Source organism: Misgurnus anguillicaudatus, chromosome 7 (assembly GCF_027580225.2).
Source record: "Misgurnus anguillicaudatus chromosome 7, ASM2758022v2, whole genome shotgun sequence".
Taxonomy (NCBI): domain Eukaryota; kingdom Metazoa; phylum Chordata; class Actinopteri; order Cypriniformes; family Cobitidae; genus Misgurnus; species Misgurnus anguillicaudatus.
The window spans coordinates 20,167,008-20,227,955 of record NC_073343.2 but is presented as its reverse complement, the minus strand read 5'-3'; the positions used below and the strand labels follow the sequence as shown (position 1 = coordinate 20,227,955).

The 60,948-nt window shown below is 38.2% G+C and overlaps 2 protein-coding genes across 6 annotated transcripts; both read right to left on the bottom strand.

The window, feature by feature from the left end:
• Window positions 1–809: 809 nt before the first annotated feature.
• On the bottom strand, window positions 810–47,384 carry LOC129417846 (solute carrier family 35 member F4). Of its 5 annotated transcripts, XM_073869543.1 has the most exons (10): window positions 47,090–47,216; window positions 46,060–46,214; window positions 27,059–27,115; window positions 26,593–26,699; window positions 8,315–8,615; window positions 7,093–7,312; window positions 5,162–5,287; window positions 4,880–5,072; window positions 3,908–3,997; window positions 810–1,213 (listed from the first exon to the last, which is right to left on the bottom strand). In XM_073869543.1, the coding sequence occupies exons 4-10, from the start codon at window positions 26,651–26,653 to the stop codon at window positions 972–974; spliced, it is 1,233 nt and encodes a 410-aa protein (XP_073725644.1). In that variant the 5' UTR covers window positions 26,654–26,699; window positions 27,059–27,115; window positions 46,060–46,214; window positions 47,090–47,216; the 3' UTR covers window positions 810–971. The 5 variants fall into 5 exon arrangements, with proteins under 5 accessions (XP_073725644.1, XP_073725645.1, XP_055028673.1 ...); XM_073869544.1 differs by lacking the exon at window positions 46,060–46,214 and having other exon boundaries at window positions 47,090–47,143; XM_055172698.2 differs by lacking the exons at window positions 26,593–26,699; window positions 46,060–46,214 and having other exon boundaries at window positions 811–1,213; window positions 47,090–47,384.
• A 9,433-nt stretch (window positions 47,385–56,817) lies between these two features.
• Window positions 56,818–58,319, bottom strand: LOC141365210 (uncharacterized). Its single transcript, XM_073869166.1, has one exon. It carries the CDS (start codon window positions 58,285–58,287, stop codon window positions 56,818–56,820), a length of 1,470 nt encoding a protein of 489 aa, XP_073725267.1. The 5' UTR covers window positions 58,288–58,319.
• Window positions 58,320–60,948: the final 2,629 nt, after the last annotated feature.

Sequence of the window (60,948 nt, the reverse complement as noted above, 5' to 3'; positions counted from 1 at the left end):
TTCTCACTTTGCAACAGCTAACTTTCTCAACTTCGACTGGTTGATGTTGTGGTTATTATTTAGGAATATCATCCCTACCTTCAGTATCTTCTTTATATTCCCTTAAAAACTTTAAAGGACAAGTTCGGTATTTTACACTTAAAGCCCTGTTTTCAGACTGTTTATGATGAAATAGAACGTTTTTTACTGAAATTTCGACATATGCGGCTGCCCCGAGAATTTTTCGGGTGTTTGTGTTTCACCTCCCACCTCTAAAATGGGTTTAAAGGTGCACTGGAACAATCCTTTCTAAAATGCATTAAACTTTCGTTTACAAAGACGTGAAACTAATATGCTCACACAAAAATCGCTGCAAAATATGCTTTCCAAAAGGTGTTTTAGCATTCGTTGTTAACTTGTGGACCTATTTTTCCAAACGCCTCACACCCGTACATTCTTCTGCTGAGAGCTTGAATAATAGACACAGCAGCCCAGGTGGTGGCGCTAATCCGCCATTGCCAATTGCAGGAAATAGAAACAAAGTTCCCGGCGTGGAGTAATACCGTACCTCACAGCACATCTAATGCAAGTCAATGGAGTTGACAAAAACTACGATAAAACCTGTTGGAATGCGTATTTTGCTGCGATTTTTGTGCGAGCACATCAGTGAACACCCCTGACTACTCGGTGAGTTTCACGTCTTTGTAAATGAAAGTTTAATGCATTTTAGGAGGGATTGTTCCTGTGCACCATTAGACCCATTGTAGAGGAGGGAGGTGAAACACAAACACCCAAAAATTCTCGGGGCAGCCGCACATGTCGAACTCCAGTCAAAACCGTTCCACCTCACCACAAACAATCTGAAAACAGGGCTCCAAGTGCAAAATACCGAACTTGTCCTTTAAATGCAATCATTCTTTTTGCCCAAAGGCTGCCTCATGGTAAATGGTCACTGACTGCTACTCATTCCCAGGTCATAAAGAGGTAAAAGGTCATGCCATAGGAATGGATACAGCTCCGTTGGCTCTGCTCCGGCTGCGTGTGTGGATGCTGGAGTCTGTGAGCTCCTCGCCGTGCTCCTCCGGTTTCTTGTCGGCCAGGGCGGCAAGAAAACGCAGAATGACGGAGTCCCACTCTTCCGGAAGCAGAAGCAACAGGAACCCCAGGCAAATGATGCAGGTGGCAGCCAGACGCACAACACTGAAGATCACCTCGTGCTTCAGCACATCAATGGCTACTCACAGAGAGAGAGAGAGAGAGAGAGAGAGAGAGAGAGAGAGAGAGAGAGAGAGAGAGAGAAATGTATAATAGAGCATTTGTATAAAAATATGAAAAATGTATGTGTTAAGAGGGACATGAAAGGAAATAGAGATAAAATGGGTTTGATCCATGTGAAATTTTACAAAGACAAATACGCACAAGACATTAAAAATACAGAAAAAGTTCTTATTTAATATAATTAATAAATGCATGGTAGTCAGACTTCACTGTTTTTAAAGGTACAGTGTTTTGACAGAAACTCCTATTAATTGCTTGTGGTTAACTACACAAGACTAAGTTTATGTAACACAAATGTGACCTCATATCCTCACTGTCTAAATCACCACGAGTGGGTGCGTTTTGCAGGGTCCTCTTGGCCAGGCAACCAATTAATTTCAGTCATTTAAGATTCATTACTGTTAATAAAAAACATTCAGTATTAAAATGGCTTTTATTTTAAGGAAAGTAGATTTTTAGATGAGTGGTTTTTTTCATGTGTTTGTACTCTTGACTCTTTTTACGAGTGATGCTTACAATGTCAAAAAAGCAAATCATGCTTATAGCTGGAGTCCCGTATTATTGACTATAAAACGTGAAGCGGCTACCATTTATATTTAAATATAACTAAAAATTTACCATTTTCACCTCTGTTATAAATCAGTGCAAACATTTGTATATCAATAAAAATAGGCACAATAAATCACAAATGAATACTATGATTTGTTGTATGGGCATAAAAAGCCACATGTGAATTAACTCACAGACCTTGAAGATTGTTTAAAGCTAAGCATCCTCTAAGTAAGATATTTACTGTTGTCCTGGAAACCTTACCCGCTGTCACAGGGTAGCAGGTTGCTTTGAGGACACTCGCCTCTAATATAATAGTTTGTCAAGGAGTTTTGTAGGCTAAGAGATTTACTTTGATCTTACAAAGTCTTATTTTACCCTGAAAAGTCTATTGCGGTTTGTACTCAAAAGGTCAAGCAATTATGACTTAAATTTTCCATTTTGGATACATAACTTAAATATCTTTGTTCATTCAACTTATTAACTTACATAAACCATAAACCTAAAAAAAAATCAAGTGCAATTAACTTAAGATTTTCAGATCATACCCATAAACCTTTGCGCATGAAAAATTTGAATGATTTATCTTTGGTCCAAAAATAACAACTGATAGGACATATAAACCAGTTTTAAAGTCACCATTCAGGTAATCAGTGTTTTCTTTGGTATGCATGCACAGCATTTAACTTATTGTATTTCTCTCCACTATACACTCACCTAAAGAATAATTAGGAACACCATACTAATACTGTGTTTGACCCCCTTTCACCTTCAGAACAGCCTTAATTAAACGTGGCATTGATTCAACAAGGTGCTGAAAGCATTCTTTAGAAATGTTGGTCCATATTGATAGGATAGCATCTTGCAGTTGATGGAGATTTGTGGGATGCATATCCAGGGCACGAAGCTCCTGTTCCACCACATCCAAAAGATGCTCTACTGGGTTGAGATCTGGTGACTGTGGGGGCCATTTTAGTACAGTGAACTCATTGTCATGTTCAAGAAACCAATTTGAAATGATTCGAGCTTTGAGACATGGTGCATTATCTTGCTGGAAGTAGCCATCAGATGATGGGAACATGGTGGTCATAAAGAGATGGACATGGTCAAAAACAATGCTCAGGTAGGCCGTGGCATTTAAACCATGCCCAATTGGCACTAAGGGGCGTAAAGTGTGCCAAGAAAACATCCCTACACCATTCCACCACCAGCCTGCATAGTGGTAACAAGGCATGATGGATCCATGTTCGCCAAATTCTGACTCTACCATCTGGATGTCTCAACAGAAATCGAAACTCATCAGACCAGGCAACTTTTTTCCAGTCTTCAACTGTCCAATTTTGGTGAGCTTGTGCAAATTGTAGCCTCTTTTTCCATTTTGTAGTGGAGATGCGTGGTCCCCGATGGGGTCTTCTGCTGTTGTAGCCCATCCGCCTCAAGGTTGTGCATGTTGTGGCTTCACAAAAAGCTTTGCTGCATACCTCGGTTGTAACGAGTGGTTATTTCAGTCAAAGTTGCTCTTCTATCAGCTTTAATCAGTCGGCCCATTCTCCTCTGACTTCTAGCATCAACAAGGCATTTTCGCCCACAGGACTGCTGCATACTGGATATTTTTCCCTTTTCACACTATTCTTTGTAAACCCTAGAAATGGTTGTGCATGAAAATCCCAGTAACTGAGCAGATTGTGAAATACTCAGACCGGCCCGTCTGGCACACCCCTAAATGTACTGAAGCAACTGCCATGTGATTGGTTGATTAGGTAATTGCATTAATGAGAAATTGAACAGGTGTTCCTAATAATCCTTTAGGTGAATATATTATATATAAGCCTGTTAAGATTTTTATCGTTACATTATTTTCATGACTGTCAAGTACATTTAACCCAAATCTTTAAATTGTGAAGTTTTCAGTTATTGTCTTCTTTTTAGCTAAACAAAATATATATTATTTCCATTTAAGCAGTGTAATGTTTTCATTTATAACGTTGTTCTCATTTACTGAATATTGCAATATAGTTACCGGTAATACTTTAATAATATGGGGTTCAGTATATGTCAAAATTATTATGTATAGGGCTGTGTGTGATAGCTAACAGCACACCTGCATTGCCTGGAACACTGAGTAATGTCCCGATTGATATGAGTATAGGATATGTGAGCACCACTCCTACATTGACCAGGATGTTAAACACTATAACAGAGAGACAGACACACACAGAGAGAGATTGTTAGAGAAAAAACAGAAATATTTCATGTTATAATTTCATCATACATAGTTAATCAAATGTAGCAGTCACTGTAATCCTATCCTCTTTATGTACACAGAGAAGTTCACGTGATTTGGATGACTGGCAAAAGTTAATGGATATCACACTGTCCTTAAAACACCCTGGAGACTCAGCACTCCATTTTAGCTCAAATATACGATAAATACAAGTGGATTTCTTACTATCATGGTTTACACTGTCTGACGCAGCGCATATTGGGTATCTAAGAAATGCTACTGCGGAGTGTAAATTGATTCTAACCTCATTTCTCTTACTTACTAAGCACTTAAAGTACTCTTGGAAGTGTGCTTAGGTGTTGTATTTGATGCATTAATATACCAACAATGTACTCAATTACATCCGAACCAGCAGTGATCAAGTGGTAATCCATCAGCACTATTTTATGTCTTCAAATTTATTTTTGGAAGGAAATGGACTTTGCTAAGCTAAGCTCCGCCCACAATGGTTTCTACTGAGCTTTCAAATTTTCCAAAACAAGAATAAATTAATATTTATAATCAAGCAGAAAACAGAAGCACCATTGAGTTTCATAGTATGAAAAAATTACTATGGAAGTCAACAGTGCTACAAAAACTGATCACAAACATTGCTCAAAATATCTTCCTTTGTGTTCAGCAGAACAAAGAAAATTTGGTTTGTAACAACTTCAGGGTAAAAAATGACAAAATCTTTAATTTTGGGTGAACTATCCCTTTAAATGCCTGTACTGGTCAGTAACATTTTTTAAGACTGAGCTTAGCAAAACATCAACTGCTTCATATTCCATAAATTAAGTCATACTACACCTAGCCAGAGGCCAGCTACCCCGCAGAGGTAACCCCACGGCAAAGAGGAGAGAGAACCCCAGTGTTCCACTTTGGTGAAGTAGAGAATGAGGGGAACGCAGGAGATGAATATGAGGTTGAAGAAACCCATTGTGGAAAAGAAGTGCGCCGCCTCGCCCAAATTGGCACTGCCAAGGAACATCTTAAACAGCACCTGAGTGTCACAAAGAGGTTTTGCAAAAAATGCATATCAACATTAAATACTTAAATACTGTTTTATGTAGAAAAGCTCAATGTACTAACTTTGTAGAGTGCTGAGGTGGAGGCGGAGCCAACTGCGAAAGCCACACCCATAAAGGAATCCCCATGGAAACCATCAGCATATGCCATCATGACAATGCCCGTGATGGCCATAATGGCAGCCACAATCTAAGAGGAAAAATTATGAGTCTAGATTCCAAGACATCAAGCACAATGAAAGTCAGGAACTGTGACTAAACACAATAAATGCTGTTGCCAAGCAAAGCCTTTTCATAATAAATTCACCCTGACTCACAGGGACTTTTTTTGTAAAAATACATTAACTCAGTGTTCCCTGTTCATACACATCATGCTGCAGTTTCAAATCCAAAATTCACAAATAATTTCAGAATCGTTTATGTAATTCATTATAAAACACACTTTAAGCAATAATGCACAGTCAATTTGGATGGATGACGCGGCTCAAAATATCAAAAAAAAAAAAAAAAATGGCTGCTGACATCTTGAACTGATGACATCAATTGAAGCCAGAGTCTGAGCAGCAGTGATTGCAAGGCCTCACCCATTTCCCGTTCAACTCAATCAAAAACACACAAATGAAATCGTCACACCCTATTTTAAAAGCATGTAATAACCAACTTAAAGTAGGGTGGCCATTCGTGCCAGTTCCGCCAGACACGTCCTGAACATGTTTTCGGGTTAGTTCTCCGAAAGTCGCGTTGGTCGACCGCATACGTCATGAAGGTTTAATATTTCGGGTTTAATTTCAGAAAAGCAACCGTTACATTTCAAGGTAAGAATTAAACTACAATGATTGTATGTCTTAAAAGAAATAAATCTTAATTTTCTAATGTATTTTAACTGAAATGTGAGAACCTCGATGACGTATGCGGTCGAGCAACGCGACTTCCGGAGAACGAACCCGAAAACATGTCCGGCGGAACTGGCACGAATGGCCACCCTAACTTAAAGGGACACCCCACTATTTTTGAAAATATACTCATTTTCCAGCTCCCCTAGAGTTAAAACATTTGATTTTTACAGTTTTGCAATCCATTCAGCTGATCTCCAGGTCTGGCGCTACAACTTTCAGCATAGCTCAGCACAATCCACTGAATCTGACTAGACCATTAGCATCGAGCTAAAAAATAACCAGATATGGCTAGGAACTATACTCTAATTCTGGCGTAATAATCAAGGACTTTGCTGCTGTAACATGGCTGCAGGAGGCGCAATGATATTACGCAGCAGCCGAAAATAGCCCCCTTGTTTACTTTCAATGGCAGGGGACTATTTTCGGGCACTGCTAATATCATTGCGCCTCCTGCAGCCATGTTACGGCAGAAAAGTCCTTGATTATTATGCCAGAATGAGAGTATAGTTCCTAGCCATATCAGCCAAAAAACGCAACTTTTAATTTTCTGTCGGTCTTAGTACACAATATAACTACAGAAGAGTCAAGTTTTAAATAGGAAAAATATCAAAACTTTTTGGTTATTTTTTAGCGTGATACTAATGGTCTAATCAGATTCAATGGATTATGCTAAGCTATGCTAAAAGTGGTGGCGCCAAACCCAAAGATCGGCTGAATGGATTCAAAAACTGTAAAAATTTAATGTTTAACTCTAGGGGAGCTGGATAATGAGTATATTTTCAAAAAAAGTGGAGTGTCCCTTTAAACCAAACTTACTAGAAAAATGAAAACTTAAAAGTACATTAGCATGAAAATAAATAACTAACATAACAGAATCCACTTTTCAGTATGTGTGTGCCGCAAAATAAAATCTGACTTGGTGTTCCAAAATTTGTTATTAACTGGCTATTTATGAAATAATTAAATCGAATATGTGAGTAAAAGAGATTGTGTGCTGTGAAAGAATAGCTGTATCAGTCATTATGCAAAATGAATGGAACCAAAATGACCAATCAGAATCAAGTATTCTAAAGAATATGTTATAGTTGAAAATACTTACCCGCACACCCATGAAACGATCTTTGAGGACGATCCATGACAGCAGGAAGACAAAGGCTTTGTGGCAACAGTAGAGTGCTGAGACGTCCGTGGCGGTCAGTTTCCTTAGCGCCAGGAGGTACAGGTAGTTAGTCAGCGTCCATAAGATGGAGAAAGGTGCTGTTCTCTTCAGAAGGACCTTCAGAGACATTCCTTCCTCCCCAAACAAACGACTACATTCCCTGCATGAGCAAATAAGAGAAAAATATAGTGTGCTTCTGTTGACTTTGCAGCACAGTAGCTAAGTACATTGTAAAACACAATGCAGCATAAAGTTAAAACGTGGTTATGCAAGTCAATTCAACCTACTGTTTCAAGTTGTGACTTGTAATAAGTTAACATAACTTATAAAAACAAGTTGAAAAAATTATTTGAAGAGTTTGGTTCCAAAACGTGATAAACGCCATTTAAAAAAAATAGTTACCACCAAAATCAGTATATCAGGTCAGTATTAAAAAGTGAATCCTAATTTTATGCTAAATTCAATATCCGCCATGTTATTCTGTCATCTGTTCTCCCTTTTTTCCCAAAACGGTACAAACGCCAGTCCTCCTTCTCCTATCCGCTTAACGAATCAGAGCACACCATTCCACGCATTGTAAAAAACAATGGTGGCGCGTTGAATACAAATGGAATCCTAGTTTTCCTCATCTACTTTGAACTTCATGATCAACAAACAAACAAAAACACAATAATACTTTTGATGGCATTGATAAACCTGTGGTGGTTTTCTGTGGTGGGGAAGAAATGTAAGCCATCAAAATCAAATAATTTACGCAAGAGGCACTTGGTAAACGAAAAAATGCCGTATGTCGCCTGTTTTAACATGACAGCATCAAGCTTCTGTCATGCTAACACATTGACCCAGGGGCTCTTATGAAAAACATTCCATTATTTTACATAAAGTCAACGAAAATTGAATTTTTTTTTTTACAGTTTTTTTATTTGGGCTTGGGTTCAAATTGCAAGAGGTGATCTGATCTGAAAGCTATCAACATTTTTGCCCCGGCAAGAAACATAAAGATTCAAACAATGTTTTCATCATGTAATAATAATAATTCCATTGGTTCTCATAACCAAAGTATCTTTTACACTTATAGGAACAAATTTGTACTTACTACTTACAAACTTACAATCACATTGCTTATGAATAGCTTTTAAAGTGTTTTTTGTTCAGACTTTACCTGAATTTCTGAATGGGTGTCTGCTTCTCCCTGTTGGTGGCCACATGCCCAGAGTAGTAGAGGGGAAATGAGAGAATGTTCCAGTTGGTGCTGAACCAGGTAATGAAAAAGGGACAGGAAAATGACTTGAACGTGAGCTGGACTACTTGTGTTGTGCCCACCCAGGATGAGGAGACACACAGAACCACCAGGAGGCCACCCAGCACCTTCAGGACTGTGTTGGCGCAGGTTTGATATGCTGTACCGTCACCACTAGTTTCACTGACTGGAGTCTCTGCGTGTGACTCTGAACCTTCTTCTCCTGAAACAGAGACATCAGTGTTGCAACATTACTGCGCATATTGATTGACTCGTCTCTTTTTATATACTAGCTAATAAAACACGATCACAGTGCCGGTAAAGTGAACAGTGCCTTAAAATATCTCATCTTTTTATTTATTTGTCTTAGCTGCATGTTATTCAGCTTGTCACATACAGAAATCTGATTCATGAAAATACAAATATTATGGAAATGATGGTTCATGTATAGATTTTACAGATTTAAAATATGGAACATGCATACACTACCAGCCAAAAGTTTTGAAACACTGAAATGTTAACAATGATCTTAAAATTGTTTAACCAAAAGTGTATAAATGTATATGAATATGAAAAAAATCATATATGTAATAAATCCAGGCAATGCAAAAATAATTGGCACCCTTCATTAAAAAAAAAATAATAATAATAACATAAGTCAACAACATTTTATTTTATTTTGGGCTTATACACTGCATTGTTTTGACATATATTTTTGGACAATATTAATATTTTCTGGACTAACAATTTCTGTCTTTCACAAATATTGGCACCACTTTTTTAAAGAAATAGTTCACCAAATATTAAAATTCTCACAAAATTGACTCACAAGATTTATGAGTTACTTTCTTTACCTGAACGTAAAAAATATTTTGTATTAAAATGCATCATGTTACTTTCAAGTTAAATCTGGAGATTAAGCGCCACTGCAAAAACAATTCTGCCACCATTTCTGTGTGGATTTTGATATATGTTTGATATAATTTGATATGATTTTTGGAGCAGCAAAAAATGGAAATAAGCAAAATAAAATAAGAACAAATCAAGAAATTTTAAGCATATGGAAAAGAAAAGATCATTGTTACAAATAAAGTAAAACAGTAGTATTTAGGTACAGAAATACAATCAAATGAATATTAACAACGTCTTCTTTCTATAAATTAAATTTAATTTATCTTTTAAAGCTATAGAAGTGATTTTTCTTTTTTCTTCTGTTGTTTGATTAACATAATGACACAAACATTTCTTGAGGGTACTGCCACTTTAAGACCGGATAAGCACGAATCCATACTGACACACATCTGATTTCTTTCTGAAATGTTTGCGTTTACTTTAAAACATAACCGATTATTATTATGAGAAAAGTTGCCAAGACTGTGGTATTTCGAGATAATTTTGTGTGTATGTGTCCAGTCAAACGCAGAGAGATTCTGTGTTTGCATGCTTTTTAAAACGCACGTCTTCATGCGTGCGCTTATGAGTGTGTGTCCATTTAAGTATGTGTGTGCGTCTCTGGGCACAGAAAACCGCTTACTTTAACATCTTTTGCACTCAAATAGTTTAAAATGGCTTGAATGTTAACATTTGTAAGGATTAGAAACACACGCAAATGATAAACTTTCTATAGTTATTTGTTTGTAAATGATGGGAATTAAAAAGATTATTGTAATTTATGCGTGATTTATTTTGCTTTTATTTTGTGTCTCTTCTGACTGGGTGGGCAACTGAGTGCAACCATGGCCCCTAGTTAGCCTCGCCACTGGGACAAATAAAAGGCAGGTTCTGTGAAATAAATGAATTGGTAAAGCATTTTGTGTTTTTAAGCACTGATCCTCTACTGCACTTCTCTGACAATGATCGGCTTCAAATGGCAAACGCTTTAGCGCTTCAGTACACTTGTCACCAGACTTTGCCATGCAGTTGCTATCGTTCACAAATGCACTGAAGCTGCACTCTTAAAACGAATGTTTTAAAACAACACGTTTTATGTAACACATTTAATGTTGTTTTAACACATCTTGTGTTGTCCCTTTTATTTATTAGAACAAAAATATCAACACAAAATATGTTAAATAGAATAACATAAAACAATGTGTAAAAAATGAACACATCCTTTCTTGAGTGTGAGCATGGCTCCTTTGTTTATTAAACACTATTCTATCCTGCCCAGTGCTCCCCAATGTTACAGCATCTCTTAAGTTGTTTCTACCTAACATTTGCAATTACCAAACCCCTCTTAGAAAAATGGGTACTACTACTGCTACTGGCAACAAGTGACCATTTTTTGACATTTATTCTGACAGTGCATCATTCTCAAAATAAAGTGTTCAAGGCATTTTTCTGGATTTTAGAGGACTAAAAAGCTCTTTGCATAGCCTACATCCAGGCCCAGATTAACACAATGCAGTGCCCTAGGGTGCCCACATTTCAAGTGCCTCAAAAATGTAAAGGTAGTTATTACAGGGCCTCAGGCTTACTTTTTTACATGGAGCACTGTAGCCCCTCAATGAAAATTTTAGGAGCGCAAGTAGAAAATTTAGGAGCACATCTTAAATCAGCCTGCAATGCAATTATTCACATTTCCCCCCTAAATTACTGTATTGCTGACAATACTTTGATAATAAATAGACTTAACTCTCCACCTTTCCCTTATGTACAATTGATCAAACTTTCAGAATTGGAAGTTGTGAACCCACTTGACTAATTCTAGCCTTATACCAAAAAGACTCAATTTACAACATAAGGCAACCTACAACATATCAGCAGCAGTATACTCACCTAAAGGATTATTAGGAACACCTATTCAATTTCTCATTAATGCAATTATCTAATCAACCAATCACATGGCAGTTGCTTCAATGCATTTAGGGGTGTGGTCCTGGTCAAGACAATCTCCTGAACTCCAAACTGAATGTCAGAATGGGAAAGAAAGGTGAATTAAGCAACTTTGAGCTTGGCATGGTTGTTGGTGCCAGACGGGCCGGTCTGAGTATTTCACAATCTGCTCAGTTACTGGGATTTTCACGCACAACCATTTCTATGGTTAACAAAGAATGGTGTAAAAAGGGAAAAGCATCCAGTATGCGGCAGTCCTGTGGGCGAAAATGCCTTGTTGATGCTAGAGGTCAGAGGAGAATGGGCCGACTGATTCAAGCTGATAGAAGAGCAACTTTGACTGAAATAACCACTAATTAAGAAGACCACCGGGTACCACTAATTTCCACTACAAATAGGAAAAAGAGGCTACAATTTGCACAAGCTCACCAAAATTGGACAGTTGAAGACTGGAAAAATGTTGCCTGGTCTGATGAGTCTCGATTTCTGTTGAGACATTAAGATGGGAGAGTCAGAATTTGGTATAAACAGAATGAGAACATGGATCCATCATGCCTTGTTACCACTGTGCAGGCTGGTGGTGGTGGTGTAATGGTGTGAGGGATGTTTTCTTGGCACACTTTAGGCCTTTTAGTGCCAATTGGGCATCGTTTAAATGCCACGGCCTACCTGAGCATTGTTTCTGACCATGTCAATCCCTTTATAAGCATCATGTACCCATCCTCTGATGGCTACTTTCAGCAGGATAACGCACCATGTCACAAAGATCGAATCATTTCAAATTGGTTTCTTGAACATGACAATGAGTTCACTGTATTAAAATGGCCCCCACAGTCACCAGATCTCAACCCAATAGAGCATCTTTGGGATGTGGTGGAACGGGAGCTTCGTGCCTTGGATGTGCATCCCACAAATCTCCATCAACTGCAAGATGCTATCCTATCAATATGGGCCAACATTTATAAAGAATGCTTTCAGCACCTTGATGAATAAATGCCACGTAGAATTAAGGCAGTTATGAAGGCGAAAGGGGGTCAAACACAGTATTAGTATAGTGTTCCTAATAATCCTTTAGGTGAGTGTACTGTACACTATAAAAAATGCAACAGTAGACACGTATTTTGAAAAGACGCATGATGCACATAAGTGTACATGACACTCCACAAATATTGTGAGATATTTGGGTAATGCATGATATTATTAAACTATATATACAAAAATAGATTCAGTGTTATGCAATTAGCATATAATGAGATGAGTGTCATGGCTATACATGCTTCTATCTTTTTATCCGTTTCTCGTCTTCTATCCAGTTTTCCTGGTCAGGCCACCTGATGTCTAAGATATTATTCTCATCTATAGTGTTTTTTGTATTCATTAGGTCACCCCAACCCCCCCCCCCCCCCCCTCTATCTCTTATCTCTGCAATGTCTAATGACCCCGTGCATTTTTGCGGTTCTGAGTGAGATGTGTTAAGATGCGTTCGACTTCTTGCAGGGTTGCGTAGACCCATCGATGGATTAAAGAGCAACTATGGTCCGATTCACAATTTCACATTTCCTTTGGTGTGTGTGTTTTAGTACATGTAAACGATATGCAAAAGGTACAAACCCCAAAGTAAATGATGATGTGAGTTACCGTCTCCAACGTAAATCTCTTTTTTTGGACTACAACAAACACTTGGATTGTAGGCAACAGTTTAATTACTGGGCCTGTTGACATGAACATGGTCATTATCATAATTCTTCCCGCTTTGACTTACAGCCTGTAAGTTACCTCCTGTCAGCATTGCACTGTGAGCATATCTTTCAAACATGTTAAGGAGTGTCACATTTCCAGCTGACTACAGATGTATTCAGGCCAATCACAAAGTAGTGGTAAGCTGGCCAATCAGGGACACAGCACTTTTCAGATTAATGAATTTTGTAAAAAATCTCAGCGTTAAAGGAAGGCAGGGAAATGTGGAGCTACAAAAATACGGTATGTGGAAAATAATGTGTTTTTTTAACCATAAACCATGCAAACATATTGTATTTTACCAAAATATAATAAATATATTATATTATATTATATTACAATCAGTGTTGGGGTAGTTACTCAAAAAATGTAATTAGGTACTAGTTACTTCTTTAAATTGTAATGAGATTACCTTACTAGTTACTGCATTTGAAAAGTAACTTCACTACTTATTACTTTACTTTCCTTTTTCTTAATTTACCGCAGGATCTTTCGCCACAAGTGTTGTATTGCCATGCTGGGCTTACAAATGCTCAGACAGGTTGCTCATCGCGTTGGCAGCAGTTGAAAGGCATAGTGTGCATTTCACACAAATATTTTTGTCCTTTCGAGCAATAAGCTGAAAGTAATGTGTATATCGCCCCAGTGGCCGAAACCCTCCATCTTCATTTCCCGCTCCCCTTTGCACCAGCAGCTACGTCAAATCAATCTCTATGGTAACGGCACACGTACAGGCACACGCATGCACCCACCACCAACACTGCCTGGGTAACGCAGGAAAGCACGTTCCTATAGTCTAGTAAAGTAGTGTAGTTACTAATATTATTAGTGTAATGCGTTACTTTACTTCGTTACCCAAAAAAGTAATATAGTTACTGTAATCCGTTACTTTGTAACTCGTTACCCCCAACACTGATTACAATATAAAATAAAATTGTTTTCTAGCAATGAAATAGGTGCACTTTAACTGAACGCATGGCAGACATGGGGACTTGTGACTTGGTGACTTGGACTCGAGTCGCTATTTTGTGACTTGTGACTTGACTTGACAAAAAATAAAATACTTGAGACTTGACTCAAACTTGGAAGTTAAAGACTCGGGACTTGACTTGACTTGAGACACGTTGACTTTATTGACTTGAGTGTTAATCACATCATGTTTTCAGTTTAAATATAAAATACATAAATTATTTAAAAAAATAAAGTTGACCCAGCTGGAGCGCAGGCTGAGAATGGCGTTGTCATGACTGAATCACGACACTATCATCAGTAATGCCCTCTCGTACCTTACGCACACCACGCCCACTTAGATCAGATATCAACATATCAGCCGGAGGGGTACCGAGTGTCATCGCTTTCGGCTTCAACAAGATGGCAAAAGTCGAACAGTGCATTGCAAGACATCCAACATTAAAATCACGGGTAGCCAGATTTCGTCCGTCATTTGAAGAGCCATTCTGCCCAGTAAGTACTTGTCTATTTGTTAATATCTGGTTAATTGACTTGGTAGTTAGCTAATGTAATGATAGCTAAAGTAGCCATTAACCCTCGTCATACCGTGTTGGGGACAAATGTGGGCAAAATAATTTTGATTTTTTTTTTAATACTTCTTCCCTTGATCTAAGCGGTACGAGACTTGGCTACTTTTTCTAAGTTTGCCACCTGAACACACACACACACACACACAGAAAAATGACTGGATTCTACAATGTTAGGGCCGGTTCACATATCGTGTCTTTTGTGTGCTCAAGTTCGTTATTTCAAATGTAGGCGCACGAATGGAAGAGATTAAATTTTTTTTTATTACATGATGTATTTTACTGAACATGAGTATTTACAATGCAAATCCAAATGATTGTAATTTACTGATAGTTACTTACTGTATATCTTGTCTTTTCACTTTAAGATCAGATTCTGCAGGTAAAATTACAATAATAAGGTGACTTGACTTGGACTTGACTTGACCTACTACAGGACTTGACTTGACTTGACATAGCCTGTGACTCGACTTGACTTGCCCAAGAAAAAAAATACTTGGGACTTACTTGAGACTTGAAGGTTCAGACTTGAGACTTACTTGAGACTTGCACATCTGTGACTTGGTCCCATCTCTGAGCATGGTGACATAAAACAATTGATGCGTTGTGCAAATAAGTGGTAAAACCCAGGTCGCACATGTCACATATGCCGCCACCCCCCGCAAAACGCAATCTACTCTACTATGCTCTTACTATCTCATAAAAGTCTTTAAACATGAAATAACAACTAGAAGAAATTCCAAATTTGCACATGCGCGAGTAATTGTAAAAATGGTCGCACTGTCTCAAAAACTTTAGTAGCGCCCCACTGCAGAACACAGCATCCAGGGGGCGGGGTTGGATACAGATCCAGGGGGTGGAGTTGGATTCAGATCCAGGGGGCGGGGCTAGATCCAGAGATCTCTTCCAACTGCATTTTGATTGGTCGGCAATTTTACCACAAGACACGTCATACACTTGTTGTTGCGTTACCATTTCCCCATTGAGTCGTAACTAAATTAAGTTATTCTTTTGACGGAACAACAAACTTTACTTATGAGTGTGACTACAATACAAGTAATGCCATTAGGGTGAAATGTAAGGTTTTTTGCTATAATGTTTTGGAGTAAAACATTTCGGGTAGGCTACTACAAGTAATCTTACCACGCGCAGTTTAATTCATATGAATGTATACAGTAATTAATATGCATAGGTGTTAAAGGAACAGTATGTAGGATTGTGGCCAAAACTGGTATTGCAATCACAAAACTTGTGGCTAAAACTGGTACTGCAATCACACAACTGGTGGCCAATACACAACATGACAACATAAACATCAGTTGAGGGCTGCAACTCCACTTTTTAAATGACAATATCCTGGCCAGACCACTGTTGTCAGTGATATAAGTATTTGAAATGAAAATGATTTCTTAGTGTCTAGTGACATATCAGGGCCATTTTATGATTTATTGATATACATTTCTTACATAATGTTCCTTTAACATATATGGCATGTTATTTAGAAATTAATAAATTTAATGTTTATCTTGTATGGACTTGAATGTTTATAACTTGTTTTAACGCGTCTTTACTTACAGCCATTAACAGATTTCCCTCGCAGAAGGTTAACTTTTCTTACAAATGTGCTAATAAAAAATATCAAATAAAATTTTATTTTTATATTTACTCATATTGGAATAGTCGTGTAATAAGTGGGATAATGGACAGCCAACCGTGTCACAAATAAATCCCTTCAGTGATATTACCCTCTCGAGAACGTGTCCCTTACCTCCCCTTACACCTAACTATGATCATTACTTACTAAACTATGAATCTTTCTCGACAATATTATTACAAACGTACACTTAAATTGATAAGAGCAAACGTTGGCGATCACAGGTTGAAACTAATGTAAATATACTGGTTCATTTGGCGGAGCAAAGTATATAAAGTGGGATGAGTTGGATCTAGATCCAACCTCGCCCCCTGGATGTCATGTTCTGCAGTGAGCAGGACCATCTCAAAAACTTGGTCACAGTCTGGACTAGACAAGGCACTAGCCCAATCATGTCTATGGATAATCCAGCCCTGCCTATATGAATATCAAAACACATGCATTATACAATCTATATATGGAGTTCATTGTGTGTTACATTTTATCGCTGACATTAACAAGCAATTCATTTTAAAGATGCTGCAGTGGTGTCAGCAGGATGTCAAGATGCGCTTTCTCTAAAGGTTTCCCTCAAAAACCTCGATGTGTAAAAATACAATTTCTGTATTACTAACCTCTCTATTTATTTATATCTGGGTTTGCATATTTTCTAACTATTTTAAACTCAAACACTTTAAAAGCTAAAAATGTTTTTATATTTGTTCAAATATGGAAACACAATATTACAAATAATTTAATAAGAAAGAGCTAGGGCTAAACATTTTCCTTGTTGATGTGTTTTATTATGAGAAATGCTGCTGCTGATATCTCTCTATGGTACGTGCGGATGTATTGATCAGTTACTGTCAGTGTCAGTTACATGCAGGTGAAGCATTAATGCTGGTCGTTAAAAATCTGCCTGTGTCGCACAGTCAAGCCTCTGTCAGAAAGAGCTCCACAGGGTCATGGAAAAGCAAACAGACCATTCAGATATAGCATGCATAGCACGATATACATAGAAACTCGACACCACTGGCCATCCACATGGACATCAGCCAATCAGAAAACATCCTGCCTCTTATTAGTTATGAGTCGTATTGACTTTCTTCCTGCAGCTGTATTCAGTCCTACTGTAAACATTACACGTCACCATGTACTGTACTGTATGTACCTCTCTGTATACAGACAGACAGATAGGCAGATAGATACTGTAGACAGCAATGATGGAAATCGGACAGGGGGAAGAGAGCTGCTGTAGTATCACAAAGCCAAGATCCGTTATGCTGTAGACTCAGAGTGATCAATTTACACCAGGCCAGGAATAAAAGATGACATGCACTGGCCCATGGTCACTAGCTTGCAGTTTGCTTGGTCAGCAAGCAAACACACACACACACACACACACACACACACACACACACACACACACACACACACACACACACACACGCACACACACACCCACACGCACACACACACAAACACACACACACACACGGGTCAAAGTGTTTGTGTTGTCAAGAATGCAACAATGCAGTGACCTGCCACTCGTTTTGGGGCTTTACGTTATCACTCCTTCATTGCTAAAGTCACCTGTGCCAATTTAAACTGCCGAGGTGCACACAACTCCATGTATGAAAAAAATGGTGGCTTTTTGAAAAATACAAGTAAAAAAAAAACCCTGAAACTTTTGAATAAAAGAATGAGAATACATTTGAATTAATGCAGTTATGACGCAGTGCTACTGCAGCACATATTACAGCTGAGCAAATGTTTTTCGAATCTTTTCATGAATAAGATGCTGGAGCTTGTGATGAAATACCATGTGCTACAGTGGCGTAGCTGTTTAGTAAGTCGCATTGCAGGATAAATCAGCTGCATTTGAAAAAATAAAGGGATAGTTCAAAAATGATTAAAAATTACCCTGTCATCATTTACTCACCCTCATGTTGTTTTAAACCTGTATGAGTTTCTATTGATAAACGCACAATAAGATATTTTGATAAATGATGGTAAGTACACAGTTGACACGCCCATTTACTTTTATAGTAGGAAAAACAGATTTTATTAATAAAGGGTTAATAAATGATAACAGATTTTTAGTTTTTGGTTGAACTATCCCATATTGATAGTTTTAAACATTCATTGTGTTAAAACAGCCTTAAAAAACTCTTTAACATGCCAAACAACTCTCTGTTCAGAGCAGAATGCATCAGGCCAAACACCAAATCCACAAACCTCCTTAGTGGAATACTATAAATCATCTTATTTCTCTGCAATACATTATTGAGCTGCTGCTCCAAGAAAGATCTACACAAACAAGATATTGGTCACTACAACCCTGATAATACGAACAGGATTTTGTATGGGATAGTAAAAACGAAATGTGTGATATTTATATAAGTGTTAATAAATACAATAATATTTCATTTTGTTAACATTAGTTTTAGAAAAAGTATAGCATCCTTAATATTTTATAATAAAACGGTAAGTACCAGTCTTTGATTCTGATTGGTCAACAGCTGTCTTTTATTTACAATAAAACACAGCAATGACCGCTGCACCCAATGATACAGTGTATCACTGGGCAGCACCCTTAGCAACCATCCTTAGCAACGTAAACTAAATATGTGAAACTTAAGGGGGTCGCACACTGGACACGCAACTCAGCGCAGCGCCGTTCTAAAAAAATAGAACACATTGTTTTCTTTGAGTATACGCACACCGGCGCCGACAGGTGGCCCAGCTATGACTCCGGAAGTTGCTCAAATCCCTGTCACGCCACTCACATGGTTTAACATTAATTAAAATCATATTTGTCCCAAATCATTAACGATGAACATTGGCTGCTAACGTATATTTTGCATTTTGAAGTAGACGCTATCTGACTAAGCTCGCGCTATTTAATGTACACTTACGGTGTACGATACTGTCCTCCGAGCTGTCCTATCGCGTCCGGTCTGCGATCCCCTTTACGCTCTGTCTGAAACCGTCTACTTCCATACTATAAAGTAGGCTAAAAGCAGTATGAGAAGCGAGTAGTAAGTTCAAATTCATACAGTAGTATTCGAATAACAGTAGGCACAAAGTACCCGGACGACCTACTACTTTCGGCAAAATCCTGAAGGGTTCGGTCTTGTCCCAAATGGCACCGGTCTTTCTACAGGTCCGCAGTTTCATCACATAACGCTGCTTTGACTGTCTGACAGAAGTCTGTTGTGAAGGCCGCACAGATGCGGGTTCACAGGAAAAGTGTGCACCAAGGGCGCATTTCGACCGAAAAAGGGAATGCCCATGAGCATTCATTTAAAACCTAGAATTAACAGGCACACAACGGCCATTGTGTGTCCACATGACCACAAGTCACATGAAGTGCACCATTTGGGAAGCAGCATTCATTCAATGGTCACTTTACTATCCCGTGAGCCCCCAGGAGAGGAGTTATCCAAGGAAGAAGAAGAAGTAACGTTGGAGGCGTTGTTTTATTAAAAAATGTCTGAAAGCGATAGCCCAGCCCTGTTCAAATGTAAATATACATATGAAGAGTTTTGTTGCAAAACGAGTTAAATCCGTTTTTAACATTTTTTTCAAAACATGTTTATTATTATGTTATCATGTTATTATTTTGTTTTATGGTGCTGCCTAGCTGTATTTTCTAAGTTATGAAGGTTTAAATCAAAACAAACCAACTGCAGTTGAATTGATATTAATTGGAATGCACAACCAAAAAAAAAAAACGTGATTTCTGAAAAATTATCTCATTTTGCAACGAAACTCTTTATATATATTGAGGCCCAATCCCATTTCTCTGTCTTACCACTTAAGCCCAATTGGGATAGCCCTTACTCTCACTCTCATGTGCAAAACTAAGGGGTAAGGGGTAAGACAGAGAAATGGGATTGGGCCTAAACAGCTGCCCCTTCTGGGTAAATTAGGCTTGTTTAACGTCATTCCAGTTAATGACTAACTTGTTGTTTTGACGACTTATGCCACATGATGTATCAACAAGGTGTATGTAGTACATCCAAATTCATTCATACTATCCATATTCATACTATACAGTACCTGTACTGTTTTAATGGTCGGCGAGTAGATACTTAATCTAATTCAGTATCTACTGTACTGTCACAGTATGTGATTTCGGATGCAGGGATTCTGTATGAATGTTGTGTTGATACATATTTTTTGGTGTAATATCTGTATTTTGCTGTAAAAGTTTTAGAAAAGCAATAAGGTACTCGACGCTATAACACTAAATCATAAATAAGTCAATTTGCTTCCAAAAGACAGGACGTTCTCTCGTACATTCCTTAAATGTAACTATTGCAAACAAAAATAACAGAAAAAGAACATGAAAATTTGAGTTTGAGAAAAAACTAAATCTAAACTGAAACTATGAATGTACTCCTCAATTTGAATAAAGCTTAAAGGACAAGTTCGGTATTTTACACTTAAAGCCCTGTTTTCAGATTGTTTATGATGAAATAGAACGGTTTTGACTGAAATTTCGACATATGATACTGGCCCGAGAATTTTCGAGTGTTTCTTGTATCACCTCTCATCTCTGCAATGGGTTTAATGGTGCGCTGGGGCAATCCTTCCTGGGATGCATTGAACTTTCGTTTGCAGGGACGTGGGGCTCGCCGAGTGGTCGGGGGTGTTCACTGGTGTGCGCACACAAAAATCGCTGCAAAAGACGCATTCCAACAGGTTTTATCGTAGTTTTTGTCCAACTCCATTGACTTGTATTAGATGTGCTGTGAGGTACGGTATTACTCCGCGCCGGGAACTTTGTTTCTATTTCCTGCAATTGGCAATGGCAGATTAGCGCCACCACCTGGGCTGGAGTGTCTATTATTCAAGCTCTCAACGGAAGAATAAACGGGTGTGAGGAAAAATAGGTCCACAAGTTTACAACGAATGCTAAAACACCTGTTGGAAAGCGTCTTTTGCAGTGATTTTTGTGTGAGCATATCGGTGAACGCCCCTGGCCACTCGGTGAGTTTCACATCTTTGTAAACGAAAGTTTAATGCATTTTAGGAAGGACTGTTCCAGTGCACCTATAAAGCCATTATAGAGGTGGGAGGTGAAAAACAAACACGCAAAAATTCTAAAAATTATGTCGAAATTTCAGTCAAAACCGTTCTATTTCATCATAAACAATCTGAAAACAGGGCTTTAAGTGTAAAATAGCAAACTTGTCCTTTAACAAAATGTAATAACATACAAAAAATATTTAGACAGGAATAGCACATATGACAACCAACCAGTTTCCTTTATAAGAGTACATTTGGACACACTTCTCTAAATCACTGTAACTTACATAACTTACTGTTACTGTACATAAAATAAACTTATACTAGATTCTGTTGTTTACCTAAATTTCATTGTGTTATTTTGAGTATGGTGTGACACAATGATTTTTTTGTTAAAAATCAAAAGTTTCAAAAGACAAAACATTTAGGCACCTTTAAAAATAGCTTCAGATAACTTGAAATTGAAAAAAAAAATATATATATATATATATATATATATACACACATACAGTACTGTGCAAAAAGTCTTAGGCCACCATGCCATTTTTGTTGTTTTTTGCAATTGTGATTACATATAATTATCTATCAGTCTCCTTATAAAATACAACCAGAAAATACAGAAATTGTGTATGTAGTATTAAAACAGTATAAAAGTATAAGCTGAAGTGAAGTTTTTAGGGTTAAACTCATCTTCCACTTGAGCAATAGCAGGCAGGTGCAGGATCTCTTAAAAATAAATAAAATTAAATCCTAATTTCTAATTCTAATCGAATGACTTCAGGACTTTAGTCTCCTTAAAAAAGCTCAATATGTGTTTTGTGCCAAGAGAGGTCACACTAAATACTGACTGATGCCTGAAGAAGACATTTAGTTCTGAAAATTGTTTTGTTTTTAATTTTGCGTACATATTTCCTGTATTTTCTGTTTGAAAAGAGTGTAAAATAAATATGGATGGAAATTAAAATTTTGCTAAAACAACAAAGCTGGTGATGGTGGCCTAAGACTTTTTCACAGTACTGTATACCTGACAATTTTTTAGACATATTTTTGCCCGAAGAAAGGGCTCCTACAGTGCCCACCCACACTGACAGACACTTTATATCCTCTGGATAGCTTAACAATCCAATGAGGCCAACACAATCACAGAACCGCAGGTCCAAAATAGAGGCACAGAGATGTTACATCACAGGTAAATCCCTGATTTACCACACCTACATATTTCACTGTGCTGCGCAAAATACTATTGTCATTTTACAGCAAAGATATTCATAAACATTACACAACAAAACTTTTAAATGAGGTCAATCTAATTTGGGAAAGGAAACACCAAATTGCTGGATAAGTTCCTCGCAGTTGTAACATATCCTGATTCATGTGGAGCAGTTACGCTGTATTGAGTATTTTTAACTCCTTCATGACACCCTGTTTGCATTTAATCCAGTAGAACAGACAGATCTGTTAAGGTACATTAGATGAATCAATAAGACCAAGAGCAGATCTGAGGCCCATAATTTAATCTCTGTAATTTGTTAGGTCATTTGTGTTAAGTAACTGGCTATTCACAACCCCATAATGCAACTGCGTGTTGTATAACGCTTCAGCCACAGCCTGCATCATAAAACATCCGCAAAGGAGTTCGACTTCTAAGCTTGGTTGAAATCTGACCAGACATCCCAGTGGACTCTTGTTTGGTAAAACCGCATCTTTAAACACAATCCCTAAGGACTGCACTGTGCATTTATCATTTAAATAAACATAGACAAGGAAAAACTAATGCAACTTCAAACAAAAACACATTTTCTCAATTATTTACAGAAACATAGTATAAGAAAGAATTAATAATAGGTACTCTAAATATTGTAATTTAAATTGAGAAAATAACAAACAATATCCTGGTTAATGACTTCTTTTTGTAACATTTAAACTATTTTAAAAAACCACCACAGGACTATTATGTTACTGTATTATAAACAAACATCACATTATTAAATACATTTTAATTTAATTCTGAAAATGTAATCTAAACTGCCGAGGCAACATTCAACATTCAAAAACACAAAGCTTAAAATTAAAACATTTGGCAAGCATGCACACACGTACTTGCCATAGACTTTTACATTTTATAGTAAACTAATTATATTTGCTACAGATTAACCCAAACTCATCCCCTATTGCCAAAACGTTTAGCAATTTAAGAATAATTAAAAACAAGATTTACCTTAATGATAATAATTTTGACTACTGGGGATATCCCCAAAAGATGGCAGATTCAGATTTAGCAATCTTTCATACAGAGAGACACACATTATGTTTTACCTTCAGAAATGGGGCAGGTGAGCACCTGGGTGCTATATGAGCTGAGAGGAGCAACTCTGGCTGAGTGTTTCTTCATTCTCTTCTCCTTCCTTGGGGATCCTGGGTTGGGTAGTGTGTATGTGTGTGTGCGGAGCACAGATCAACTCCTCCGCAAAACCCACTTCGTTCCTACGCGCATCTCTGCTGTCACCCCCACAGCTCCTCTTAAGTTCGTTTTGATATCTTCTGTTATCCAGCTGTTACGCCTCTCCTTCTGACAACTGACAAACTAACTTTCCTCTCTTCCTCTGCCTCACACTCGCTCCCGGTCTGGCACATATATAGACATAAAGTCGTGCAGTTGTGGCTCTAGAGTAGATGCAGTTGCAATGTCATGCTGGTATCTTGCGTCTCCTAGGGAGACTGAGCTTCAAGTGTGTGTGGAATGCAATCAACCCCTTTATCTCTCTCGCTCTCTCTCTCTCTCTGTGTGTCTCTCTCTCTCTCTGTCCCCGCCTCTTGTCTGTTCAGAGTATCCTTTGCTGTGTTTGGAAGGTAACCAAGCAGCTCAGTCTAATTATGCTGTGTGGCTCCTTTCTCTTCCTCATTCGTTCTCCTCTTCCTATTTCTGTCCTTTTCATAGTCACTTCCAACCTTTTTCCACCCACTTCTCTGCCATCTTCAAAGTAGCGTGATGATAATATACTGTATGGGATCTAGTAAATCTATAAGTAAAAAAGTATCTCTTTCTAATTTTTCTTTCTATCTCTCCTTGCCCAATCAGGCTCTCTTTTCTTCCTCATCAGCACTTGTGCTCCACTTGAAAGCCCTTCACTGCCCGCTTTAGCAGAGGTCTTGTCTTGCTGTCTGAGTCTCTGTAATGTTATGGTAATAAGACCGAGCTTACAGCATTGAGGGACTCCGCAAAAACAGTCTCCTCTCTGAGCATTCCTGGATGAAATAATCTGTCGTCTCCTAACCAACCAAGGAGTGCAAAGTGTTGCTCTTAAAGGCGGGGTGCATGGTCTTTGAAAGCCAATGTTGACATTTGAAATCACCTAAACAAACACACCCCTACCCCAATAGAATGTGGACCTTCTTTTGATAGACCCGCCCCACACATACGCAACCCAGGAAACAATGTTGGTTAGTAAACACTCCCCTAACTGCTGATTGGCTACAAGTGTGTTTTGGTAGTCAGCCCGACTCTCTTTTCTAAAGCGTTTTTCAGATATCGTGCACTCGGCCTTTAATGAAAGTTAGAGAAGTCTGAGATTTTAAAAATGTTTAGAATCTGTATTTTGTATTATAATATCTCTAATTCTGTTGGGTTGACATAAAAAAGACATGTAACCCAAAATACACCCACCTAAAGAATGATTAGGAACACCTGTTCAATTTCTCAATGCAATTATCTAATCAACCAATATCATGGCAGTTGGTTCAATGCATTTAAGGATGTGGTCCTGGTCAAGACAATCTCCTGAATGTCAGAATGGGAAAGAAAGGTGATAATGCCATTTTGAGCGTGGCATGGTTGTTGGTGCCAGACGGGCTGGTCTGAGTATTTCACAATCTGATCAGTTACTGGGATTTTCACGCACAACCATTTCTAGGGTTTACAAAGAATGGTGTGAAAAAGGAAAAACATCCAGTATGCGGGAGTCCTGTGGGCAAAATGCCTCGTTGATGCTAGACGTCAAAGAAGAATGGGCCGACTGATTCAAGCTGATAGAAGAGCAACTTTGACTAAAATAACCACTTGTTACAACCGAGGTATGCAGCAAAGCATTTGTGAAGCCACAACACGCACAATCTTGAGGCGGATGGGCTACAACAGCGGAAGACCCCACCAGGTACTACTCTTCTCCACTACAAACAGTTTTGTATAAAGTACTAGAAAGCAATACTTGAGTAAAAGTACAAGTATTGTACTAGAAAAAGACTTTGGTAGAAGTGAAAGTTGTCTTTTAAAATATTACTCAAGTAAAAGTCTTAAAGTATCTCATATATACTGTACTTAAGTATCAAAAGTAATTTTCTGATATTTAATGTACTTAAGTATTTGAAGTAAAAGTAAAAAGTTTTTTTTTTTAAAGCAAGCGGTTAGAACTTTGATTGTGAACTTTATTGTGGCTTTCTTATAGTAAAGCATATTCAGGGTTCCCATTATCTTCTTAATCTCAATCATCAAATAAAAATCTGTTTTTTCCAGGACTTTTCAGGCACAATTCTCTTAAGTTCAAAGAGCAAACAGCATATTTTTAGAGCTGACATCAAATAAAAAAGCAGAAATTTCACTTTTGTATGAACTTCAGGTAAAAATGAAAAATAAATAATAACTTATTTCTTTCAAAAGAAATAAGTTATTATTTATTTATAGAAATAAGTTATTGTTATTATTTTTTTGAAAAAAGTGGAGTATCCCTTTAAGTTAGCTGCTTTACTAAGAAAAAAACGCCAACTCGTTGTGTGGCAATGAAAGCACTGTGACTTTGATCAACAATGCAAGCGTATATTCAATGTATAACATTAGCACAACATTATCCTCTAACCACTGAGTTTTGAGATAATTAACATAAAAGGAAAAGTTTGACAAAACGTATGATGCTTTTGAAGACGTGAATACAGTCCTTAACACTTTCTTTCTAACCTGCCACTGATTAACATAGCAGTTTTTAAAAAATATTTCTCAATCTAACATTAGCCTACCGGAGGGAATATTCGGCCGGCAGTTATGCTATAATGTTACCATAAAGAGTTAAGCGTGTTTCAGTTGAGAGTTCTCTGTGAATTAAATAAATCCATGTGAAAATCAGCAGTGTAACGTTGACGTTTATTAAACCTGTGCGCCTGGCCATCACATTAGACAGATAATTATCTAATACGGCTTATGATAACTAATGTTGAATCACATTGACATTGTGGCTTTACTTAATAACTATTATTTTAACGTACCTTGATGTGATTCTTCAGGTTGGACGGGGAGTTTTTAAATGACAAAATGTAAGTGATTTTCGGTAGCATAAGAGGCACTTTATTCGGTAATCGGGAATCTTTAATTCCAATGTACAAAAACATTTATTACAAATAAGGCAATGGGTGTATAACGTTAGCTTTCTCACCCTGTTCATCGTCGGGGTGGTCGATTACGATAACGGGAGGTCCTCCAGTAGGTGCTTTCATTGCAGTTACAGTTGGTTGTGCTTCCTCTTCCTTTGGCAACACTACGCTAAAATAGAGTGTGCGTGAAATAGAGTGTGCGTGAAATAGAGTGTGCGCAGCGTGCGTAATGCAATCTAGAAGCACTGATTCGCCAAAACCTCCTTTTTTGAGGTCGCACACATTTCTTCTGATTTTATAGTAACGAGTAACGAATATGCTGAGTGGAAATATATCGGAGTAAAAGTATAAATTTTATCTAGAAAATGTAGTGGAGTAAAAGTGAAAGTTGACATAAATTTAAATAGCGAAGTAAAGTACAGATACGTGAAATTTCTACTTAAGTACAGTAACGAAGTATTTTTACTTCGTTACATTACAACACTGACTACAAATAGGAAAAAGAGGCTATAATTTGCATGAGCTCACCAAAATTGGACACTTGAAGACTGGAAAAATGTTGCCTGGTCTGATGAGTCTTGATTTCTGTTGAGACATTCAGATGGTAGAGTCAGAATTTGGCGTAAACAGAATGAGAACATGAATGCCTTGTTACCACTGTGCATGTGGTGGTGTAATGGTGTGGGGGATGTTTTATTGGCACACTTTAGGCCCCTTAATGCCAATTGGGCATCGTTTAAATGCCACGGCCTACCTGATCATTGTTTCTGACCATGTCCATCCCTTTATGACCACCATGTACCCATCCTCTGATGGCTACTTCCAGCAGGATAATGCACCATGTCACAAAGCTCGAATCGTTTCAAATTGGTTTCTTGAACATGACAATGAGTTCACTGTACTAAAATGGCCCCCACAGTCACCAGATCTCTACCCAATAGAGCATCTTTGGGATGTGGTGGAACGGGAGCTTCATGCCCTGGAAGTGCATCCCACAAATCTCCATCAACTGCAAGATGCTATTCTATCAACATTTCTGAATGCTTTCAGCACCTTGTTGAATCAATGCCACATACAATTCAGGCAGTTCTGAAGGCGAAAGGGGGTCAAACACAGTATTAGTATGGTGTTCCTAATAATCCTTTAAGTACGTGTATATTTTTAATATTATTATTTATATAATTTTCATTCATGAAGCGCAAAAAAAGGATATAGAAAATAGCCATGCAGCTATTTTTCATAGAACAAAATTGAAGAGGCTGTGAAGCAACAAAAAGGCCTTATAAAATAATATAACTAAAACACCTTCCCTCTGGAAAAATTTTAATTTAACTTGTTTTAAGAGGGTTGTTTTGTTCAAATTACATTTGGACTCAACAGTTTCACTTCTTTTATGATCTTTAAGGCTTTCATAAAATTAGCAGTAGCAAGACTTACATGGGCCTTAAATGGTCCCCATATGTAAATATTCCTTTCATAATAATACAGCACAATTATATAATTTATAACAAATTATTTCACAGACACCCTAGCTGATCATTGAGGACCACCAGGTATTGACAAACATCATGTGTCTAAAAATAAAGATTCTGATCTTTCATGTTTTTATTGAACACACTCATTCAACATTCAAAATGGCAGTGGAAAAAGTAAGTGAACCCTTAAAACTAATAACTGGTTGACCATCCTTGGCAGCAATAACTTCAACCAGGCACTTCCCGTAGCTGTGGATCAGACCTGCACATCATTAAGGAGGCATTTTAGCCCATTCTTCCTGGCAGAACTACTTTAGCTCTGTCATATTCTCTGGACGTCTCATGTGTATGGCCCTCTTCAAGTCAATCCATAGCATCTCTGTTGGGTTGAGGTCTGGGCTCTGACTTGGCCACTCCAAAAACAATAATATAATAATAATTATTTGTTCCATTTATATATTTTCTGCAGCACTCAGAGCGCTTTACAAATGAGAAGGAGGATTCTTCTCAACCACTACCAATGTGCATCATTCACCTGGATGATACAACTGCAGCCATATTGCACCAGAACGCCCACCACACACACCAGCTTATTAGTGGAGAGGAGACAGAGTGATATAGCCAATTAGTTTATGAGGGGATGATTAGTAGGCCAGTGGGCATGTTTGGCCAGGATGCCGGGGCCCACCCCTACTCAAAAGACATCCTGGGATTTTTAATGACCACAGAGAGTCAGGAGCTCGGTTTAATGTCTCATCCGAAGGATGGAAAGGCGGATTTTGTTTTTCTGAAGCCATTCTCTTGTGGACTTTCTCACGTTATCCTAAAGAATTTCTGATATACTTGGGAATTTATCTTCCCCTCAGTGATTGTAAGCTGGCCAGGCCCTGATGCAGCAAAGCAGGCCCAAATCATGATGTTTCCTCCACCGTACTTTACGGTTGAGATGATGTTTTTATGATGATATGCCGTGCCCTTTCTATGCCAAATAGTTTTTCCAAAATAGTTCAATACCGCTGTGGAGTGTCAATGTGCTCTTTTGCAAACCTCGGGTGAGCAGTAATGTTCTTTTTAGTAAGCAGTGGCTTCCTTCGTGGTGTCCTGCAGTGGATACCCTTTTTGTTCAGTGTTTTACGTATTGTAGACTCATGAACAGAGATGTAGCAAGTTCCAGTGATGCCTTTAAATCTTTGGCTGTCATTCAGGGTTGTTTTTTTTACCATGACGAGTCTTCATTGTGCTCTTGGTGTCATTTTGACTGGGTGCCCACTTTTTGGTAGAGTAGCAACAGTCCCAAAGCATATCTATTTGTAGATTGTTTGCCTAACTGTAGACTGGTGAATTTCTAAAGTCTTTGAAATAACTTTGTAACCCTTTCCAGCTTTATGTAAAGCAACAATTCTTGATCGTAGCTCCTCTGTAAGCTCTTTTTGGAGAGGCATGGCTCACAAAAGCGTGTTCTTCTTGCACAGAGCAAACTCCAAAAGTTTGAGGGGGTTTTATCAGTCAAAGTAGCTGTAGTCCACACCTCCGAACATATTTTTTAATGGGATTCCAGGTGTGCTAAAATCTGACTCCAATTCGCTTTTTTGAGGTCATTAACTCAAGTGTTCACATCATTTTTCCACAAGCACTATGAGGTTTTTTGGTTGTTCTCAATAAAGGCATGACAGATCACAATTAATTGTCAATACTCTTGACTCAGATGAAAATCAGATTTTATGACAAACTCTGAAAATTCCAAAAGGTTTACATACTTTTTCTTGCCACTGTCTCTCAGAAGAATAAAACACAATCACAATAAAAATACATTTATAAACATTTATTTCACCAGAAAAATGGATAACTTTACTATATCCTCTTTTTTTGCAAAAGAAATCGCATAAAAAAGTATACCAACTGTTTTGAAGAAAGTAATATTACAAATTACTTTGTTGACAGTCTATTGTTTAAGGATAATGCAAATAGTTTTTCAAAGGTTTACAAGAAAAAAAAATTATATTCACAAAATTTACAGATAGTATTTGCTTATCAAATAAAATACATTAAACTCACCAAATTAGCCTACGAATTATTCGTACACAAAACCTATCCTCCTTTCTTTCCTCAAGAAGAATTAGATCACTCTGTTGTACAACAAATTGTTGTTGTTACAATAAGCCCTTTTCTATCGCCATAGAGGCTAATGCTGAAAGTCGAGAAGAGTAGTATTTCATAATTTTGAATTCGTTGTAGGACTAAGAATGTACGTTCGACCGAAGCAGATGACACAGGAATAACCACCGCCAAACATGTTAATGTGTACAGCTGCCAGATTTTTATGATGAAAGAAATCAAGGATTCCAACTTGATTTTTGCCTTCGAAATCAGTCACGGCATACATTACAGTCGGATCTGTTTGACTCTGCATTAAACTGAAGGATGCTGTATTTGGGAATTTTTCCCGGTATGTTTGAAACTGCTGAGGGTCAATCCAATCAAATGACGCGAAAATGCTGACGTCATTGTACGCCTGCTAGAAGGCTCCGGTGACACCAACTCGAAATCTGATTGGTTAATGCAATGATTTCACTGCCATTTATCTTAAGCTGAAGACGCCCGCACTGTTCGTTCTGAAGGCCAAGGCAGATTTCTTTGACACTGGCAACACATGATATCTGGCGCTGGCTGAAATCTGATTGGAGAAATGCTAAAATCATAAATATACACTACTGAAAGCAGTGCAAACAAGAGATAATAGACTATTATGGAATTCATTTAATACACATTCATGGAAAAATATATTAAAATGTAAATCAGTGATTCAAATAATGTTTAGGCCAGCAGGTGGCCCTGACGCCCCATCACTGGAAAAAATAACCCAGCATTTTTTAGAGACATTAATTAAAGTTTAAAAGAGGAGATCACGAAAAACATCAGATTTAAGGAACATAACAAAATGTCAGCTGTTTGTATACAGGAACTGTATACAGTAGCCTACTTTTAGTGTAATGTTTTTGTAATGTCAAATCTTCTTTTGTTTTATACCAAAGGAAGAATATGATTTGAAAATGACATGCGGATAAGGAAATGTTAACAGTTATTACCTTGTGTAAATTCTGCAGTGTTAAGATCTACTGGACTAAATGGAGTCTGCAGTCACAAGTCATACACCTCAGAGAATACTAGGCAGAGGTCTGCCAAAGCAAGGTCCATTACACACTGCCCCTCTTTGTGGTTTTCATGGCCTTGCATTTAATACGTCTCAATGGTGCTTGTTCCAGTTGCCGCATCCACACACTTGATTACCCATACCCACACGCTTTGTTCAACATCTGCTTCCTCTAGCATCATACTACAAAGCCTTACATGCTTTCAAAGCTTTCTCCCTTTAATTCATTCATGTTGTTTTTATTTATCACCGCACACACACACAATAACACACTGCTTCCGGTATTGAAGTCCACTGCATACTTCTAATCCCAGTGGAAGATTGTTTGTATAGCCGGATCTCATTATACTGGCAAATTGACCTCTGAGTTTGAAGAAGAGTCAGATTGCTTGGATGGGATCAGAGTATCATCCAAAGGCAGTTCTGACTGTGCTGTGCCATGAAATATACCTCACTAGAGTTTCAGCGAGCTCTTCTTAATCTCTGCTCAAACACACAGAGACAAATACACCCACACAAACTAAGTGCAACAGTTTACTCAAGGGAGTTTCTGTTTCTCAATGCTTTATCTGCGATACTGCTGCAATATGCCACTTAGAAATGGGATGTTTAATATGCATTCAAAGCAGGTATGGTTTGTTCAGTTTGAATACAGGGGAGCATGTGGTTCTATTACTTAAAAAAAAACGTGAAATGAAGGAGATTGTGGACCAGTCGGATGTGGGCCAAAATATATACATTTGCAATAGGTTAATGCAGGGTTTCCCAAACTGGGGTTCGCAAACCACCAGGAAATTTCGGGGGGTTTGTGAGTTGAGGAAAAATTAATCAATCACAATGAAATCATAAAATGTAAATATATATATTTTATTAAAAAATCTAAATAACACTTACCAGATATTTATTTTATTTATTTGTTTAATTGGTCAATGACGTGCCGTTAATTATTTTGCGTTCTTATGGTTCAATTAAATGTAAAAGGGTTGCAATTTTTAAATAAATGTGCAGATTACTTGCATACATTGTCTTTTTTGAGGACCAAGTCTAAAATTAATAATTTTAATTTAATTTTAAAAGAATATTTAGGGAATTATTGCAAAAATGTCAATGTGGTGTAACTGGTCTGTGTCAATTGGTGTAACTAGTTTTTTCTTAAAATATAAATATAATCATAAAAATGTGGAATAAAATATAATCATCTATGTTAGTGTAATATGATTTTATTTGATTTAATATGATAATTTGTCAAAGATTATTTAGAAAGCAGAGCTGTTTTCAGCATATGTCAGCACAAATATTACAAAAACATTAAAATTAGCATTTAGAAATAACTAATAAAATGATATGTAAAATGTTTTTTTTTTTTTTAGGATTACGCTTACATGCCATCAAGGTTGATAAAATATTTAATATTAATCATTCTTTGGCACAATTGGCGGTTATACCTTTTGACATTTCTATCTCCATTCAGTCTTAACTTTCATAAAAATGGTGCAAATGTAATTTTTCATTGCATAAAATTAACATGAATACACTATGTGGATAGAAATAAACCTGATGGGTGCTTTTTTTTAAGTTTTCTAAAAAGATTTTTGAATTTCTCATTTTTCCAAACTGTTTTTGTCATTAACCATAATTTGAATGGCATAATAAAAGAACATCAGATGAAGGTCCAAAAACAGGTAGGCCTAATAATACAAATAACTATATAAAACACCAATGGGACCTACAGTAGAAACATTGCTGTAACATTTACAGAACACGTCCTGTTTGAACAAAGGGGGTAAGGGGTGTGCCGTAGTGAGGATGTGTGTGTCATCGTAACAAGAAGTTATTGTTCAGCTCTTTGACACTGGGGGTTTAAATGAAGATTAAAATTAACGCCGAGAAATTTCTGCAAACTGTAATACAGCAAAGGTCAGGGAGCTTTTCACTGTACTTGCTGAAGCTGAGATCATTCATCAGCATAACAGAACAGCGCGCCACACGCTTCTTTATGATATCAAACGAAAATGCATGCACATGGTTCTCGAGAGAGAAATCACAGATAATAAGCAAAAAAAAACGCGCAGGACATTTAATACGTCACATCTTTACGAGATTGTTACAGGATGTGTGTGATGCCCCTATATTCCGGAAAATCACTGGCAGTGTAAATAAACCAAAATCAAACAATCCCTGGACAAGCCCCAGACGCATTTTCTGTAATCTGTGTGTGAAAAAGCCTTTAGTGTTACTGCTCAATTGTTAGAGCATTTCATTAGGAATGCAAAGGTTTGATCCTCACGGGAAACACACACACTGTACCAATATAAAAAATTTATGGATTAAATGCATTGTAAGTCGCTTTGAATAAAAGCATCTGCCAAATGCTATATGTAATAAATGTAAAGTGAGTTTACTGAGGTTTAAACAGGTGTCTAAGGAGAGTAACTACAGGTGTAGTTCATCACATTACCTACTGACTATTGATCTATAATGTTATAATATGCCTTATATTTTTATTACAACAGAAAAACTTTCTTGCTTGAAAAAAAATGGATTGTTTATTTGTAAAATAAATGGCACCATTTCTGTAAAAATATAAAAAATATTTGTTAGGATTAATAATTTAGGATTATGGTTAAAGGTGCAGTGTGTAAATTTTAGCAGCATCCAGTGGTGAGGTTGTGAATTGCAACGAATGGCTCAGTCCACTGCTCACCCCTCGCTTTTGAAACGCATAGAGAAGTTACGGTAGCCGCCACCAGAAAAACATGTGATGGTTGGAGACAACTTAGAGGCTGTTTACACTTGGCATTAACATGTGTTTTCGTCGATCGGATCACAAGTGGACGACGTTAATGCCAGGTGTAAACGGTGTTCAAAACGTTTTGAGCTCGTCCACTTTCAACCACTTTCAACCACATCCAGAGGTGGTCGAAACCACTTTTGATCGAATCGCTTTGGAGTTGGGGAACGCGCATGTGGTTGAATGCGTTCGAACAGCCACACGCGACCGCCTTCTCTCCGCCCATTTATCTAATCTGAGGTATTAAACATAAGTTTTACGTCTTTTTTGACATCTGGCGTGAACATTCGGTGAACAGCGCTATTTTTAGCCTTTCATTGATAAAACTAAGCGGCTGATCTCCGTAGTTTCGTTTTGAAAGCGTGTGAAAGTTGCGCAATCCTATTTCATCAATTGCGCTGAAAATTCAAAGAAAGCTCTAATATAAACATGTACAAAACACTGTGCAGCATGTTTACTTGCTAAACAAGCAGTGCACTCCGACTTAATATTAGTTTGCGTCCATATAAACTCATAATTACTCCCGCTCGGGTTTGAATGACAGTAGAGAGACTCGCCCACCGTCTCACAGACCACCCCCTCATAGTATCCAGCACAGAAGCGGTCGAAAGTGGACAAAAGAGACGGATTTAAATACCAGGTGTAAACGTAAAAAAAGTTTTTCCATTAAGGGCTTCTGTAGAAACATGGCGGCACAAAAGGGCAACTTCAACGTAAGGGGACCCTCTCTGTATGTAGATAAAAACGTCTCATTCTAAGGTAATAAAAACATAACGTTTCATTATGAAAGGTCTTTATACACCCCTGATAATATAGTTTTGTATATAATTTTCCATTTCTGCCAAGAGATCCTTCTAAAAAATTACACTGCACCTTTAAAGGAGATCATGAACTGTTTTAGCATGTGTATTTACACATATATTCATTCTGCATGTGCTATTCTTTTGTCACTCGAGTCTGTCTTCTATCACATTAATACCTTTACTGTGTTTATAGCACAATTACTTGGCCCTTTACGTTAAGTGACTCAATAAAAAATGTAAAACCAAGCAAAACACGGACAAAGATCTTGGAAGACAGATTATCATAGTTTTGCAGTTACAGTATAAGCTTATACCCGTACTTGAAGATGGATTTTGTGCCACGACTATATAGTTTACAATGCCAAGAGGGAAACCCATAACCCTTCTAATGACTTTATTGTTTCTCTGGCTCATGTATTAATAATAATGCAGATACCAAACCTTCATTCAATGCCAGTAAGTTAGAAAAACATTTACTTTCCATATCCACTGCACTGACCCTTCTACAGTATATAGAAAATATGAAGCACAAACACATATTCAGAACATTTTTTGTCTTTTTCAAACAGACACCTGTCATATGAAATGGCTGTTGTTTCGTTTCAATGCCCTGTCCTCCCTCTCTTCTTGCATCCTGCCATAGCAACGCTTGCCCACCTTCGACAATGCCACTGCGGGCCAATCACCACCTTTGTCATTTAGATCAGTGCCATGATCCTCCACCATTGTACACAGACCTGTAGCATCCTTTATGCATGTCTATTAACAGAGATGAGAGCAAGATGAGAATAGTTCACCCAGACGGTACGAGTGTTACGTGCACTTAATAAACAATTTTGTCAAAACCCTAACAAGAGTGGAGAAGCTGTGCGATTTGCAGGAGGATGAACTTTCTTGTCTTTTATGGTACAAGCATATTAGCATTGTAGGCTATATAGTTGCAGGTAAGTTCTAGGTCAAACTTATTTTTAAAATAACATGGGAACATGAAAATTGTAATTAAAATGTTCAGAAAGACCATATTATCCGGTTTAAAGTGAACTGGATGAGTAATACACCATTGAAAAATGCAAGATCAAGGTTTGATTGACAAGCAAAGACCGATAAGCATCGGGTGATGCTGTAACTACATCATTATATGGGCAAAAAGCATATTTGTGACCCAGATAATGTAATAAACATTCTTTGAAAGTATCCCATTGATATCTTCAATATTGACCATGTCAAAGATTGAAATCATAGTGATATCAATGAGTGAAATGAAACTGATGCTCCCAAGCTCATAATTAGATTTTGAGACTTAAGTGTGGATTTCAGACAGGATCACATATCTAATCGTTCAAAAGAAGCACACAAACTGATCTTAAAGGATGTGGCCAAATTTTGGATAGGGCTCCTAAAGGTGACTATTTTTGTCCATCTGCTGTCTTTGGCGCTACAGCTTAAGGCAGTCGCTTTTGAAGAACCCAGAGTAAGGATGTGTGGATGTTGATTTAGTGTCACGATCCAGTCAGCAATGTCAGCATGTCAGGACATTTACATGCAGCACTACAGTGATTCATCACATGCCATTTATAGCTTTGGTGATAGCTCACTTTGAACTAAGTGCCCATGAGCAGATGGTAGTAAGCAGCATGTTGTATACTTCTGAGGGTCAGTGCCAACCGAGCAACTGCTAGTGGGGTGAATGGAAATGCTTCAGGTGACGCTCCCTAGGTATTACAGACCTATCAAGTAAAATGATAAGCAAGACCTATTGTGGCCAGGATGCATGTTTTCTTTAAGCTCAAACCCTACACTGTGAGAAAAAAATGGTTCCAAGCTGCCCTTTAAAAAAGATCTGTACTTTTGAGGTACTAATATACAATCTTTAGTAACAATATGCACCTCTGAGGTACTTACATGAACTCTTTAGGTGGAAAGGTGTACTTTTTGAAAGGGTCCTGCCACAGTGAAAGCCACCCTCTAAAAAGGCTGGCTTATGTACAACCCTGCATTGGGTCAAAAAGTGACGAGTCCACAGTCCAGTAGTTGGGTTAAATTACAACCCAAGTGGGTGGGCTCGTACCTTTTTGACCCAGCATTTTAGATTGTATTGGCCAGTTTTTGAAGGTAGTCGGTTCAGAAGGTACTAGTTACAGTATTCTTTAATGTCATTGCTACTTTGTATCACTCATGTGACAAACAACATATTCAGAGTTCAGATCTTTCTAGCCTGAATTAAGAGAAAGAAATGAAGTGAAATATCTTCAATGACCAGATGGGGGCAGCACAGTAGTGCAGATTGTAGTCCTGGCTCATTGCCAGATGTATAAAAATAATAGGCCTACACATTTAGGCAATTTGTGCTGGTCTAGCAAAATATAAACAATGCATCCTGACTTTACAAACAATTGTAAAGTCTAAGTCTAATACAAACTATTCAGAAATGCTGACTGGAGATTAACAAAGCCTATAACTGTAGTTTTAAGGGTCTATGAGCTAAGCTTACAACAGGGTTGAAGGATAAAGTGACAAGATTTAATGGCAAGTCCACTAGCTTTGGCTATATATATAGGTCCCTCTTTTGCCACCAAAACAGCCCTGACCCGTCGGGGCATGGACTCCACTAGATCTTTCTATCAGAACCAGCATTCACTCTTTCAGCAATTTCAGCTACAGTCGCTCGTCTGTTGGATCGGACCACACGGGCCAGCCTTCGCTTCCCACGTGCATCAATGAGCCTTGGCCGCCCATGACCCTGTCGTCAGTTCAACGCTTTTTCTTCCTTAGCTACTTTTGATAGATATTGACCACTGCAGACCGGGAACACCCCACAAGAGCTGCAGTTTTGTAGATGCTCTGACCCAGGTGTTTAGTCATCACAATTTGGCCCTTGGCAAAGTCGCTCAGAATTGCCCATTTTCCTGCTTCTAACACATCAACTTTGAGAAAAAGTGTATTTGATGTGTTAAAGGTAGGAAATTTTATATTTGCAATTCCAATGTGAATCATTTTCATGTGTAAAGGTAAATCTGATGTTTTTTTCAGCAATGTGATCTCAGTATGAACAGAATATTGATATATGATTGTGATATATTTACTATCCTCCTTTTTTCTCGAACGCGGAAGTAAGTAATGTGACGTATTTCCTTTCTGATCCAAGACTCCCGATTCAATAGCCAGCCGGTAGAAAACAGTGTAGTGGGAGCACGCATAAAACATGATTTAAACAGTTATTTACTACACCTGCCATGTATGAACCAGTGTGAGAAATAAATTAAGAAGTGGCTTGATATATGAAGATATATTCAATCATTTCGTGTTGTTGACTGAAGGTGACGGGTCTTCAATGCGCAAATTTTAAAGCACAGAGACATACCAGTATCTTTACAATGGGAAAGTCAGTTGAGTTTCCCTACTGAACAATCCAGCTAAAACCAGCATAAGCTGGTAGCTGGTTTTAGCTGGTTTAAGGTGGTTTACGCTGGTCCTCCCAGCCTGACAAAACTGGTCATGCTGGTGGGCCAGCTGGTATTCCAGCATGACCAGCTAAGTCCAGCTAGACCAGCTTAAAATGTGACCAAAACACAGCTAGACCAGCTTGCTACACCAGCAAAACCAGCTTCTTACACCAGCAAAACCAGCTAAAACCAAGCTGGGGACCAGCTAAAACCAGCTTATGCTGGTCTTAGCTGGATTTTTCATTAGGGTTGTACATGGATTTTACCAAGACTTTGTGTTTTTAACTTTTCAGGGGCTGGTTTAAAATGTCACATCTGTCCCTCTGTTTGTTTTTTAACTGCAATTTTTAATGGACCTGCTTAAGGCGACACGTCGAGCTTCACGCGGTGCGACGCCATCAGCAGAATCTCTCTCATTCAACACATTGTAAGTTATTTGAACATACCATAATAAACATTATTAAACTACTCCATGTATTGAGTATTGTTTTCGTTTTATGAAAATATTATTACATCGCTTCTTATGCACTAGGTGGAGGAGACATGAGCTTATGAAATTATTTACTTACTTTAAGTATTTGCTTTTTCATTTAAAACATAAACTGCCAACAAAATTACGCGCAAACACATTACTATTTTAAGCATTAACTAAGCAGATTATGTTGTATATATTCTGTACTTTCATCACATTTTTTGTAATAACATATAGTAGCAGAATAAATAAATCAGCTAAATCAGCATATTTTTTTCAGCATAATATTAGTTGTTTTTAAACAATTATTGTATTTATTGTTTACTAGCAGTTTCTAAGGTTTTACTGGATAAATTGGGAATTTATATGGAACTATCCATCTTTACTCTCCTCCCTCCTTACGTCGCATTCGGAGATCGCTACATCTTGACTGGGAAGATGGCGGCGAGCGGACGCCAAATCAACCAAAATCAGTTGTTCAAAACCTTCTTTTTAGTAAACTCTGTGTTCACAAACAATGTTCTCAATGCTCGATTTCACGTGTAGAGACACAGGTGATACTTCGAGCAAAGTATCATGTTGTGTCGAGCCTTCTTTGTGTTGTAAAATTTGCGATTTTAATGCTCACAACATATTAAAGGCATAGCTTCTAGTTCTTTTGCGACCACTTCAGGTATTCAAAATGGCGGAAGACAATTGAGTGACGTCAGCTGATATTCATGTATAATTGTAGTACTGTATTACACAGAAACTGCAAAAATGTAGACATTAATTTTCAAATTACTTTGAATTCCTTAAAATAGTGATAACATAAAGTGGAAACAGAAGTTAGAAGTTTTAGGTTCCCTACAAAGTGTAAACTCAGTGGGTATGTGGCACTTTCAAAATATTGCAGTGGTGTTAAAAAATCCAAACTAGGAACTTTTCCAGGAATTAATCCCTGACATAGCAACATTAGCTCAACCAAGCTGGCACGAGTTTGGGGCGAAGCATCTGTCCAACCAATCACAGACTGGTATCAGCCATTTATTTCACATGTCCTCTAATTTCATTTTAAACCAAATATAATATTATATTACATTATTACATAATGGTCTGGAATGCTTGGTTCTGATTGGCCTGTGGCAACACATGCTTGGTTATGCCTCATCTAGGTACTGCCAGTGATTCTGATAGGTACAGTTTAATACTTACAAATAAATTTAGCACAAATATGTTATTAACATGAAAATTTACTTACAAATAATTTAACAAAACGCAAGTTTGAACTTGTAATATGTTTGAATATTCTTGCCTTAAAGCCGATATGAAATGGATTTTCATCATAAGTTTGAATTTGTTGCATGAGCTAATGACCTAATAAAATACATTTAAAATCATTATTTTGTGTCTATATATTTATAGGAATAAGTTATGTAGATCCAGCCAGTTGTTATCGTAAATAAATCCCTTCAGTCAAGTCCTTATCACCCTGTTGGGATTAATTCTGCAAAAACAACCAGCTGGCTGTACATTATCCCTTAATTAAAATTTGTTGATGTTATTATGGAATTGTCAGTGCAGTGTGATTTATGCACGCTGGTTTGTTAAAAACAAAATATACTAAAAGGTCAGTCTCCCAAAAAATAACATTTAACCAAAATAAGATTTTTTTCAAGCACACTTACGCAAAAAATGTGAACACTGCTATTGTGTATTTGGGTCTATGATTCTTGGCTGATACCTTGCATCAACTGTCTCTTGCTCCCTAGTAAGTCGACAGTGAAAGGTGCCTCTCTGGCTAAGTAGATGAGAACAGTCCCATCAGGCCTGCAGCTAAAAATAACCCACTAGGCAAGGTGGTCTGTGAAGAAATGGGAGGAGATTGTGTATGCGTAGTAGGCCTATGCATTGCAGTCGGCTGCAGATATGTTTAGATCAGGTCATATTGAAGCAGTCATCTCTGTACATGAGTGGTCAGAAGGCAACATGCCATTGGTTAATGCTTTTTTCAGCAGATTATTTCTGGTGCACACTCTGTACAAGAAGCCTTAAGTGTGTGAAGTCAAAACAGTTATTTCAACTAGACTGATCTAATATAATTACTTTTTAATGGTAGGGTTGTGTAATCAGGGCTGGTTAGGGACTAATAACTGCATCTCATTACAGATTCCATTTTGATACTTTTATAAAAAACATGTTATTGGTTTTATTTTAAGCAGGTCCTAAAAATCTAAAGAAAAAGGTGTAAGTTTATTATTGTCATTAATTAAATGTTATAGACAGTTTCAGCAGCAACAACATAAACAAACATATTTTGTGTATGCTACTAAACGCAACTTCCGGTAGACTTTCATATAGAATCAATAACAACAGAGTCCCTTTACAGTAGTTTATTTCTGATAACATGGGAAATAAATGACAAGTAAATTACCTTCATTCATCCATCATATCTAATCACAATTAATTTTTTTTACCCTTTACTGTTATTTTAGTCATAAAAAGACTTTAATGTGCCTTTAATGTTAATGATTAAAATGTAAATGATTTTGGGGAAAAGGGGATAACACGATTACTTAATGACTGTAAAACATGCATTTACACGCACACACACACGCACGCACGCACGCACGCACTACTCAATTCAATGCATTGTTTAGTGTTGTTGCAGAAGGCTACACGTGTCAAAGCAGTGGTGCCTTCAGAAGTGCCTTAAACACATCGGTCCAGCAGAATGTGATCCATATTTTAAACACAATCGCAAATGCATATAACTTTACAAACATACACAGGATAGTGATCTGACTTGGAGAGCATGAGCGCGAAGCTCTTTGCACGTGCGAGCGAAAGAGAGACAGAGAGCGGCATCATGATGCAGATGAATATATTTTAAATGCGAGGGATAGTTTGCCTCAGCTCGCATGAAATGCATAAAACTGAACAAATACACGAGGATTTGTGTTCGGACTTTGGACAGATGCGAGAGCGCGTGCATGTGAGAGAGGTGCAGTGAGACAGACGTGGATGAGAGAGTGCATGTATCTGCGCTCACAGTGAACGGAATGTTGACAAAACGTACAAAATAACAGTTGTCCGGTGACATCAAAGTCATGTAGAGTCGTGGAGAGCCGCTTCACATGGTTTCAGTGTTTTGGAGGTGGTCTGAAACGACGGGAGGGGGTGTGTCGCCCAGATTTACTCACGCCAGTCTGCATTTCCCCAAGAAATACGTTCTTCTCCCACACAAAAACAGAATTTTATTCAAAATATGCAAAATTACGCGAAATTCCGTGTTAACACTAGATTCCATGTTAATCTGCCAATTCCACGATTCCGTCCGCAATTCCGTGATCGCGGAAATTATAGGGCCCTAAAAGTGTACCGTATTTTTCAGACTATAAGTCGCTCCTGAGTATAAGTCGCATCAGTCAAAAAAAAGAATCATGAAAAGAAAAAACATAAGTCGCACTGGACTATAAGTTATTTAGAAAATTATAATTCTTTTTGTGGCATTTTGTTTATTAAGTCTTTCTCCGTTATCTTAAGTTAATGTTTCAGTTAACAATTTTTTTCAGGGGTAGGCTACAGGAGCAACATATAGCGCACTCTCGTGGCTGTAGACGGTAATGATTTCTTTTGTTCATGTTAGTCAATATGAATTAATTTTGACATATAAGTCGCACCTGACTATAAGTCGCAGGACCAGCCAAACTATGAAAAAAAGTGCGATTTATAGTCCAGAAAATACGGTAGTTTATTTACTTATGTTTTCATACACACTAAAAAGTATAATATCAATGTTTTGATGGGACTACAACATCAAAGTGCACCTATTTCAGTGCTAAAAACAACGTTATTTTGTGTATTTGGTATAATACAATGTGTTCGTGTGGTTTATGGTTACAAAACCACATTATTTTCCACATACTGTACATTTTTCTAGCTCCAGATTTCACTCTCTTCCTGAAACACACGCATTTGAACAAAACTGTCCCTGATTGGCCAGCTAATCTGTACGTTGTGATTGGCCTGAATACCTCTGACGTCAGCCGGGAAAGTGACGCTCCTTACCATGTTTAAAAGATTTGCTCACAATGCAATGCTAACAGGAGTTAACTTATAGGCTGTGAGTCCTAAGCGGGAGGAATTATGATAATTTCGGTCTTGTCTAAATCACCAATCCCAGGAAGTAAACTGTTGCCTACAATCCGTGTGTTTGTTGTAGTCCAAGAAAAGAGATTTACGTTGGAGACGATAACTCGCGTTACCCTACCTTTTGAATATCGTTAACATGAACTAATACACTTACACAACGAAGGAAATGTAAAATCGTGACCATTGGTGCTCTTTAATTATTTACGTATTACCAGCTTTACAGATTTGTACGTATTTATATCCATAAATATTAAAATGAATAGTGAGTATTGGTATTTCTTACTCATATTAATGGCATGTTTTTATCATATTTTCAGACGTATTTTTTTAAAGTTTACTCATTTACCTAATGAAATGTTCTTGACCTTCAGAGAATAACACAATATAAAACAAGACTACACTTTAAAACCTTAAAATGAATAACATTTCTGTAATCATTTATCCATTTTGTAATATTTAGTTTGCTTGCCATAACACACAAAACACAATTAAGTCTATGCAGTCTTCTCCTATGCAACAAAATTACACCAAAACACATCATAAATTCACAAAAGATGTTAATTTAATTTATTTAATTTATTAATTTATTCTTAAAAATTCCTACGATTGCGAGAACAGATCCAAATTTAGCCCTTTATCCAGCGATCTTGATCCCAGTTCTTATCAGAGACCGTAAACGTATACTCGCATTCGTTATTAATTTGAATTCGAATATGGCCCCTCAAGAAGCTTTACTACACAATACTTTATGGCAGTAATAGCAAAAGCTTATTGGCTCTTGTGTGCTATGTCAATGATTGGCGTCTTTGAGTATATTTTTTTAATTTTGAAATGCGCGCCTTGACAGAGAGAAGCCAGATTAAGTTTCTCGTCTTGGATTAATAACTTTAATACTTCTCTGTACTTCATAAACTCTTCTCCAGAGAAGACAGTGGCTGCAGCACATCTTCATTTTAAATATTTTTTATACTGCTTTTAAAATTTCGCAATAAAAAAATGATTTGTTATTACACTTGTCTGTTAAGCTTTTTATGTCTAATAGTACATGATTTTAATAAATTGTTTTGGGGCAGACTTTATTAGTGGCTTAAAGTATCTTTTAAATGCTATATTGTTAGTATTTTTACAAAGTTTTCCTACATATTTCTCTCTATTACGTTACAGAGTTAAAGTTTTATGTATTTTTGTATAAAAAGTTTGGGTTTAGGGTAAGGTTTGGGGTAGCGTGGTAACATTATCGATAAAATGGTTAAAGGGAAATTATACAGCAATCTTTATGGTATGAAAGGTTTGTAAATGTTTTATGTTTTTGTAGCTGTACGATTCAGCATCTATTTAAACTTAGAAAAAATAAGTTGTGTTTTTGAAAGTTACATATTATTACTACCTATTATCAGTGAGACCAGTGGCGGCCAGTGACTTCTTTTTTCGAGTGCGCTCGATGCGAAGTTCATCACAACATGTATGTAGCCCGTCATGTGTGTTATTTGCTTTTTCAAAATGTGTGTTCTGCGCATCGAAAGATCCTGTGTGCATCCCGTGTCTTGTCAAAATACATGCCTGCCGCAGATGCATCTAAAGGGTTTATGATAAAAAAGACGCTTGCGTTTGCCAGATACTCGTATAATCTTATGCGTAATCAAAGTTTACTGTTAAGGGAGTGTCTTGCGTGTATTTTGTGAACATGAGCGTCTCTTTTATCATAAACAGTTTTGAAGCGTGTGCAGCAGGCACTTATTTTGACAAAACACGTGATGCACATGGTTCGCAGGACGCAACAAACACATATTTTGAAAACGCAAGCAACACACATGACACTCCAAACACTTATTTTGAATTAGCGCCCCTCGGATGAGTACTTACGAGCCGCCACGTGAGACCAGGCTGTTCAGGCGCGTATTTTGCTTGTTATATAAATAAACTACATTTAAAGTACTTTGTTGTTATTTATTCCTAGCGGAGTTTACCAGAAGTTACGTGTTGACAACTAAAGCTGCTGTTTATGCTGTTACTGCTAAAACCGTCTATAGATGAAAATTAAAAGCCTCTTGAAAGTTACTAGCACCTTTTACATACAATAGCTTTCCACACTGCACTACACCATATGTTATCTTCTTTATAAACCTTGGGTTAATCATAACTTTGTAAGTCTTTTTACACAGATATTCTAGAAAATCCACAGATAGTGTGTTGCTTGATTTTGGTTCATTTACACAGGCAGTGATTTTCTGGAATCTGTGCATGCGTTCACACACATCCCGTAAAGATCCTAAAGATGTGACATCCTGCTATGCATATGAAGTAACCGTTTTATAAAAGCAAGAATCCCCGCGAAGCAGTGGTGTTACAGTGCATTTTATAACAGCTAAGGTGGTTTCAAGAGCTTCGCGTCGTGCCTAACAACGCCCCTTAGCTGTTATAAAATGCACTGGTAACCCACTGCTTTTTGGGGCTTAAAAAACATTATTTAGAGTGAAAAGAGCGTTTTGGAGCATTTTAGTTTAAATCTTTTGACTGTAGAAACAAAGTCATACACATCTGGAATGGGATCTGGGTGGGAACATTATAAGTGAATTATCATATATGGTTGAACTATTCTTTTAAGCATTAAATTTAAACTTTATTGTCAATAACAAAACATACAGGCTGAGTTCTTTCTAATGTGTGGTGGTAACAGCTCATAGTACTTTCACATTCTTCTCTCTGACACTTTTCGCTCTGACACTTTAATTCACTACATAAAATGCTGATTCAGGCATTAAAGCAGTGAGACACATATAGCATACTTTCAAAAAAGACAGATTACGCTGACACATTGCCCATTAAAAACAAAATTTATATGAGAAAATGTGTATTTTGTGTGTTAGAGAGATTTTGTTTTGACCTGACTGTAATTTCAGCACGCATCAAAAAACAAAAACTGAAAATCCCTTCAAATTCAAAAGGTTGAACATTTTACTAGCATTTCTTTCCCAGAAGCCCTTGGGACTTTGTCAAACAACAAATTTTAATTGTTTCTTTGTCATTGTGTTATTTTGTATTTTATCTTTGCTTAAAGTGACATTAAGTGGCACCCCAATCTACGATAGGCTAATATAATACAGCAAGTATGGGAAAGATACATGCAACGCAGAGTTAACATTCCCATCTTCTGTCAGGGATGCAAAGAAAAACCACATACAGTAAGTGTAACCACACATGCACATGCACGCACACATATATACACACTGATATTCATTATACATGATTCATGTACTTACATGCTGGACAAGTGTAATAACGGCACACCAGAGACTCAGACTAAACCACCGTTGCTCACACATACAATACTGTGTGGTGTATTTGTGTATAAACAGATCCACCTCAGTCGTTGCAGTTGGCGTCATTCAAAAAAGCCCATTAAAATTCTGCATGCCTACAAAAACAGAACCTCAAATCCTTCACGTGCCAAGATTCCTTCGATTGCATTAAAATAGACTGAGGGTAATGAAATTCAGGAAAGGCGCACAGATCTATAATTAGGGGCATCCGATAATCACTCCATTCCATTCACGTAATGTAGTCATTTTAACAACATTCAGCAGATCATTGTCTTATACCTAATATCACTGTAGATTCAGTGCAAGCATGCCAGTTTATCCAAATGTTTAACTTTTTTGTTGCTTTAATGCATTAGTTACTTTCTAAATCATCATAATTTTGTTTGTAACACCACTATGGCTAAATTGTTATAGGCTGGGTTGGTTCTGACCAATATTAACCCAGTTATTGGTTAAATCCAACCCAGCATGTTTTAGTGTACATTTGCACCTATGAGCAGAATATTAAATGAAATAAACTGTGTTTACAGCAGACTCCATTTTTTGACACTGATAAAATAGCCTCCACTAATATTTCTTAACTGTATATTATAATATAATATTTTCCTATAAAATGTTTGTACCATTTAAAAACAATTCTTAGATAATTCTTACTATATTAATTCTATTATTTACTTTATATAATCTGTATGCGACCCAATCCGGATTTATTCAATGGTCTAACAGAAAGTTCTGCAAAACTATGTGTCTATGTGTTACACAGATTAATTTAGTTTAAATAGCAAAGTTATCAGCATATCTTTTAATTTTAATGCAAACTAAATCAACCAAAGCAGAAAAACAAATCTTGTTTCCTTACATCATTCAGGTCCACCACAAGTGATCTAACGTTATACACAAATGTGCACATGCATACTTTTATGACTGCCTCGCTGCATTTGTTTTCTGTCTTGTGTTTATAAACACTTACTTCTATGACTGGAGTATCCGGGGTTATAACCGTAATAGCCAGTGATTCGTAAAATCCGGTCCTCAATGTCATGCACCCCGTTGGCCGTCACTTGAGGCGCATCCAATCGGTTGTTCACCTGCGGAGACGCCTTGCCCTCTAGGTGCGTGCTCTTGCCCGGTAGAGGCTCCAGGCGAATGCAAACCTCCTCTCCCAAACCATGGCTTTCCGTGCTGCTCATTTTACCTCTGTCCGGGCAAAACGGCAGTTTTTATGTCACAAACGATAGGCATACGATAAGCATACGATGAAAGCATCACCCGAGTCAAATTCCAGCACACGTTGCTTTGAGGAGTCGAGCAGGGTTGTAAAACTTACACTGCTGCGCCTTTCAAACAGAAGACAGCAGAGGGCGTCACGAGGCTCCGAACAAACGGCAGCAAGGTTCGGAAAGTCCGCTCACTTCGGGAAATCGGTTCTTTCGGACAAAAAAAAAGATTCACCTACTGCTTAAATTGATTTTCAAAAAGTAAGTAGTAAAGTAGTAAAATTATGTTTGTTTATATAGTTGTTTGTTTTATATATTAAGTTAAACGATAGCCTGGCTGTCCAACATGTCACCCAGCTCACAATTTTCAAAGATCCGTTTAAAAGAAAATGATTCGTTTGCGATTCGGACACCACTTCAGCGGAGTAAAAGATTAGAAACGATGAGACAAAACATTTCTCTCGTGCTCATGCAAGGACAAACGTTTTGAGGATTTCAAACTGCAAATCAATGTATGTATTAATCTTATACGGTATCACAATGAGAGAATCACTGAAATATCAACAAAAAGGTTAATTTGAATAAATGCTGTAAAATATGCGAAAAACTCAGTAAACAGACAGATATGGACTGATAGGTCCATAAAGAAACACAATTTAGCACATATATTTTGTAAATACTGCTGTAACGCCCTACTGAAAAATCCTAAGACCAGCATAAGCTGGTGAACTGGTTTTAGCTGGTCTCCCAGCTTGGTTTTAGCTGGTATTTAGCTGGTACAGCTGGTCTAGCTGTGTTTTGGTCACTCTTTAAGCTGGTCTAGCTGTGTTTTGGTCACCTGTAGCTGGAAAACCAGCTGACCCACCACCTTGACCAGCTTTGCCAGGCTGGGAGGACCAGCTTGGACCAGCTTCTGCCACCGTAAACCAGCTAAAACCAGCTACCAGCTTATGTTGGTCTTAGCTGGATTTTCCAGTAGGGGTAAAACCATGGTTTACTGATAGTAATCAATACACCAAATAACCATGGTTATATACACTTTAACCACAATAAAACCCTGGTTAATTTTTGTAAGGGACACTCTTGCTGAGTTGTTTTCAGTCTATGGTTTAAATATGGACAAACTCAACAGTGGGGTTAAAAAATAACAACAAAGCATTATAAAGTTCATTTTCTAAGCTTATAGCAACTTATTCAATACGAGTGCTTCTTGAACAGTGTGTCCAGAGAAAGTGTTGAGTTTCATGCAAAACCAAGTCCAATATTAGGCTACAATCTTTTTTCAGTGACTTGTGTGAAATTGATCTCCGGCACATGAAGGACAATTTTCTCACAGTCCTCTTGGATTTTCTCTGAGAGTTGGATACCTACTGAGTTTCATATGTGGCCCAATTACAGCGCCAGACTCTATCAGCTTCCTGTCTATCGCTGTGTAGCTAAACCAATCAGCTTTCCATATTGGTTTGCTTCCTTTAGTTCTCTTTCCAACCTTCTATACTATATCTCTGACCATTCTTCACACTTGTTATGGTTGTTTGGTGGCCTGAAAAGCAACTTATAACATTGAAACCCAGAACTCACCTTCACAGATCAGAATAAACTCTTGCCGGGTTTTTTTTAGAACTAAGGAATTGACAGAAATATTAAAACATTGGCAAATTAAAAACATATTTTTTTCTAATCAAAATGTAACATTTATTTTATCAAACCATGTTACAATATTTATTTTCAAATGCATTTGATATTCTACATTTTATGGTTTTAAGCTTAACCTTAAATGTTTAAGGGGACATATCATGAAAATCTTACTTTTTCCATGTTTAAATGCTATTATTGGGTCCCTAGTGCTTCAACCTAGAAAATGTGAAAACCAACCCAGTAACTTTGTGTTGGTAAACCATTCTCTGCAAGCATGTGAAAAAAAGGTAATTGAAAGTTCTCTCCACTTGTGGTGTCAGAATACTGCACCTTAATCATTTTTTGATCTTTTTTACATTGACAGTTTATAGGGGAATATTCCTGAATAAATGAAAGGATAGTGGTTACTGTTTTGCTATTGAAATAATCTGAGCATAGTGGCATAATGACAGTGGCTCAACCAGATGGCATGAATTTGGGATGGAACTTCCTGTTTCGCCCAACAATGCAAGACTGTTTGTTTGGGAAACCTTTTTAAACAGATATGCAAGGTTGCACTGGTTAGCATCAACAATGCCCGAGGTGGAAGATGCTGTAACTACACAATTCACCCGGCAAAAATCATCTTTCTCCATTGACAGCCATTCAGCATTAGCCTTGTAATGTTGACAAAATTGCAAATACGCCTTACAAGAGGGTGAGACAAATTGAAAGAGACGAGAGGAAAATAGTGTACCTACGTGCTGCAACATACATTTCAAAATCACTTTGTCAAACCCCATAAAAGGGTTACAAGAGTGAAGGAGAAGCATAATTTTCAAATGTGAAATTTATCATCTTTTTTCCACAGTTTTAGATTATGTAGAGGTCTAGTAAAGGTCAGAATGTTGGCAGCTTCAACATCTTGGTAATCCATATTTGGAATTCTGTGATAAAATTTTGTTACTTAAATGTCAACAAATTTTGCTGATTATTCAAATGTTTAGATAGTCAAAAGTAGTTTTATAATTTAAACCAAACCGGTGTGGAATGCCCTTACCATAGAGGTTAAAGAGTCTTTCTTGATTGTCGCTCTCTTATTTAAACATTAATGCGTTTGGGAGATGCTTATCCAAAATAATAAATAAGGTAGAGTACACTCTAAAAACAAACAGTGAAATGGCACTAAAAGTGGTTCACTGGCTCGTAATCATAGGGGAACCATTTTAAGTGCCATATACAGTGAGGAAAATAGGTATTTGAACACCCTGCTATTTTGCAAGTTCTCCCACTTAGAAATCATGGAGGGGGCTGAAATTGTCATCGTAGATGCATGTCCACTGTGAGAGACATATTCTAAAAAAAATCCAGAAATCACAACGTACGATTTTTTAACAATTTATTTGTATGATACAGCTGCAAATAAGTATTTGAACACCTGTCAATCAGCTAGAATTCTGACCCTCACAGACCTGTTAGTCTGCCTTTAAAATGTCCACCTGCACTCCATTTATTATCCTACATTAGATGCATCTGTTTGAGGTCGTTAGCTGCATAAAGACACCTGTCCACCCCATACAATCAGTAAGAATCCAACTACTAACATGGCCAAGATCAAAGAGCTGTCAAAGACACTAGAGACAAAATTGTACACCTCCACAAGGCTGGAAACGGCTACGGAGGAAATTGCCAAGCAGCTTGGTGAAAAAAGTCCACCGTTGGAGCAATCATTAGAAAATGGAAGAAGCTAAACATGACTGTCAATCTCACTCGGACTGGGGCTCCATGCTAGATCTCACCTCGTGGAGTCTCAATGATCCTAAGAAAGGTGAGAAATCAGCCCAGAACTACACGGGAGGAGCTGGTCAATGACCTGCACTGGGACCACTAAGGTTAATGTTGGTAATATACTAAAACGTCATGGTTTGAAATCATGCATGGCACGGAAGGTTCCCCTGCTTAAACCAGCACATGTCCAGGGCCATCTTAAGTTTGCCAATGACCATTTGGACGATCCAGAGGAGTCATGGGAGAAAGTCATGTGGTCAGATGAGACCAAAATATGTGTTTGGAGGAAGAAGAATGATGAGTACCATCCCAAGAACACCATCCCTACTGTAAAGCATGGGGGTGGTAGCATCATGCTTTGGGGGTATTTTTCTGCACATGGGACATTGTGACTGCACTGTATTAAGGAGAGGATGACCGGGGAACAACCTCCTTCCCTCAGTTAGAGCATTGAAGATGGGTAGAGACTGGGTCTTTTAACATGACAATGACCCGAAGCACACAGTCAGGATAACCAAGGAATGGCTCTGTAAGAAGCATATCAAGGTTCTGGCGTGGCCTAGCCAGTCTCCAGACCTAAACCCAGTAGAGAATCTTTGAAAGGGGCTCAAACTCTGTGTTTCTCAGCGACAGGCCAGAAACCTGACTGATCTAGAGAAGATCTGTGTGGAGGAGTGGGCCAAAATCCCTGGTGAAAAACTACAGGAAACATTTGACCTCTGTAATTGCAAACAAAGACTACTGTACCAAATATTAACATTGATTTTCTCAGGTGTTCAAATACTTATTTGCAGCTGTATCATACAAAGAAATAGTTTAAAAAAAATCATATATTGTGATTTCTGGATTTCTGACATGTTTCATTCTAAATTAGTTTTTTCCCTGGCTCTTATGTTTAAGTTCAGTTGTCACACCCATTTTCAGTTTTATCAATGAATGTTACACTATGTTTTTAAGCTACATAACAACACTTCTACTCATGCTTTAGAGAGCATTGATGTAAAGCAAACAGCAGTTAATTGGAGAGAATGGCCTTTCTGAACTCTGTCTGTGCTTTAAGAGTGCTGTCACACATAATCCTTCAGTGAGGAGGTCTTCAGCATGATAATAAGGGTTGGACCCAACCGACTGCCCTTCTCAGCGTCCTCAGATTCTGTGCTCAGAGAAACGACACAGTCTAGTCGATAATTCATTGGACGGTTAATGCCCTGTCAACACATGGGTATAGATTCTAGTTTATTTTTTCATCAGTTCTTTTTCTCCCTCATTCTTTATCCTGCTATCACATTTTATCTTTTTATTCTTGTTGTTTGCACGGACAAAGAAAAATTCACATGCTGTAACATGAGCAGACAGACTATAAATGTCTGTCAGTGGTAGAGACACTATTGGTTTGTCAGTAGACACTATTGTAATGAGATTCTCTTCAATTTAACATTACATTGATTACAACTGGATTGAGAGAGAGCAATTTTAAGCCTCTAATTATAAAAGCTAGTAATTAAGGTTGTTTTCCATTGTTTTTCCCTTTCCATATTATCATTGGCACTTAACAGCCTTGCATAGTTAGTTGTGCCCCACATATGCATCACTATATTGTTGCTTATGCTTAGGGATTTGTTTTAAACAGACTAAAAGAGTATTGAGCATGCAACTTGCAATTACCCGAACACCCAACAAATACGCAAAAGAATACAAATAATTTAGAATAATATTTTAGAATAATGAATAGATTTTATTATTCTCAACTTGTCTGCGATCTTGGATAACCTTTTTCACCAAGGGAATTGCCTTCTTCACAAAGAATGCAAAACAAGATATCTTCGAAGTCAGAATAATTTAGCTTGATACATTTTGGAAAAGCTTTTATTTCAGGAACAAGCTTATGGCGCCTTAAAATATAGGCAGTTTACTAGTTTTTGGAACACAGTCAGATTCTTAATGAAATATATTGATTTTGTGCTTAGAATTTCAAGAAGGTTTGGAGTCCAGAGAATTCTTTATATATTTTCAATAATTTAGAAACAAGATAAAACAAATAGACCAATTATAATAGAACAGAGTGGTTAACTTTAAATAAAAAATTATTACTTTTTCAAATTGAAGAAACAAATAAGCAACTGATAAGAGGGGAAATGACTTTGGAAAACAAGGTAAATTTTAAAAAGAATAATTGAAATAAATTGAGAAATTAGACTGTGTGGTGTCCTGAAGACATTTTAAAATAGAAATCTAATATGACACATATCACGGATTAGTATAGGCTAATTGTTTAAATATGGGTTAACTGTCACGATTATTTCACACACAGAGACGAGGATACAAATAACACTATGTTAATACTTATAAACATACAATTACAGAGAATCTGGAGCAGAGTAGTGGTAAACACAAAACAGAACATTCAAACAGTGACAGACAAAGGTTGTTTCTCAATTCAAAGAACGGACTTGCGTTCTCGTGGAGATTGGTCTTGCCAGGTGACCTTGGAAGAACAAACTCAGAAGGTAGTGAGAACACAGAACACACTTGTGAGAATTGAGATGTGTGAGATCTTCCTGTTGGTCACCTGACCTCCCCAGATTTTAGCGCGCAAGTCTGCACTCGATGCATCCTCGATATCAAGAACACATCCGGTATTTTCTCTTTACTTGTGTTCTTGAGAATTGAAATTGAACTTCGACAGTTAATGATGATGTAGAGCAAGGATTGGCAACTTCAGTCCTGGAGGGCCGGTGTCCTGCAGAGTTTAGCTCCAACCATAATTAAACACACCTGAAGCAGCCAATTAAGGTCTTACTAGGCATACTAGAAATGTTTAGGCAGGTGTGCTGAGGCAAGTTGGAGCTAAACTCTGCAGGACACCAATCCTCCAGTACCGAAGATTCCCATCGCTGATGTAGAGCGAGAACACAAGGACGCAAGATCGCTGAGGAAATTGAGAAACAGCCAAAGAGTGAAGACAATGGTGAGTATTGTTGGACTTTAAGGCGTCCATCTGCATGTTCATAATTGGAGGAAAGACACAAATATCTAAATTGAATATTTATTGATCAGATATGAAAAAGTTTACAGCGCGCCGGGTTGTTTCAAGGCCACAAACGGCAAGCAACTAACCCCCAGCATTTGGGAAAACAATTATTTATAGAGTATGTGACGTCGATCTTCTTCTTAGAATCTCCACCCACAAAGGCTGCTTTTCCTCGTGAATCTGACTCCCTCACCACACCCAATTTAAGCCTATAGGCAAAGATAAACACACAGACAAAGGAAAAAACAACTGCTCTCCCCCAACTTTGAGAGTCCTGCAGTTTGTCTCTTCTCCCCCCAGTACTTTTCCACTTTACATATGATTGACTTCACATAGCATTTTATAATGCTTTCTTAAAAACAAATCATTAATAAAACATTCATTTATGCATAAAAAACAAACTGTAAGATAAAAGTGATTATTATATAGAACACATTTCAATATCATGACATAATTTCATTATTCGTAAAATTGGTTATATGAATAAGGCACACATTAACTTCTTTAGATAGATAAACACATATTAAATCTTTTACTGCAATACTACTTCTAAGCAAACACTTTTATCATCATTAAAAAACATCTGTTCAGTATGTTTTCCCTTAGGCCCCTTTTATCTTGAATGATTATCAGATGCAGATTCCTAGCTAATCCCCCCTTGCAGCCTCTACACACACACACACACACACACACACAAACTGCTTTCTCTCAGCAACCCCCCACTCTCAAACACAAACACCTAATTTCTATATAATAGCTCAGTGCATATGTGTAACACACACAATGTTTATAGAATAAAATGATTAATTAAAGAAATATAAAATGGAACAAAATTAATTTCCACAATTCCCTCTCTTGACCTCTGAAAGAGGTCACACATTTTCTTCTTCATCATCCTCGAGGTTCCGTAGGCCTAATAGGGGCATGCTGTATGGAGGCAGATTATTCTCTTTTTTTTTCTATTGCTGACACTATTAATCTATTGCACAGGGATCTAAGACAGGGAATACAACAACATCCACAGGTCACCAGGATGGCCACGAATACACCAATGGATACTACTACTGAGGTCACTATTGCCTTCCATTTGCCTAATATTTTATCCAGCCAGCCAGATATGGGGTTTTCAACACCTGAGTGTTCTCGCATTTCTATGGACAGAGTTTTTAGTCCTTCCAGTGCCCTGGTCACTGACCCGTCCGGTGCTGTATTATTCGGAATGTACGTACAGCAAAAATCAGAAAATAAATGACATACACCATTCTTTTCAGCCAATAGCATGTCTAGGGCCATTCTATTTTGAACTGCCATAAGGGAAGTGGGTGCTAATTGTTCTGCTAGGCCGTCCACCGCATCTCTGGTCATATTAGCTAATCTCATAACATTATAATGCACATAATTGATCCTGTCCACGTTTTTATTCGGGGTAACTGGAAAGAGGGCCGATAATATTGGGATATTTTCAAATCCGGCAGCTACCTGGTCAGCTAATTTGTATTCGTCAGGTACACCTCTGGGCACACCTATTGCATCGATGTATGTGGGACTATTTAACGACAAATCTAAGTTGCTTTTTGCTGCTCTTTTATCTAGAACATGCCTACGTCTTCTGGCAGTGATGGCATTAGGTTGTGATTGGAGCTTCACAGCTCTTTCTCCTATTAAGACTATCGGTGCCCCTAACCTTACCATGGCACATGTTCCTTTAGATGCTTGTACGATTTTGGTTACTAACCTTTGACCCCCACAATAATAATATATTCCTGACCTAGCCCATTCTCCAATCATGGACCCATTGTCTTGGTAGGTGATATTACACCACCCGGGGTCAATGGTTCCCAGATTAATTTTTGGGTTGGTTCTGGTGAAATTAAAACAGGTGTAATTGGCTATATGGGGCTTAAATGGTCCCGCTCTTGAGTTGTTACCTATTGGTGGAAAAACTGAGGATAAGGTCGTGCAGTTTTTTGGAGAGGCCTCTTTAGTTAGTGCTAGCATGCACTTATAACCCCACGGGTCTTCCGGGTATAGGGGAGCTGGTTCTGTATATAATACTGGTCGGCCTCTAGCACAGCCTACACAATCTTCTAATTTCTGTTCTCTGGCTGTGGAAATGATCCATTCCAGCCATAAATTGTTATCTCCATACCCTGTTGCCATTTCTATTATGTCTTCTGATTTCAGTTTGGTGTAGTCTATTTCTATTATTTCGTTGGCCTGTTTTCTTTCTGGGAGTTTTACTGGAGGCGTTACATTTACAGGTTTCTTTGGGTCCTGGATGTTTATTTTTACAAGCCCCTTAGGGTCTGTTCCACTCACATCTACACCCATTACCAACCATATAGAGGTCTCATCCTTTCCCCCATACTTCATAAATGTGCCTCCCCGGGGTAACCTACTCCACTCTCCTATTGACATAGTGACAGGATTTTGAACCGGACTGTGATCTCTTTGTATTTTTAAGTTTTCCCACATTTCCCCATCTGTACTCGTCCTTTTTGGGACATCCCATGTTCCCGTATAGGCCAGTACACTACTCCACCTTGTGCACCATGGTCTTTCATCCTGGCCTCTCTCCCGACACCACAGTGTGGTCAGAACATCCAAGCACAAGTATACATCATATCCCCTCCATGAGCTATTATTCCCTCCACAGTCTATCACACTACATAAATCAAAGGTGTATGATGTACTTGAATTTTTTGTGTAATTCAATTCAATTCCCCCATATCTCTTTAAACACTGATCTTGTGATGTGGTTTTGGACCTTTTGTCATTTTTCAGATTACCTCTATTGTTTATGGTAAATATCATGGTAATTATAATTGCAGGTGTAACTCCTAGGGCCCACAGAACCTTCCAATTCCCACACAGCTTCATCTCTATGGAAAAATACACTTATGCCTAAATAAAAAAAAAAAACTCTTAAACTTAATACTTGATAAAAGGTAGGAGTCTAGTGAAAGAAGTAAAACGATAATACTTAATACAAAATTAAAAGGAAGTAACACGATAATGATAATAAAACTAAAACTTAGATAACATTCACAATGAATAAACCGTAATTGTGATGTTCAGGTCCCTGAACACTTCTGTCAGGATTCCCAGCACTCTGTGGAAATCCAATTTATCCAAGCCACACCCCAGCCGGGGAGTGGATACACTTGTTATGTTTTCTTTCTCACACCACTCTCTCATACATCTGAGGCTGTGGGTAAAATTCTCATATGTTGGTAAATCAGTACAATTTTGTTTTGTTATCAAATGAAAAATCAATCTGCCGTCGTCCTCATGGGTAACTGCACATTCACCTGTGTGTTTGTTCTGTCTTACAACCTTTTGTGTACCGTACTTCGCTTTGAATTGTACGGCTATACCTGCTCCGTAGGCACAATCTGCACTCACACAGTGTGCGAGGGGTTCTGTTGCTGGGCTGGAAAAAATGTCACCTTTTTTATGCACAATTTTACAGGGTGTTTGTTGACTTTGTTGTTGGTGTTGTGTGAGTGTTACCACTGATGTTTCACTTCCTGTTTGTTCTCTCTGTATTCCAGCTGATTCACTTTCACTTTCACTTTCAACACTCTCCCTCTCTTGGACCTGAGTCCTCAGGTCCACACCGGTTTCTGTGAGAGACCTGCTGGGATAATCACATGGAAGACAAGAAGAGAGATGGAACCAGGTGTCGCCTTTCCCTTGGAGCTTGACACAATGTGATGTCCTAGCGGTGACTCTCAGTGGTTTGGACCACCTTGGCTCGTTCCACTTTCTCCTGAACACCTTGACTCTCACCCAATCAGCTGTGCTTGTAGTTTGGTCACTATCATCAGTAGCATAGTTGGTAGCCTGGCAGGAAAAATGTTTAATCAGAGCAGTTAGTTTGTCATAATAAGCAGCATGTGTTAGAGGCAGGATGGGATCCTGCACCAGGGCATTCCTTGGACCTGGAAACTGACGACCTGTAAGCAATTCAAATGGGGTGAAACCAGTGATCCTGTTAACAGAAGAGCGGATAGACATTAATGCAATTGGTAATGCATCCAACCAGGTTAGTTTCGTTTGCGCACAAACCTTGGCCAATTTCAGTTTTAATGTTAGGTTCATTCTTTCCACTTTGCCCTGACTTTGTGGGTGGTAAACCGCACCAAAGCTGTGTGTCAGACCGAGGGCCTGCTCCACCTGTCTAAGATTTTCATTTTTGAAATGACTGCCATTGTCAGATCTGACACGTCTGGGGAAACCATGGTTAGGAATGTAATGATTGATGAGACATTTAATCACAGCTGCGCTATCCTCTTTCCCCACCGGATAAGCCTCCGGCCAGGAAGTAAAAGAGTCAACAATGACTAAGACATATTGTTTGCCTCTCACCTTCGATCCCATGTCAGTAAAGTCAATCACAATTTCATCGCCAGGCCCGGTAGTTATTGGAAATGACCCTCTCTGCGGCTTAACGGTTGGCTTAATGTTATGTTCACAGCAAACCTCACATGATCTGGTGTAATTTGTTACCATGGATATCAAAAAAGGATGCCACCAATGTTGCAGATCGCGGATCATCTGCTTGTCAGACACATGGCTAGTTGTGTGTACTTGTTTCAGTAACAACATACACAAGTGGCATTCCTGGTTAACATATAACTTCTGGTAAACTCCGCTAAGAATAAATACAACAAAGTACTTTAAACGTGGTTTATTTATATAACAAGCAAATAAACAACACGTAGGTTTCCTTGGAAACCAAAACATTTGTTATTTTCAACGAGGTATTTGTTCAAGTGTTCAGTTTAGCAAATAGTCAGACCATTAAAAAACTGAAACCTGAAGTAAAGGTCAGATCAGACGCGTATCGCATCACTGCACCTGCGTCCGATGAAACTGTCTATAGAGTCTGGGTAATAGTGAACAGGTGAAAAAGTTAATCAAAGATGGTGGATGATGGCGTGCAAAGGATCCTGGGTGATGTAGTCTGGTGAGTGAGGGCAGATGATAGGGGATATGTTGCAGTACTTCCACCTCCCGGCAAGGCTGAAGCTTAAACCATGGAGAGAAATGAAGAGTAGGAGGGGGCTCTGAAGGCAGACAGGTAACCGGCAGGAGGAAGACAGAGGCAGTCCAGGATGGGGCCTTGAGCATGGCGACCCAGACCTCAACCAGCGTGAGGAGCTATGGAAGAGTGGACGGAGGGAGGAGCCATGAAAAAGGTGGAAGTGGGACAACCTGGGTGACGGCTAATAGTGATGAAGCCGGTGTGGGGCTAAGGCAGAGCTGATGGCTTGGGAGCCCGGAAGACCGTAGAGAAGCGAGAGCAACTGAGGATGAAGGTGGAGCTGGAGGGAAGGAGGAGCCTGACAGAGTTATAGGGGTGGAGTGATGAGGCACAGCTGGAGGATTGGAGCCCCGAAGCAGTGGATGGTCAAAGACTGACCAAGGCAGAGCTGAAGGGATGAGGGAGCCTGGTGGAGCTGGTGTGATGACAGGCCACGGTGGCGTTGAGGGAGCTAGAGTGGGAGGTGAAAGAGCTGAGTGGGAGGCTGTGGTGGGGTCAGGTGCTCGATGGCTGGAGGCAGGGACAAGGGATACTTCAACCCAGAAGCAGCTGGAGATCCCAAAGCACCCCTGACCCAATGGCAATGGGTCTCCTCTTGACAGTGGACCCAGGGCTGATGTTGTGGCTAGTGTAGGCAAAGGAGAAGGGAGAGGGAGGCAGGTTGGGACCAGCGGAGATTACAACAGACAGCATTCATCAAAGTTTATCAAGTGAATAATCCCAGTATCCAGAGTTAGCTCATCCTCAGCAGTGGTGGTGTGGGCGGGGCTTCCCTTAAAGCCCTAAAACTCCACAAGCACTCCCACAGCATTACACAATGTTGTTGGCTCATGCACCGCATCAGACTGGATAGGCTTGGCCTTCGTGGCAAGAGCTCAGTCATTCAGCTCGGCACTTTCTTAGTCGCAATGGTAACTGGCTTTCCGTCTGCTGTGGGCTCAAGCAGCCCCGTGTAACAGGGTAATGGCTGGCTGGGTTCTGGGTCAGGAGTGGGTCTGGTGACATCCTCAATGATGAATAACAATCCTCACAATACCAGCATCCACTCCACAAAGGAGGCAAAGCTCCCTCGAAGTCTTTTCCGGAATAACTGCGAGCGTGTTGTGGTGTTGAGGCCAGCACGCAGAAATGTGCAGAGGCAGTTGTCCGGAAAAGTAGGTAAGATGGCAAAGTCCCAGGAAATCCAAAGGATGTTCCTCGAGGGAGCTTTTTCCCTGCTCAAGTCACAGCAGGCGAAAGGCAAGTTGGTCCATAGTGCAAGAGTGATGGGAAAAATAAACTAAACACAAAATTGGAGTTCGGAAAATAAAAATCACTCACACTAGACACCACAAACGGTCGGCCGGTCATTCTGTCATGGTTATACCATACATGGGAGATGAGGATACAAATAACACTATTTTAATATTTAACATTTATATTGATTTCATAAATCCAACCACCACAAACTCTCTTTGCCATGTAGCTGACACTGTCTGTCAAAGCACCACAAAAACACTTTTTGCACTGATATATGAAGCAATACTTGTGTAGATGACCTCTTTAATCAAACTCCATTGAATAATACGTATAGTATATTAATGATAGACAGTGTAGGTCTATAAATTATAAATGTGACCGGTGTTATAATGGTTTATGTAGCTTTCTTCGCTTTCTATTAGATAGAGCAAAAGGAGTAAAAGTGCCTCTCTTTCTATTCCTCTCTTGCAGATTAAAAGAGCTTAATCCTTAATACAGGTGACTTTATATTACAGCTTTGCAGGTTTTTTTTTTTTTAATAAAAACCGGTTTTATATTATCTTGAGTCAGCTTGAGCTTTGCTCGTTCAGTGCAGTGGACTTAACATTAGCATTAACATTGACTGACTCTGATGACGTCCATTCTCCGATCAATTTGGGTTCACAATGAATACCCGTAGTAGGACTAATGAATGATAAACACAGGTAACACTCCTTCACTTTCCTTTCCTTTTAGGTACACAGATGACAGGACAAGACAAAGGCTTCCAAATCTACATGCACAAAGGAGAGTGGTATGTTTTAACGAGACCAGACAAAGACAATTGCTGCATCCGAAACGGCATACATCATACTATATATAAAAGGACTTTTTAGTTATTTATTCTT

Bases quoted from the DNA above. Each gene is read 5' to 3' on its own strand.
- LOC129417846 (XM_055172698.2), bottom strand. From the start codon at position 47,309: ATGAGCAGCACGGAAAGCCATGGTTTGGGAGAGGAGGTTTGCATTCGC. The intron at 7,313-8,314 runs GTAAAGTCTGAA...TTGCTCATGCAG, and splicing joins ACACCCATTCAGAAATTCAG to GGAATGTAGTCGTTTGTTTG. The intron at 5,073-5,161 runs GTTAGTACATTG...TGTGACACTCAG, and splicing joins CCACCTCAGCACTCTACAAA to GTGCTGTTTAAGATGTTCCT.
- LOC141365210 (XM_073869166.1), bottom strand. From the start codon at position 58,287: ATGGTAACAAATTACACCAGATCATGTGAGGTTTGCTGTGAACATAAC.